The 71,293-nt window shown below is 49.7% G+C and overlaps 1 protein-coding gene across 2 annotated transcripts; it reads right to left on the reverse strand.

Moving 5' to 3' along the window:
* Positions 1–6,634: 6,634 nt before the first annotated feature.
* FAM167A (family with sequence similarity 167 member A) lies at positions 6,635–40,977 on the reverse strand. 2 transcript variants are annotated; one of them, XM_008150763.3, is made up of 4 exons: positions 40,825–40,977; positions 35,178–35,272; positions 22,694–23,478; positions 6,635–7,250 (listed from the first exon to the last, which is right to left on the reverse strand). In XM_008150763.3, exons 3-4 carry the CDS (start codon positions 23,084–23,086, stop codon positions 6,987–6,989), a joined length of 657 nt encoding a protein of 218 aa, XP_008148985.2. In that variant the 5' UTR covers positions 23,087–23,478; positions 35,178–35,272; positions 40,825–40,977; the 3' UTR covers positions 6,635–6,986. The 2 variants fall into 2 exon arrangements, with proteins under 2 accessions (XP_008148985.2, XP_054573601.1); XM_054717626.1 differs by lacking the exons at positions 35,178–35,272; positions 40,825–40,977 and adding an exon at positions 23,787–23,887.
* Positions 40,978–71,293: the final 30,316 nt, after the last annotated feature.

A 71,293-nucleotide genomic window follows, 5' to 3' on the forward strand; every position in this document is an offset into this window, starting at 1 on the left:
CTTCCTTCCCCCACACAGGCCACAGCCTTCTCCTTCCCCAGGCGGCAAGACCACAGGGCGCTGACACAGAGTCAGGAAGGGCCCGGGACATCTGCCCCTGCTGGGAAGCCCCAGGGAATGATGTCAACAGAGTTCAAAACCCCCTTTCAAAATAAGGTTGATAAGATCTATGGGAGGCTCTGGGAGCCACCATTTTGACTGGTCACCCGTCCTCGAGGCACACACTTAGGTCATAGGGCGGCTAATGCAGCATCAGGCTGTGTCTGTGAAATAAGCCTCTCCCTCCCGGATATGTCACCGCCACCCCCCCCCCCCCCCCACACACACTCTGATCATCATCTTCCCCTTCCATTCAGTGTCCTTTTCTCTGCCAGTACCCTCACCCAGCAATGCCCAGATGGCCCTGTGACCTCCAGCCAGGGACCCCAGCACTCCAGCCCGGCCATCCCTCTCTCCCAACCCCCCCCTCCCCCGTCCCCATGTCCCCTCTTCCCTCCTTACTCGGCTTGGATTCCTTGGTCCAACACTGCGATGGCTCCTTTGCAGAAACAGTTCAAAGTTTGCCTTCCCTGTCCTTGCGCGTCCCTGCCGGGCACATCCCTCTGCTGTCCACCTGGTCTGAGTCTGCACTGAGACAGCTAACCATGGCTGGAGAGAGAACTCTCTCACCCACGCTCCGGGGCTTGGGCTTGGCTTCACAGAGGACCACAAGCCTCAAACAGGCAGCCCACACTGGAGGAGGAGGATTCACTTACGCTTCCCTAAGAAATTAACGTGTTCATTTTCTGAGATAATTATTTCCAACTTCTTTCTCCTCAAGCCTCTGACATTCCATCTGCTCCAAGCCACTTTCCCATTTCACAGAGAACATAAGAAGGACTCAATGCACAGATGAGGACATGCATATATGGGGCGGTGAGGGCCTGGGGTGGGGGCAGGCTGAAGGGGTCAATGGCGGGGGGAGAGGGACATATACTTTTAACAATAATTATTTAAATACATAAATTTTAAAAAAGAATTAATAACAACAACAACAAAGAAGGATCCAATGGGACTCTCCTCCTCTTCCCAGCAGAGGTTTCCCTAGTCCAAGCATCTGCATCCAGGCCCCTGCCTTCTCTCCTGCTACAGCGGGTGACGCGTCCGTGCTCCTCACCAGCTCAGCCTCCCACTCATACTCCATCTCCTGCCTTCTCTCCTCCTTAAGAACGTCACTGCTGGTTGCCAGAGGGGAGGGGCTTCGGGAATGGGTGAAGAGGTGAAGGGCTTAAGAAGTACAAATTGGCAGTTACAAAACAGTCATGGGGAGGTGACTATAGGGAATACAGTCAATGACATTGTGATAACTCTCTGTGGTACCAGGTGGGTGCGGAAATATCAAGGGAACACTTTGTAAAGTATAGGACTATCTAACCACTATGCTCTATACCTGAAACTAATACCAAATAATATTGACTGCAAACTGTAATTGAAAAATAAGGTTAAAGAAAAAAGAACTCCACTGCTGTAATTACCTTCTTTCTCGTGCACCATCAATTTCCCCCTCTCCGGCGGATTATTCCCACTGACAGATCTCAGGTGCCAACACTCTTATTGCACTATTTTATTGTTATGCATTGTTAATAAACAATGGTACTATTTTAGACATTTATTTTATTATAGATTGTTACAAAAGAACAACCCAAAAATCGTTGTCTTGGCTGTATGCCTTTGTCCAGCTCCTATTCTCTGCTCCTTGGGTAGCAAACTGCCTTGAAAGACTGTCTCTCTTCTCGGCGCCCACTTCCTCTCCCATGTTCTCCTCAACCCACACAACGGACTTGGTGCTTGCCCCTGCACTGAAATGCCTATCACACCGTAATAAATGACTCAAGACCTCCATCTTGCCAAAACCTCTGTTTATCTCTCCAATTCTTCCTCGATTTATCAGCAGCATTTGATATTGATGACACTCACCTTCTTGAAACATCGTCTTCTTTAAGGCTCATCTCAGTTTCCTTCTACTGGGTGAGCTGTTCTTTGTAAGTCTCCTGCCTGCTCCTCCTCCATCAGGCCTCTAGCAAGGCCCCAAGATGCTGTTCTCAGCCCCCCTTTTCTTATGTCTACATTCTCTTTTTAGAGTTTATCCAAGTATGGTGCTTTTAATCGTATCCAGACATCCAAATCCAGACTCCGAAATGTTTGTCTCCAACGTTGGCCTTCACCTGAAGTCCAAGTCCTTATATCACCACCTGCTCCCTCCCTGCTTGGATGTCTAATCGACATTTCAATATAACGCGGCTGAAACAGAACTATCCATGCCGCCCATCTACCCATAGGCATGGTCCCCTCAAACTTTCTCCATCTCGGTGAATGGCTAGAGGGCTGTCGTTAATTCCTCTGTTTCCCTCACATTCCACACCAAGCTAGCAGTGTGTCCTGGTGGCTTTACCTCCAAAGCATGTCCCAAAGTAAACCCCGAATGAGACCACCTGTCACACCTCCACAGCTGCTGAGTCCCTGTCACTGTCATGTCCACTGTAACCACCTCCTAATTCTTCTTCTGGACTCCACCTCTGCCCCACTCCCCTTACTTTCTGCGTAGATCTTGCAAACATTTAAATCAGATCATATAGCACCTCCCCGCTCAAAAACCTCAAATCACTTCTCGCACAACCCACACAAAACCCTGACGTTTCACTCAGAGCATGAGGCTGATGTGATGGCCTGCCAGTCGTGGCCGCTCACCTCCCAGCACAGCCTGCACCCCAGCTGCACTGCAGACCACGCTCCTTCCTGCCTCAGGATCCGACTCTCTGTTTTCTACCCAGAATCCTCTCTCTCCCCACCTCTGCATGGTGGCCTTTGCAGCTGAAAGAGCACCTTCTCAGCAAAGTCTTCCCTGACCACGTGGGAAAAGCAGCCCTGCCCACATTGTCATCACATTTTATCTTCTCTGTGGCACAAAATTGCTTAATTTATTTGGAGGCCAAATTAGAGACATTTCCCTTTGGGATGAAAAAGGTGCACGTGTGGTCCCATCTGGAGGGGTGGGAAGGCCCTATGGCTTCTTGAGTGCCCTCTGAACCCCATGGCCAATGGCGATGCCAGGTTTCCAAGCGCCCATGCTGCCCCTCAGCCCACAACCCATCCTGTGCGCTCTCTGTGGGAAACAGATCTAGACACCCATGTTGTAGGCAGGGGATTAACCTCAGGGGACTGCAGATTGCTTCTTTTGGGCTGTTCTTTCCACAAAATGGGATTACTAACACCTTTGCGGACCCTCTGACGTGGGCCTCTCCTGAGACCCCTGAGATAGCAGTGATTCAAACAATGTCTCCCCTTGCCCACTCCATCCTTTGGAAGGTTTCTTCATGGTCTGTGGACCACCTGTGCCAGTCTCCTGGGGCATTTGTTGAAAACAGGTCCCTAGGCCCCATTTTGGAGCTGCACAGCTGCATCCCTGCAGAGGAGCCCAGGAATTTCCCTGGGAATATGCATTTGCAACGGGTCCTCTGGGTGATCCTCGTGCACGCTTAATTTTGAGGACTGCTGCTTTAAGCGGTTGCAAAAGTTTAAGGCACAGTTCTCAGAGCATGGCAACGCTAACCTCCACACTTCAGAGATGGAAGTGGGATTTGAAATGCATGTCCTGTGGTTCCATGTTCAGTCATTGCTATAATCTGACCCAGTTACTCTGAATTCAATCAGAGTCACCCCTGGAAGGGACCACTGTGTGAGAGCATGGTGCTGGCCTTGGTGCAATTCAGGATAATGTCTGCATCTCCTAATTCCACCCCTTGAGCTCACTTAGCCCACCCTGGGAAGCTCCTGACTGCAACCACCAAGAAGCAGCCCCTTGGGGGAAGGCACCATAGAGGAAAAGAGGGATTAGGCTGAATCTCTTTCTCCATTCAATGGTTGATTGTTCAAACCTTTCTCTCCTCATTTTCTTCTCTCTCTCTCTCTCTCCCTCTCCTCTCAATTAAGTGTTTGACCCTGTGCTTTAACAGAAAATATATATTTCTTCTTTTGAAATATTTTTATTTCACTTTTTCTAACAGCAATATAGAAACAAATAATTGTAAAAAATAAAATTATAAATTGTCCATCAATTAGGTAATAGCACTTGGTATTGCTACGAGGAGGAGACCTGGGCTGGGTCAGGCCGTCTCAAGCCTGCCCAGGCTCTCCAGGCCTCTGTGATCACTGCTGAGCCCATGAAGGCATCAGATGTTCCCGCACACGAAGTGTCAATGGAGACTTCGAGTTTACACCCAGGGGTCCTTGGGGACGGCAAGGAGATGGGTAGATAATGAGTAAAACTGCAAACAGTATTGTATACACATGGTAAGCGAGAAGGTTGCTCTGGGGAGCTGGCATCTATGGACCCACGCAAGGCAGGGACTTCACAAAGCTGAATGGACTTGGTTAGTTATTTGTGTTCACTGTGGGAGTAAGGGAAGTCACAGACACTGGACAACAAGAAAACACACCTGTACTTTCCCCTCCACCTCTCTTCTCTAATCATCTCTTCTTTCTCCTTCCTTATCCCCAAATATTAAGTTCTCTTGGGGTGAACTAAACAAAATAGCCAAAATACCTAACCTATCCAAAAAAGTGTGTCTTGAGCGCAGTTTCCTCTCATGAAACAACAACAACAACAAAAAAGTAGGCTGAGCAACTAAATTGCCCAGTTGATTCCAATTCAATTGGGTTGACGAAATTCAACGACATCATTCAACTTCAGTTGATTCCAGCTTTTTCAGTTACTGTGATGACAGATTTTTAGAAATAAAAAATCAGTTTGGCTCCTTTTTTTTTAGAATACGGAATGAGCTCTCCTGTGTGAGTAGGTGTATGTGTGTGTCTCTATGGGTTGTGTGGTGTGGTGGGTGTGCGCAGGCCCTCCTGACACCCATGACCTCAGGACTTGTCTGGGAGAAGCCTGGCAGGAAGGCCTCTGCAGGACTTGGCAGTGCTTGGACGTATTCCTGGGGAGAGGTATCACTGAGTGGAGAAAATTTCCCTCCTTTCCTGCCTGTGGGGGGAGGGGGGCTGGCCTTCTTCCGTGGTTGCCATAAACCAGTCCTCTGGGCTTCAGACTTTTGTTACTGCTCAGAGTTGGGCCAAAACAAATCCAGCTATGTGGTTACAACTTCTCTGAAGGAAGCATAAACCCTCTGGCTCTTTGAAATCACAGACCAACCTTCTTTTCTGTCTAATGAGGGACCATTCATTGGCATCTTCCTACTCCTGGCCACAAAGGAAAAGCAACCTTTTCCTAATATGGATCCTGGTGTGTGTGTGTGTGTGTGTGTGTGTGTGTGTGTGTGTGTGTGTACGTGCACACGTGTGTATGGGCCCCAATGAGATTACACAGGAAGACAAAACATGAACGTCAGAGCAGCAGGACATCTTACTTCGACTATGGATGCGTGATTGGTAATATGTGTTCTATGGGCCTGCTGTCCAGACATTGCTCTGAGTTTGACCCAAAGATTCTGAATTACACAGTGACCCAAAGATTCTGAATTACACACAATCTTTGACCCAAAGATTCTGAATTACACACAAGGTGCACGTGAGGGCTGAGTGAGGTGGAGAGTAGAGAGGCTGGCAGTTTGTAGGTTTGGCAAAGCATTTAGGACCATCTTTGGAGTTCAAGTTCATTGATACATTATCTGTCTAGGCATTATCGATAATGATTTAACACATCAATATGGTATAGCCACTCATGAGCTGTCACCTGAGGGAAGTCATTTTCTCCTTCCCTGGCTTCACTTTACTACTTTGTGAATGAGAGGCCTCAACTAGGTGGCATCCAAGGTTAAAGGTTCCCAGCTGTTGGGGAACACCTGACACATGGCACTCTACGAGGCTAACTTTCCTAACCTGCTCAGGACTCAGTCCTCACCTTCGTGATCCTCATGCTTGTCATTAGGGAGAACCTTTTAAAATAAAACCCAGAACCTCTGTATTTGACCTACCTAACTGGCTTTGCCATTTGGATAAAAATCAAACAGTTATTAACAGGTTAGTGACAGATTAGTAACAGTCTGATTCCATTAAAATTAGTCATTTAAGTCAGGCACAGAATCTCAGAGGAGCTCAGGGTGAGTGTCTGAGCTCCCTCCACTTTTTCTGGGTGGGCAAGAAGGTGACGTAGGTGACACTGGCAGAACCCACCAGGAGGCCATTGCTGGCCCCAGGGAAAATTCAGTTAGGCGAAATCCTCGGGCAGACCTGCCTGGTTCTGTCACCAGTGGTCTCCTAGGCACTCCCCCAGGGTATGGCGTGGTGGCAAAGGGACTCTTTGGAAGTTGGCACTGGTACATGTGGCCAGGCAGGCAACAGAGGGCACTATGCTTGCTCCAGCCACGCTACACTGGTGTGTCCCAGTACACGCTGGTCACAATTTACATTGTATCCTTTTGGTTTTCCTTTTCTGGTGGGTCCCTGTCAGGGTTGCTGTGTCATCTACTTAGGGTGAATTCGAGCCAGTACTTAGAGGACAGCCACAGCAAGATGGGCACATCTGATATATCTAATCACCTCTGCCTGGGGGCTCCATGCCCATGGGGAAGCCTTCTGCAATAATCACAGTTTTTGCCCACCTCCTCCACCCACCCCACCCCCCTTTGGGATCCCAGTTCTCATAGCACCAGTGATTCCAAGAAACAGGAACATGGATCACTGAGGGGAGGACTGAGAGGTGTCATGCTGGAAACCCAAGTCGCATTGAACATTGGGATGGAGTGGCCTTTCTGCAGGACTCTGTGGGTATTAAGTGAGAGCCAGTCATGGGGATGTTGGGTTCCAAAGCTGCGGCCCCAAGGAGATCCCCTGAGGACAGGCCCTGGGGTCCAGGGTTCACCAGTCTCAGGGAAGCTGTGCCTCTGGGGAGACCTACTTGAGGTGTCTCAGCCTCACTTCCCTTCTCCCCACGCCCCCTCTCCGCTTCCCAAACCCTCTGTTCTGGCTCCTCTGCCCTGTTGTAGGGCTGCTCAGCAGAGGGAGAACCTCCGGGAGTTGATGTTCATCTTGGTGACTCCAATGAGCTTGAGTGGCGTGGAGAGACTGAAGGAGGAGGCCAATGGGGAGTCGCAGAAAAGGTCTGACAGCTCATCACGCTCCTCCAGCTCATAGGTGGCGTCGTTGAGCATCCGCCTGTGGAGGTCGCAGGTCTGCTCTATCTTCAGCTTGTTGATGTCACTGCGCAGGCGCATGAGCTGTCTGGCGAGCTGCTGGTCTTGCAGCCGCATCTCGGTCTAGAAGGGAGGAGGGGCGTCAGGGCTGAGCTGGAAAGGACCGGGATGGGGGGAAGGGGAGAAGGGGGAAGGCTGCAGCTCCATAGTCTCTGACAAGCACAGAACCGCTAATAGGAGACTTAACTAATGGTTTGCTTCAGCAATTGTTCCACTTGGAGATATTAATACATTCCCAGCTCAGGGAAGTGAAAAGGCAAACAGGGAGGTGACAAATGAGAATGTGCTTGCCAAACAACACTTTGTGCTAAGCTAGACCCTATGTCTAAATCCTTTTGGAAGAAGTACATGTCAGTTCTGGCGTATTTCCAGCCCAGTCTCATTGGTTACAGATACGTACAGATGGAGTAAGCGTATAAAGAAATTAATGGGAATGATAAATACCAAATTCAGGAGCATGGTCAGCTCTGGGCAGGAAAGAGGAATGTGATTAGAGAAGGTATACAGGGGCTTCCACTTGTATTGGTAATGTTTTATATCTTATGTCGGGTGGTGGGTATATTCTTCTTTAAAAAAATTTTTTTATCCTTACCTGAGGATAAGTTTATTGATTTTATTTTTTAGACAGAGAGAGGGAGAGAAACATGGATGTGAGAGAGAAACATCAATCAGTTGCTTCCTATACTCACCCTGACCAGAAATCGAACCCGCATCTTCTTTATGTATAAGAAGATGCTCCAACTAACCAACTGGCTAGGGGTCTATTATACTTTAAACATTTTAGAATGCCTGCAATATCTTACCTTATAATAGACAAATATGCAAATTGACCGCACCTTCGCTACGCCCAAGCCACGCCCACCAACCAAGCCATGCCCACCAACCACGCCCACCAGGAAACCGTTGCAGGGACGTTGGGGTGCGGCAGAGCCCAAGGCTGGGAAAGCCTCGGGCGGAGGCTTTCCCGGCCTTGGGCACCAGCGAGGAGTCTGCAAGGATTGCAGGAAACCACTGGGGGTTGGCTCCTGCGTTCAGTAGCAGGGACGCTGGGTTCAGCCGAGCCCAAGGCCACCGCCCGGGGCCAAGCCCCGACCCTGAAAGAAGGCAGAAGGCGGTGGCCACAGCCAAGGCCTGGGTCCCCGGTGCTGGCAGAAAACTGGTGCAGGCAGCCAGGTGAATGAAGGTCTATTGCATGAATCTTCATGCAAACGGGCTACTAGTTTCTTAATAAAGTTTCAAAAGAGCCAAACATAAATATATGCTAATATTAATTGAATGTTTTCCTATAAACCAGATACTGTTCTAAGCTCTTTGGGTATGTATTAGCCAGCCATACAAAATACCATAGACTGGGAGGCTTAAACAACAGACATTAATTTCTCACAGTTCCCAAGGTCAGGAAGTCCAAGATCAAGTTGCGAACTGATTCAGTTCCTAGTGAGGACCCCTTTCTGGCCTGCAGATGGACACTTTCTCACTGTTGTCTTCATGTGATGGAAAGAAAGATCTCTCTTTCTCTTTTTATAAAGACATTAATGCTATCATGGGGGCCCACCCTCAAGACCTCAAAATCTAATCACCTCCCAAAGATCCCCCGCCCATACCATCATATTGGGGATTGGGGCTTCAACATGTAAATTTGGCGGGGGGAGGGGGGGGGGGGGCGGGAGACACAGACATTCAGTCCATAACAGGGTTTATTAATATGCAACAGTCAATCTTCTACAATTCCATCAAGTAATTTCACCATCATCTCCACAATTTATATGTGAAGAGGCAGAGGCTCAGCCAAGTAGGTCACTGTGTCAAGTCCCAAAGCACACACATGGCAGAGCTGGGATTAGGAACTCAGACAACGAGATTCAGGAACCCAAGCCTACTGGCAACTAAGTCCTTGGGCCTCTTCGGGTAGAGTCGGAGTGTGGGGGTGTGGAGTGAGTTCTGTGCTCAGGGACCTAGTAGGAGGCTCATAATATTTCTAGGGCCTCAGTGTTTCCTATTAGGAAGGGATGTGATAGTAACTTCGCACCTGGTCTAATATATACGGTTTCCATCATTCATCTACATGTTAACCTGGTTGGTGCCACACAGCCAGTCCCGAGGTTCCCCCAGGACAGTCTGAGTGTTTCACAAGTCTGGGGGAGCTTCAGTGATTGCTCAGTTTCACAGCTGTGCGTTGGCAGAGGTGGGACTGGAGCTCGAGGGATCTCCTGAGGGTCCTAGCGCAGAGCGTTTTCCATTAACGACACTGTCACAAGGTCACCAGCTGCACCTGCTTCCTTCTCACCCTTTACTCTGCCTGTGTTCGAAAGTGGGTATTTTTTTAAATGGTTTTGTGTCTCAGCTGTGTCATTTGCCCAGTGCTTGGAGCCAAACTGATTTAGAAAAATCAACTTTGAGGTCCCAGAGGGACCCTCCCCCTGGTTATGTAAATAAATCCAAATGTTCTCACTTTTGCCTGTTCAGATTTGGAATCACATGCATTGCAGGGTAAAAAATAAGCGACTTCACTAGTAAGCATTTCATTTTTTTTCTTTCATTCATTTTTATGTACTTCTACAGATCTCTTCCAATTTTATACATGAGGGAAATCAAGATAGAAAGTCTTGCTTGGGGAAAGCAAAGTATTTAATGGCAGAATCAGGATATAAGTTTATAGCCTTCACTTAAGTAACGTACTTTTCAATCCTTAGGCATAACAACCTAAAGTTATTGCCAATCAGAATCTATTTCGATGAACACCAAACTAACGAGACAGGTGTGCCCCAGGGTAGCTGGTCATTTATTCATTTGGAGGCCTCAGCCATGCCTGGAACTGGGCTAGGTGCTGCCTAAACCCTCTGAAGGAGACACTGTTCCAATCTGTCTGAAAGACAGGCTGGCTCACAGCCACTGTTTCATTTGATAAGGTCTTCTGAGAGTTTTACTCTACCACTTCTCCTTTCGGGTATTTTATAATTTGAAGAGAAATCTGTGAAAAGCTAGGAACCCTATAATTTAGATTTGAACTTTGGACTCAGGAATTGGATCTTTGGTCTGAAAAGGTCCTTTAAAGTTGGAGACTTTCAGGTTGAGCAGGTGTCTGGGATGTGATGTGGCTTGCAGTGGGTACCTGGTGGGAGGAAAGGGCCATTTTTCTATGGCCAATAGATCTGGTCAAAGGTCAGAGCAATGAGTTAGGGTTTAAAACCCATCAGAGTCAGCTGGTCAGAGGGGTGATAGTAAGGCACATGCCCAGTTCCCTTTGACGGGACAAAGGCCACCTTGCTGGAGCCACCTCACGAACCCATTCAACTCTGCAGAAGAGAAAGAAAATCACAATCCAGTAGGGCTGGTGACTGCCCATTCTGCTGGTTTGTGTCCCAACACGAGGAGGGGCGGGGAATCCGCAGGCCTGGGCTCTGAGGGCTCCTCATAATGTGTGCGTCTCACCCTGGGAGTCTCTTGGAATATATATTTTGTTATGACTCCTGAACATAAATCAGCTCTGTCATTTGATGCTCAAAGTAACAGTGTTTGTGCCAACTCTACAAGAAAAATCGGCAGTGCTAGCCTATTCTCATCTACTCTGTGGGCCACACAGGGGCTTTCCAGGGGGACTTTGCACCTTAAATACTAACTGAGTCCCTGTTATAAGGTAACCCGACTGTAACATATAGAAAAAAGTTCCCACTGCCTCTGAGGACACCTAAGCAAAATGTGCAGGGCTCAGAGGTGGTATTTTTTCTAGAATTTTTTTTTCAACTGTGATTAAATACAAATAACATAAAACTTATCTTAACCACTTTAAAGTGTACAGTTTAGTAGCATTAAGTACATTTATATTGTTGTGCAGCCATCACCATCATCCATCTTCAGAACTCTTTACATCTTGTAAAATTGAAACTCTGGAGTTACTATCACATCCCTTCCTCAGTTGGTTAGAACGTTGTTCTGATATATTACGATTGTGGTTTGATCTTCAATCAGGGCACATACAAGAATCAACCAATTAATTCAATGAATGCTTAAATAAGTGGAATAACAAATTGATATCTGTCTCTGTCTCTCTCCCCTCTCTCTAAAATCAATAAATAAATTAAAAAAAACAACAACAACTGACACTCTGTCCTCATTAAACAACTTCCTGTTCCCCTTCCAAGCCCTGGCAACCACCGTTCTACTCTCTGTCACTATAACTGTGACTACTTTAGAAACCTCATATGAATAAAATCTATAGTATTTGTCTCTCTTTTTCTTTTTAATATATTTTTATTTATTTCAGAGAGAAAGGGAGAGGGAGAGACAGATAGAAACATCAATGATGAGAGAGAATCATTGATTGGCTGCCTCCTGAACACCCCCCACTGGGGAATGAGCCAGCAACAGGCATATGCCCTTGACTGGAATCAAACCTGGAACCCTTCAGTCCACAGGCCAACGCTCTATCCACTGAGCCAAACCAGCTAGGGCTACCATATTTGTCTTTTTGTGGCTAGTTTATTTCACTTAGTACAATGTCCTCACAGTTCACACAGGTAAGAAACTTTTTATAAATTAAATATTTTCAGAAAAATTCAATGAACGTGTCTGCAGATCCTGTGTAGAGTAGGTCAGAAGAGAGGCAGTTCCTGAGGATGGTTCCCATATATTATTTACTGCATCTTCCCACAACTCTAGATGATGGGTATTTTGATCTGCTTCATGGCTGAGGAAGCCAACTCAGAGAAGTTAAGGGACGTGCATGGTGGCACTTGGATCACCCTGGGGCCCGTCAGAGCCCAGAGCTGGTGGCCTTTCCATTGACCTGAAGTGGGGGGTGCTGGGCCCCAGGGGCAGCAGAAACGGGGACTTCATTGCTCTGGGGTTAGAATCTGGGCTCATGCTGAAACTTACTCCTCACAAGCCGTGTGGCTTTGAGCAAGTCACTAATGCTCCTTGAATTTCTGTCTCTTCATCTACAGAAAAGGCATAATGCCTGGTCCAGGGACTGTGAGAAGCAAATTAGGTGGCAAGCAATATACCAACTAAGCTGAACAATGCCAGTCAGATAAAGGTCAGCGGTTCATGGTTTAAGTCTTTTCTCTCTCTCCAGACCAAGGTGCGGGATGTAGAAACCAGTCAGGGCCTCCCAGTTTTAAGACTTTATTAAAGAAACTGAGATGCTGGGCCCAGTGACTCCACTATCGATGTGGTTTTAATGCATTCTCTGGCCAGCACCCAACTGCAGGACGTGACAGTTTCTAATCCCCCGTCCCAGGGAGAAAGGCGCTTGCTGGATTCTCAGAGGTGTGGCCCGTAATCCCAGCAATCCTGTAATTAGGGTACAGCACTTGGTGAACGAGCAAGAAATGTCACTGCCTCGCTGTCAGTGCATTGTGGTGACAGGGTGTGTTCCCATCAGGGAGAAAGCACATGAAGGGGATGGCGGGTGACCAGTGGTCTCTTGGAATAACAGTGTTTGTGGTCTATGCTTGACAGTAGCCAACACAGGTGTGTTTCCTGCGTCAGACAAGAATGTTTCTCAAGTTGTTTCTTAAGGTAGAAGGTGAACCCCCAAGGGCAGGATTAAGGAAGTAAAGGCGGCAATTGAGCTGCTCTGCAGGAGGAGATTGCCTTAGCTGGGCTTGGTGAGGTGTCGGGGTGGTGAGAGGCCCAACTGGGGAGAGAGGAGACACCCAGGAGGGAGGCCAGCCAGGAAACTCAGGGGCAGGAAGACCTAAAATGAGTGTGTAAGTGGTTTGCTGTGAGGTTTCTTTAGTCAAGTCTCGTGGGTCACTAGTGATTTCCTGGGGAGTTAGAAGACGGCTGACTCCTGCCTCTGGGCTGGTGAGATGAAGACAGAGCCTGCCATTAAATGAAGTGGATGACATATGGAGGTTCCTCAATAAATTAAACATAGAGTTACCACATGATCCAGCAATTCCATTTCCAGTGTGTACCCACAAAAAAGGAAAGCAGGGACTCACACAGCTACTTGTACACCCACGTTCACAGCAGCACTACTCACAATAACCAAAAGGTGGAAGCAACCCAGGTGTCCATTGATGGAAGAATGGATACACAAAATGTGCTGTCCTGGACCCAGCTCCACCATGGAATGGAAACCTGGACTCTGGCTTTGCCTCTAGCTCTCCTGAACCCCCCTCAGGACTGGATTAAGGAAAATGGAACTTTAGAAACCAAGGAATGTAATTCCAAGCAAATAAAGCTTTCTACCACATCTCATCCTCCTTTGGTGTCCTCCGGAAACACTTACTCCAGCAGCACCCCAAGAACCCCACTTCCACTAGCAACGGAGAAAGACCATCCACACATTTCTTTGATAACACCCCCACCCTGCCCTGCCCCGCCCCCGGGGAACTCAGGAAGTCTCTGGAACTGTTGAGTACTGTGAAATGTGGCCAGCACTGACCAGGGGGGCTGCTGACACGAGTGAGAGACAAGAGAGGGCTGGGCCGGAGCTGGAGAACAGCTGTCTGATGGGCCCTCGTAGAATCTCTCTGCACATCTTTCCTTGTTAAGAACTCAGGGCTGATCATTCCTTTGGTTCCTTCCTGCTCTAGGATTGAGGGTTCTGCTCATAATTCTAACTAGCACTATTAGAATTAGCACAGTAAGAAAGGGGAGGTTTTGTCCTCCCTAGTCACAGGTGCTGGGTGGGTGCCTGCCCTGTGGGAGCTGGGTGGGTGCCTGCCCTGGGTGGGAGCTGGATGGGTGCCTGCCCTGTGGGAGCTGGGTGGGTGCCTGCCCTGGGTATGAGCTGGGTGGGTGCCTGCCCTGTGGGAGCTGGGTGGGTGCCTGCCCTGGTGGGAGCTGGGTGGGTGCCTGCCCTGGTGGGAGCTGGGTGGGTGCCTGCCCTGGTGGGAGCTGGGTGGGTGCCTGCCCTGGTGGGAGCTGGATGGGTGCCTGCCTTAGGGGAGAGCTGGATGGGTGCCTGCCTTAGGGGAGAGCTGGATGGGAGAAGAGAAGCTTCTCAACCTCCTGGAACCTGCCTTTTCCTGAGCAGCCTTCTGGCTCGATGATCGAGAGCTGTGGCTCCTGAAAGCCAGGCTCTTGGCACAGACATGGAACCCTTCTCCGCGCTGCCAAGGACTTGGTGCCTTGAATGAGCCTCTCTGTGACTTTTCCCCGGCTTCTGTCTGCTTCAGTCTTCTTCACTGGCTGTGACTGGTTCAGGCCCGCACACAGGGACATGACCAACACTCACTGGGCAGTGCCCAGTTTTTCAGACCCTGGCAGCAGCCTGGGGAGAGGGGGTGGGTCCAGAAGCTTGTAAAATAATACATCCCTCAGAAAGCAATTGCCCAGCCAAGGACATGCCTCAGGCTTGGACAGTCCCTTCTGAACCCATCTGCCACCAGACCTGGCCTTCATCTTATAATAAGGAAGAGAGAGAGGGGAGTACTTAGAAAGAGAGCTAAATTGAGTAAACTTTGGAGAGTAATGTCCCAAAGTTTCAGGAATTGAGAGAATGTGTTGAATGAGCATAAAACTTTATAAAATACAAAGTGTACTCCTACTCATTTGCTCACAGGAGCAATTGGCTGGTAGCAGCCGTTCAAAGCAGGGGTTCAGAGGTCAGGCGGATATAGGTTCAAATCCATGCTCTGCTGATTGATCATAGGTAATTGCTTTACCTCAGTTTTCTCTTCTGTACAATGGGGGTAGTGATAGTGCCTATTGAATGATGTGATGTGTATGAATGCGCATAACCTAGTTCCTTGGCAGGTGCTCAGTGCCTTTCTCCTGCCCTCCTCACTGTCCCCTCATAACTCACTGCTAGGTAGGTATTTATTATCCCCATTTTACAATGACAAAGCCCAGGGCTAGGCTAGTTGGTTTTCCTAAAGTCACCCAGCTAAGATGTGGTACAACCTAATTGGAAGTCTAATCTAGTTAGAAATTTTATGCTTTTCCCACTCTGCCTGTGACCGGTTAATGAGCCAATGGCCTGAGAATCACCCACAGGCACCTGTTAAACTCCTGACACTACTGTAGGTGTATGGGATCAGAACTTCTACGGAGAGTCGGGAGGGCTCCGTATTTTTAACACAAGTCCTGGAGCCTCACCCACACTACCCATTAGACACTAGCAGGTTGTATAGTTATTAAACCAGGAGGGTGGCCATCGGAGGAACTGGGTTTTCATTATTATAGGAGAAATAAGGAGAAGCTTGATGTCAGTTATGCTTAAAGGTGTGGATTTGGTTGCTGAGGAGGTCGGGGGGTTGAGTATTTCCCTTTGGTTAATCTCACTGCCCACTGTGCCTGGCACACGGTGACCACTCAGCGTGGACTTCCGCTCCCCCAAGCACTCTGGAAGTGTATTTGCTGTATCTCTAATATAGCTCTTGTCACACCTTGTCACTGTGCTTATTTGTCTGTCTCCTCCACAAAGGGGGAAACCCCATGAAGACATTCGCCTGGGCCTCCACCCACACCAGCACCTAGGCCCAGGCACTAGTGAATGTGGGTTGTATTGAATAGACAGAGGACTGGATCAAAGGACCCTGCCTGTATCTTAGAGCCCGAGACTGCCTCGTGCTGTTATTCTGGTTGGACACAACAATCAGACCTCTTCTCCTTCCCTCTGCCTCTCCTTTGCACTGCAAGACAGCCAAGAAAAGGAGGGGAGGGGAGACCTCCTGATTCCTAGTCCACTTCATCTCATTGGTCCACAGTCCCCACCTCATCAGCTCTCACGCTGAGTAGGGAGTTTCTGGGGATTGCAGGCCTCATTTTTCTTATCTTATTCTAGGAGATTCTATGCCACTTTTTTTTTTTTAAATCTGCAGGATATAAGATGAGAAATGTGTACCAATTACATTGGCAAGAGAGAGAGGAATTTGGTTCTTATCTTTCTTTTGTCTTTTATTTTTTATCTTTTTTCTCCCTGATCTATCTATATGAAAGGCTAATATGCTAATTGTCCTTCCCTCTGTCCAGGTAATGACGTCAAGTAGCAATACCTGGCTTCCTCTCCCTAGCTATGACTAGCCTCCTTGCAGTTTCTTCAGCCCAGTAACACGATTTGCTTTATACCCAGGTGGAAACAGTTTATACTGTAACCAAATGTCTGTGAAGCATTTTCTGTGCCTCATCTCATTTGACCCCCACAGAAGTCCTGGAGTAGGTAGATAGACTTGGTGGAATCCTATTTTCTTTTCATTCGCCGGAAAACAGAGATTTAGAAAGTTTAGAAACTTGACCTGACTAAAAAGAAGTAAGAAATGGTGGACCTTGAAAATGACTTCAGGTTTTCTCACTGTACAGAATAGAGTCAAACACTGATGCAGTTAAATATTTTACCCTTTGTTCTCCCTTTGTGATCTACAATAATATGTGCTTCATGTTGATATTTACTGCTGTGTTGCTGACAATTACCTGAGAAATTGGAATGCTTCACTGGGCTGGAAAAAGTTTAGCTAAATCAGAAAGTAGGTCTATTAAGCAAGTTTGTTCTATATCTATAAAAGGCTAAGTTGACTTGCGCATGTGTGATACATATAAAGCTCTCATTGGCGCCAGTCGCAAGGGTGTGTTTCCATCTGTCATTGTCGATCGTGAATTTGGTTGACACTTCTACTATAGAGTAAGGGCGAATAGCAATATTAAAATATTTCTTCTAATTAATTTCCTTTCAACGTGCACAAATTCATGCACCGTCCACTAGTTATATATATTTCCATTTAAACATCTCAGAAACTACAGAAAAGTCTGAAGAATGATATTAGCATCCAGGAAGGAAAGACCATTGTTGTTTTGACCTATTTCCTTTGCTGACACCTTTGTCTATACATTCTGTAATAACCACAAAAGGGCCAGCCTCTGGTCAGAGGAACAGAACACTGTTTTTCTCCTGCAGCTCGCTGGTGTGGACAGGCTGAGAGGCTCCACACAGACTGAAAAGACTTCACCTGCAGCAAAGGGTCACCTGGACTAGGAATTCTCTTGTGGATCTAACCCTGCTCAGCCAGCAGCTGGTGGCTCTGAACAAGTTATTATTTTCATCATAGAATGGGCATGGCTGCCCTGTCCCTGCTAAAGGCTGTTATGAGACATTGCTAATAGCTCTCTGTAACCCTTTACACGTGTCCCTTTCTACAACTGCAGGGTTTCAAATGTGGGCTTTTTGACAAATCATGGCCCCACTGACTCAAACATTTGATGCCAGTATCTATACCTCGTACAAAGGAAAAATATCTGGAGCCAGAGCCAGGACATGCAGGTCTGTGTCTTGGTTTAGACACACCCTTGCATGTCAGCCTCTGTGACCCTCGGGTTCATCCTTTCTAAATCTCAGCCTTCCTATCTATAAAATGGGAATAGCAAATACCTCTAAGCCACCGAAAACGGTATGTATCAGTGCCTTTGGGATCACAAAATGCTCCCTAGATGGAAGGCGTTAATGTGGCCGCCATCTTCACATTTCTCACCTCCATCCCCATCGAAAGATGCTCCGTGAGTTTGAACTATCATTCGGCCATCTCATTCAGCAGAAATGGTAAAACTGGCCTCAGAGGACTTGGCTTGGACAGCCCAGTCATCTGCTTGCCCAGCACAGGCAGGAGAGGGTTAACCAGGGGAGGAGCAACTCAAGCTGCCACCACAGAGGGGCCAGTTGAGTCCAAGGCTACAGCCTCCTGCCACAGCAGGCCCTGGAATGGTGAAAACTTGTCAGGTTTCCTTTTGTTCTCTCTAACAACCATAAACACCTTTGAGGGGCTCTGTCTGTAGGGATCCAACACTTTGCGTGAAGCTAGAAGAAAAATATCTGCCAAAGCCCAGGGATTCTCGCTACAAAGACAACCCCTTAGGAGAAAGCTGGAATGCTTTGTTTTCATTTGGCATCACACGGGCCAAGCAGAAGATTTCTCCCTTTTCTTTGCCTTTCAGGTTGGCAAGGGGGACACTGCAGCAGAATTAAAGAGAAGACAGAGAGTTCCCCCTCCCCCTATTCCAACCCCTCCCCCCCCACACTCCCCCAGCTGCTACTTCTGGGATCACACACACTCAGACGCATTTGTGAAATGCTCTGAATTCAGCCAGAGGGCTCAGTCCCACTGCTTCAGGGCCCTGCGCTCTCTTAGCTCCCCCTTCCTGGAACATTGCGCCCTCCCCAGCCCAGGCCACTTGACCGAAGGTGGGAAGCTGAAGACTGCGACCTTCTGGCGAGGTGAGCAGTCTGGAAATATCAGAGTTGCACAACGGCCACATAACCAGGTACTGAGTCTGTCTCCCGTGAACAGCAGAGCTGGATGTGGGCCTGGAGGAGCCAGGTGGCCCAAAGCCACCTAGGGCAGAGGCGGCAGCCCTGTCTGAACACTCAGGCCTTCCTACCTGGAGGGGCAATGCCAATAGCTACACCTTGATGAGCAACACCTTCCTTGTATCTCCCAACACAGGAGCCTGAAAAAAACCCACAGGAAACACATTCTACTTGCAAGTTCCTGGGGGCAGTCAAGAGTGACTGTCATTTCCTTTGTTGGAAAGTGACAGGGAGAGGAGACCCCTGAGGGAGCTGCTGGGAGCCTTTAAAGCCCTGGAAACAAGTCAAGATCCAGGCAGTCACTGTGTGTCTCTGAGCTGGACTTGCAGGAGGCAGGGAGTGGACAAGCCCATCTTTCCAGACCAACATGGCCTGCCTCTACAAGGGTCAACATGGACAACCAACGCCTTGCTGGTTTCGGTAACTGCTGCTGGGACCGCCTCATGAAGGTCAGAGAACCACTGGGCACAAACCCACAACTGAGCCAAAGCTCCGGTCATATTGAGTGTTTGGCTTTCTGTAGGGAAAACAGCCACAGGTGATGGAATTACAGATTTCTAGTCTGTTTTCTCGGCCACTTCAGGGGGAGAAAAAAATCTGCACCTGAGCCGGACAAATCAGCAGAGAGCGCCTGCTCAGGTGGAGAGAAAACTTGATTCTGGGCTTAAAAGTTATTTGAAACTACTTTCATTGAGTTAAAAAAAATGGTAATTTTAAATAATACCTTGAATGAGTTAACAGATGATAAATTAGAAAAAAACAATGACGGAGTTTACTGTTTTGACTGAGACTTAAAAATAGAAGAATGGGTTTATTATTAAAATGTTGAAATCTTGTTTTTAATTCAATCAAAGGATTTTACGAGTTGCCTTGTTACCGTTTAATCTCCTAAAAGGGCAGAATTGCATGCATTCGAGTTGATCTGCTTGCCCTTTTGTGTTTGGGTTGCTTTTGACCTTACACATACCCTCTTCTGAAAGAACTGGGTTCTTGCACCCTCAATGCAGGATGCTGTGAATAGTTCCCAGAAGCCCACGCACTGGCCGAGCCCCACGCCAAAAGGGACAGGGCTCAGGATACTGGCTTGGGGATCATTGGGCTTCCCTCTGAGGTCCCTTCTTAGTCCCCTAGCCCCAGTCTTGCCTGCCTATCAGTCCTGATTCTCAAAGTGTGGTCTGTGGACCAGCAGGGTAGCATGACCTTCAAGCCCGGTGGCAATTCAGAATCATGGACCCCACCTCAGATCTTTAGGATCAGAATCTTCATTTTAACAAGAGACACTAGTGACCTGTATGCACATTAGAATCTGAGTCGCTGCTGTAAGAGATTCTCTACCCTGCAGCCAGAGTGGCATGTCTGAGCAGCGCCCTCTGCAGGAGAGCTATCTCTCCAGCTTCATCTCCTGGCTCTCTCTCTCCCCAAAGTACTCTACTCCCAGAGGGGAAGGCTGAGTTCAAGCTCTGGCTCTGCCACTTACTAGTCATATAAGTCTAGGCAGGTCATCTGACTTCTATGAGCCTTGGTTTACTCATCTGTAAAAGGGGCACAATAACTGCAATCACACAGGCCTGTTGTAAGAATCAAAGAGGTAATGGAGTGAGGGATGGGACTCCCTCTAATCTTGTTTCTCCTTTTGCCCCCACACCCACGCATTCTGTTGACTGCTGACGTCTTAGATAACCTGTTTATGTTAATGTAGCACGAGCGAGTGAGTGAGGGAGCGTCACTAATTGGCACGAGGCCTCGTTTCTTTGAGGGTGTATATAAGCTGCCACTGACCAGCCAGTTGCTGGCTGCCTTGCTCATAATAAAGCATGTCCCACCTACCTACTGTCACTCATCTGTTCTTCCGATTTCCTGCATCCAGAGGGGTCAAGTCCCTGGCTGAGGAACTTGCACCCAACAGAGCCTTTGGCAGCCAAGTTAGTCCTAACAATTAATGCTCTTCCCTCCTCTTATGGAGTATTACTCTATCCACTACCCATGGTTGTCCTCGACCTGGCTCACCTTCCTCCTCTCCGCCAGCATACTCTGGCCAGACTACTTGTTCTGCTTGGCTTGCAACGGCTTGGCAACAAAAATGAGCATGGCCCGTGGGCCTGTGGCAATGGCTCACCCCATAGAGTGGGCTTGTGAAGTACCTGGGCACTTTAAGAACCACTGATGCCTGGGTCCTCAAATCCTCCCTCCCCCCCTGCCAAGATGTTCGTTTGATTGGTCTGGGATGTGGTTAGGATTTGGGAGGTTTCCAGGTTTCCGTGGAGATTCTAATATGCAGCCTGGGTTGAGGGCACCCCTCTCTGATGCTCCAGGATGAGGACAAGCTCTAGAGAACTCCCTACTGGTTTACACACAGGGAACTCCGTCTCCGATCTCCACCCCAAAGGGAGCCGATGGGGAATGCTCACTTAGAAAGTAAAAGCCTCTGCTCCGCAAAGCAATAAAACCTCAAATGAACCCTAACCCAACAAACTGAATCCTTGATTAATGGAAATATTTTTTGTTCCTCTTTGTGAAAACAAATGAAAGCGGTTCAGCCTCAGGAATTGAAAGGGAAACTTCCAGGGTCTGCCCTGGCCACCGTGGGTCCATCTCTCCTCCCCTCCTGCACCCCCTTGAGCAGTGGCACAGAGAATCCACAGATGTTTTGCATCGTTTATGCAAAACAACTTACACCCCAGTTACTAAAGACAGACATAGAGGAATGGTGTGTTTTAAAAAGCAGTCTCAATATCGAAACTTAAAACCAAAAAAAGATTTCCAATTAGGTGCCCGAGTCCCTGAACACCCCCTGACCCAGCCACGGTTATTTCAACTCATGGGGGACTCCAGGCCCCACTGGGGATGTGTTTTTTAGGATTGTGCAGGACAACCAAACAGGCTCTGCCTACACCAGTGTTCGGCAAACTGCGGCTCGCGAGCCACATGTGGTTCTTTGGCCCCTTGAGTTTTTAGCAAAGGCCAGCTTAGGAGTATCCTAATTAAGTTAATAGCAATGTACCTACCTATATAGTTTAACCTTTTGCACTCGGATGTCGAGTGTGACTTGACACGGTTAGCATTACATCCCGAGTAGAATAAAGGAATCGAGAAAAAAGCAAGCGAGTGCAAAGGGTTAAGTTTAAAAAATGTGGCTCTCAAAAGAAATTTCAATCGTTGTACTGTTGATATTTGGCTCTGTTGACTAATGAGTTTGCCGACCACGGGCCTACACCATTGACTCAGAAGTTACTGGTAGCTCTGGAAGGGAGTTGGCCCTTGATGACTGACTCACCTGTGGTTAGCGTGGCCTGACTGGGCAGGTGTGGCCGGGCCGCAGGTGATGGGGCGCAGGGCAGGCATTGAGAGCATGGGAGGGTTAACATTGTGCCTGGCTCTGCTGAGAGGCCCTCAGGCCTGGGATCAGAGATTCTCCCCTGGGCTAAGGGCACACAGCCCTACATGCCCACCCCTTTCTCACTTGTTGGGAGATGCCACTGATGGAAGCCTGCTGAGCCTGTGAGCAGAAAAAGGTCGAACTGCTGGCCCCAGCTCCCAAACCCATGCTTGCTGCCTTCGTTCGTTTCACTTGGATGCCCACCCAGCCCGGACTTCTGGGCAGATTCCTACTCGGCCTCGAGGCCCAGTCCAAAGCCTTCACCGAAGGCCTGATCAGCCACCTGCCCTCCGTGCAGCTCCTGTTCGCCACTCAATATCCACAGAATGCTGCTGGGCTGAGCCCGAGCCACTTACAGCAGCCCCCGCCCTCCCCCCCATCCCCAGCTCTGTGCCCCGACAGCTCTGCCCTGGGCTCGCCTCACTGGCCAGCACAGCACTGCCAGGAGAGTGACCGCTCCGTCTGCTAACTGGATGGCCACAGGAGCCGGGCGGCAGCTTAGGTGGATGGCAAGGTGAGAGGGCTTCAGAAATAAGGGGCAGCCATACTCCGGAGCCCCCTGAGCAGCCCAGGGATGAGAGTATGAGACTAACGTCAGGGGTGGCACTGGGGAAGGCTGAGGACACCTTCATGGGCTCAGGTCCTCATGGGCAACGCTTGCTTCAGAAGTACCTGTGATTAGGGGCTCATTGATGCATGGATGTCATGTAACTACATGGCAATAAAGTCTACCTTTGATTCAATAGGAAATGACAGATGTGCACTTGGGAGAGGCAGAGATGGGGCAGAAAGAGAGAGGGGGGGGACAGAGATAGAGACAGACAGACAGACACACACACAGAATGGCATCTTGGGGTCCTTGCAGGGGCAGCCACTTACCAGTTCCTTCCTGAGCCAGGCTATGGCCTCATCGATATTCTCAAAGCCTTCCAGCTTGCCCGTGGCCCCGGTCCCGGCATCCTGGCTGGCACTTGCATTAGGTGGCGGGTGCTGCCTGGGCTCTCTCGGCGGGGAGGGCTCTTCCTCCCCGCACTCCTGCTGCTCAGCAGCCGGCCTGGGGAAGGGCCAGGCCTGCTCCTCCAGCCTAGCCTGCCATTCCAGGTAGGAGGGCCTGCGGGTCTCCAGCCTCAGTTTCTCCGTCAGGGCCTTCAGGCTCCGGAGGTGGTCGTCAGGAGGCGGGGCTGCTCCGGCCAGCACCTCTTCCCCCACCAGCACTTCTTCCACTTGGATCTGGGGCACAGCCATCCTAGAGCCTGCTGGGTGGTCGGACATGGGAGGTGGTGCAGGTGCTGAGGGAGTCCTGGGGGCTGGTAAGGTTGGGGCCCACTCTGGAATGGCCTCACCCAGCTGGGGCCAAGGCTCCCATGGGCATCGCTGGGGTGTGAGCAGCTCCCGGAGCCGACAGGGACTCGGCAGGAGCGCACAGAGTGCCGTCCAGAGCAGCGGTAGAGCTTCGGGTTTAAGATTCTTTCCGGAGCCCCGTGGGCGCCATGCTCCGCACAAGGCAGGAACAGACAAGCGTTAGCAGGAATCTTCGGGGCAGCTTTGCCAAGAAGATCTATCAGTCCCGGAGATGCAGGCGGATCAGCGATGGGCGGGGAAGCAGCTCCCCCCTTGTGGGGAAGGGCAGGTGGCGAGAAGCTGCTGGCCAGTCCAGGAAGGCCCTGCAGGAAGGGAGCGAACAATGTCGGTAAAGGCTGTGAGCAGCCTGCGGGCTCCTGAGCAGGGGACACTGACAGGTTCAGCGACGAGGCTGCTAATTGCTACTTCGGGACTAGACAGGAGGCGATTTTAATGCCTTAACTCGGTGCAGAGGAGGTAATAATAAATCAATACTTTGTACAGTGGTTCATGATTTAGGAAATGACTGCACCTCTATTACTTCCTCATCCTCACTGCAAGTCTGTAATTCCTGGCTTTTGTCCCCATTCTACATGTGAGACACCTGAGTCTCTCGGGTTAAATGACTCACCGAAGAGCTCCCCGCAACTAGCAAGGACATGGGCAGGTGGCTCAATTCTGAGGGCTCAGGTCTCCATGAGCGGCAGCTGCCTGAGGGTCCCCGTGCAGATGCAGGTGTGCCGTTGGGTCCAGGAACCACTGACCCTGCCCACCCCACCCACCACAGCACCTGTCCTCAGGCACCAGCTCTTCAAGGCCAGTCTTCGGTGCACTCTCAGCTGCTTCCTCCCAAAACAACACCGACTTCACTCTTCAGAGGAGGAAGCAAATAGACCTTGGAGCCCATGAAGAGCCGATGTATTCAGGGTGACTCACCATTCTGGGAAGATGGTTATCATGTTCCTGCCCACACAGCAGTGCCTCCTGGGCAAGGGCATCAGCTCCCTCATCTGATTTGGCCTCCCCACCTCTGGGGAGAAGGTTGAGCCAAGGTGCTTGCCCCGTAATATCAGGGCACAGGGTAGAGAAGTAACCTGGAGTTAGAACCCCGCCTCCCCGCCACCTCCATGTCCCTGCACCCACAGGGTACATCAGAGCAGGACCATTTGACTCAGACGATGGAGGGAACTTCTTGGCTTTTGGGGTGCTTAAAAAAATCTGTGCTGAGGCAAGCTGTGAAAAAGAATGAAGGGATATGGAACCACGTCCAAGATAGGGCTTCCCTGGAAAACACAGGGCATTTGCAGCCTGGAGAGGGTGCCACCTTGGTGTGGAAGAGTGGGGGGAGGAAGAGACTTTTACTGACTTGTAGGTGCCTTAAGAGGTCTCTGCAAGGAAACAAACCTGGAACTGAGAGTGCGATTGCTTGTCTGCGGTGAGGGGACTGGGCATTGAGTGATGGTGGGCAGGCATAGGACGAGGCAGAAACGGAGGAGAGCAAAATCAGAACACAGGCATTCAGGGAGGCTGTGCGGCTTCTCTCCCACTCGGGCGAGGAGGTGTTCAAGAAGAGCAGAGCTGGCTGGCTGTCCCAGGTGTTTCTACAACCCCCGCCTGCACTGTAACCTTCCCGGAGGAAGACTGGCTGCCTTCTCCCCATGCTCTGATGTCCCTGCTCTGGGGCACCCCTGAGGACCAAGGAGGACTATTCCACCCCAATGGATGGCAGAGGAACCTGCATCTCACCTCCAACCACGCAGGTGGGAAGCCCCTGAGGAATTTCCACAAACGTGCATTACCACGCCGCACTCCTGGGGGTTGGAACTCAGTTCATGTGGAGTGGGACTCGGAATATATTAAAGCTTCCCAGTGGGTCTGAGTGGGGCCAGGATTAAGAACCTCTGGTTTTGAGATAGAAACACCAGATGTGGAATCAGGCTGCCTTAGCAGTAGGTGCTGTCAGGCTAGCTGAGCCTCCGTTTCCTTGCCAATAAAATGGGGCCATAATACCAACCTCCTGGGTTTGGGGCATTGGCAGAACGAAGGTTGGTCCATGTATTCTGTAGGCTTAGGTGGGGTGTTCTCATGGGTGTCTTTCTGTGCAGTCACGTGGTCACACAGGTGTCTTTAGAATCTCTTCTAAAGACCTATTCGTCACTTTCTGGGGCCCCTCCCAGGCGCCGTCTGCCTCTTGCCTGAGCTGCCAGGATCTGTTTTGAGTGTGCCTTGGGGCGGCTTTACCCCGTAAAGGCTTCTTCCCACGGACACAGGAGCTCTGGTTATTTCCAGCAATGCTTTTTGGAGAGGACCTCATTGCAGGCAACCGTGAGCAGATGAAACTAATGGGAAGTCTCATGTCCCCTCCGTCTCCCCCAGCTACACACCCACAGAAGACGGCAGGGCATCTGCAGTGGAGGGAGACCTATTAGGGAAGGGTCTCCCTTTGGGGTGGGCGACAGTTATGACTGGATGGCTTTATGAGTCTGCCTCCTTGCTCCTTGGGAAGGGGGAGGTTATGTTACTTATCAGTTTCTAAATCAATTCAGAGAAGGCCTGTGAAGACAACGTCAGGGCAACTTGGGGCATTAACAGGAGCTCCAGCACACTGTGAGTCAGCTAATGATGATCCTTTAATCCGCTGAGCCTCAGGGAGTGTGTAAAAGCACCCCTGTGCACACCACTGCTCCTCCCAGTAGCCCCGAGCAGCAGGAGGGATCACCCCATTTCACAGGTGGGAGGGCTGAAGGGCCCGTCCCTGGCCCCGGGCAGGTGGCAGGAGTGGGACTTAGGCACAGTCTGCGGACTCCAGCCAGCCTCTTTCTACTCCAGAGGGTGTGGGCCTTTGGGTCAGACCCCGGGGCACCCAGCTCTCCGATCGTGGGCATATTGCGTTATGACCACTCTGCTTCTGCGTCCTCTTCTGAGCGGTGGGGGTCACCAGGACCGGCTATGTAATTTGCCCGACTTGGTGCAAAATGAGAATGCAGGGCTCCTTGTCAAAAAGAATGAAGACTTTTAAGATGGCAACAGCAGAGGGTTAACCCAGGCGCAGGGCCCTGTGGGACTGCCTAGGTCCCTCGCTCATGAAGCAGACCCTGGGGTAATACTGTGGGCTTCATCCGTCATTGTGAGGATTCAAGTAGCAAACAGCGAGCCCTTAACCTGGTGAGTGGCATACTTCAAACAAGTATACCTCTAAAGTCACACTTTAAAAAGCATTATTCTTAACCTATATAATTTTATTAACCAATGTCACCCCAATAAATTTAATTTAAAAATATTATTAAGATGATAAGACCTATCAGTGCCACATCAGTCATAGCCCCAGATGGCCCCTTCGGGCTGCCCCGAGCAGTCATCCTGGTGGTCCCTGACCTGAGCCCATCTCAGCACCCTTCCATCCTTCCTTGAAAGCCAACTGAGATGAAGTCAGTGGACGCCACCTTCCCCCTCCCACCCGATTTTCAGGTCTCAATTGCATTTTCATCATGCCAGACTAGGTCTGCCATAGCGAGGAGGAAAAAGAGCCCAGCTTACAAAATCACCACAATATACCCCACGCCCTTCCCTTCCTGCTCACATTTTAAACATCCCCTGCTCATGGCCTGGGGCCCCAGGTGACCCAGGTTTGACTGTGTTAGCCACGAGGTGAGAGCAAGGACTGGGGTGGAATGCAAGCACCTGGAATCAGCCCTCTCCTCTTGGCCTCAGTTTCCTGATCTGTGCACTGGCGCCCGCCTCCCCATCTGCCTCTTAAGGATGCTGTGAGAATCAGCTGGACTCACCTGTGAAAGCTCTTGGCAAACTGTAAAGCACGGTACCCGCCTGAGGATTATTACTATGATCAGGGCACGTGTGGTGGATCAGGGACTCAGCCCTTTAGGAGGTGTGGTCACGTGCAGCCTGCAGGGACCAAGTTCTCGACTGCCTCCTTTGCCCCCAGCACTCCCTGGGATTTACTAAAACCAAATCTGTCCTCCTGGTCACTGAACCAGGGAACACTGCCTCTCTGGATGTCCCAGTGCCCAAGGGCCCAGTGGGGTTTCTTCCCTCCCTTCCAGCTAGAATGTCACCCAGGCAGGCCAGGCCAGGCATGACTGAGTTGGACCCAGTTTGAGCTGCAGGAGAGGCACCAGCCAGGTGCAGGGGGCAGAGGAGCGTTGGACAGCTTCCTGAGCCAAAATGGCAGTGGGGGCTTCCATTTATCTGGACAAACCAGGAACTTCCAGGATGTGGGCTCTGGAGGAGGGACCCTCTAACGCCTGGACAGTCAGGCTTTCTTTACACCTAACCTAAGTCCTTCCTACACACTTTCTCTCGGGGCTTTGCAAAGGCGAGAGCCTGAGAAGGAAAGCCAGGCCTGGGACCTGGGGCAGCCGGAAAAACAAGGTCAGACCATAGTCCCCCCAGGCAGACCATAGTCACCCCACCCCCTGCAAGGGACCAGCCCCGGGGCATGTGGGCCGTTTTGCAGTGGGGACATGCCTTTCTGCACACAGCGGCTGCTGTTCAAGCAGGCCGCCTGGCTCGCTCTGGACCGCGGTGGCTGTGGGAGGGAAGGGCTGTGCCAGCCATGAGCTAATTCCTCCGGCTGCTGGAGGAGCCATGTGGGTGCAGCTCAGTCACTCAGCCAACACCTCGCCTCACGATGACCTAATCTGTTCACTTGGACAACTTTCAAACCCACTTCCTAGATGGGCTCTGAGGGCAGGGAATGGTACCGGGGGCCGCTGGCCCATTTTCTGTCTCTGTCTGCCTCTCTCAGACCTGTTGCCCTACATTCTCCTGAGAAACTAGAAAGCTACGCGCTCTGTTTGGATCTACGGGCCTGTGCCTGCTCATTCCGCTCTTAGGTTCTTTGCTAGAACCGTTCAATTTCTTCTCCATAAAAGCCCACCTGTCCAGCACTCCTGTCCCACTGAATTCCACGCTCTCTCAGGTCCTGTGACTTTGTACAAGCTGTTCCCTCAGCCTGCAATGCCCTTCCCTCCCTCTACGCCTCAGTTCTCAGGAATTTTTTCCTTCAGGAAGTTTTCCTTAACTTGCCCGAGCCGTGTGTGCAACAAGAGCACTTCAGAGAAACAATTATGTCATCACAACAATATTAGCTAATGCTTACTCAGAGCGTACCACGCCAGGCATTGTTCTAAGAGCTTTACATGCACTAACACATTTAGTCCCCACAACAACCCTCTGAGGCAAGTATCATCATTGTTTCCATTGCACAGACGAGGAGATTGAGGCACAGGGCGATTGACTAGCTTGCCCATGATCACAGAACTAAAGGGTGAAGCTGGGATTTGAACCCCTGCAGCCGGCTCCACCCTGGCTTGTAACCACTGGGCTTACTGGCCCTTTCAAGCCACAGCACTTCTACCAGGGACCGTCTTTTTTTTTCTTTTTCTTTCTTTTTGTGTTTTTTATTTTAGAGAGGAAGGGAAAGGAAAGAGAGAGAGAGAAACATCGATTTGTTGCCTCCTGTACACACCCCAACCTGGGACTAAACCCTGGGTATGTGCTTTTGACCAGGAATTGAACCAGTGACCTTTCAGTGCACAGGACAACACTCAAACCAACTGAGCCACACCATCCAGGCCGGGACCTTCTTGATGGTGTCGTCCACCAGACTGGGCTTCATGAAGGTGAGAACCAGGCTTTGTATCCTGGGACCTCCAGCACGTAGCGCCATGCTGCTCTCTTTAAATGTTCATGGGCTACATGAGCAAATGGAACAGATTTCCCCTCTCCTATCCCCCACCCCCAACACACACACACTCACTCACTCACTCATTCACTCACGGTGGCCTATGTACTTGCTCAGGTCTGAGCCAGTCTGGGCAGGCTCAGGGAAGCAGAGTGGACCTGGACTTCCTGCAATGGCACCTTCACTGCCTGTGCTTATCAGACTGCCCTGACCTCAGAGTCCTGGACATAGGCTATCAGGCTCTAGGAAGACAGGAGCAGCCTTCCTCTGCATCAAGGGCCAGGACGAGGTGCTGGTACACAGACAGGGCCGTTCAGTATCCCGGGTACAGCTCTAGGCCCTCCTCCCTGTCCAGCATCATCAGGCAATTTCCACTCAACATCCCTTCCCTCCTTCTAGAAGGAGCATTTTTTTTTTTCCCTATGGGGAGCCCCTCCATGTGCTTGCTGGGGACTGACGGTCCCTCTCTTGCCTCATGACTGGTCACATGACTCAAGCTGAGCCAATCAGAGGCCTCATGGGGTTTTGCATCAGAACCATCCTGGAGCTTCGTGTTCCCTGCTGGCTGGGGCTGCTGGCTCACCATCTTGCTCACCACAGGCAGAGGGGCTGCCTGACGAACCAAGCCAAGCATGTGAGATAGCCGGAGGCCCTCAGTCCTGTTGGAAGCCACCACCTGACCCTGATCATATAGCTTATATACGCTCTTTGCTTAAGCTTCTTTGACTGGGTTTCTGACACTTGCAGCCAACATAAGCATGGGTTGGACAAAGAATATAGAATAACATGGCCAGTATTTGTTGATATTTGTCTTTTGTTTGTTTGCTGTTTACTGTTTGTAGGGAGCTCCCTGTTTTGTGCGGGAGAGCAAACAGGCCGGGCACCTGCTCTCTGAAACCAGAGGATCACGTCCTCCCTCCTCCCTGGCCACCAGGTGCCCTGGCAACCAGGTGCAAACATTGAGTTGAACTTGGCCAATCAGATGCCCAGGCCCAGGAGGGCAGAATGGAGGGTCAGGTGGGGTTCATGTGTGGCCATATCCAGCCTCGGAGGCAGATGTGACCTGCAGGGAAGGTGGGATTAGCTAAGTCATCCCTGGTAAAGGACTGTTGGGGGGTCTGTTATTGTGATATAATAAGAAATATATTTGGTCTCTATCCCCAGTTCCTGAAACAGAGCTCCTAAAACCCTTTTTAAATATATATATTTACATTTTATTTTATATTTTATTTCAGAGAGGAAGGGAGAGGGAGAGAGAGATAGAAACATCAATGATGAGAATCATTGATTGGCTGCCTCCTGCACGCCCCCTACTGGGGATTGAGCCCACAACTTGGGCGTGTGCCCTAACCCAGAATCAAACCGTGACCTCCTGGTTCATAGGTTGACACTGAACCACTGAACTACCACGGCTGGGCTCCTAAAACACTTTTAATCTTCTAGGTGACGAGAGTGATAGGAAAACCTCTGTTATAATGTCTGCTTTTTGTCCCCAGCTCCTGAGACAGCTGCATACTGATACAATGAAAGGAGCATCTTTTGTTACTCATAGCAAGGCTCTCTCGACCCCACTACAGCTCGTGTTAATGAGCTGACATTCGGATAGTCCCTCAGGATAGGGCCGGAGGCCAGGGGAAAATAACGAGGTGATGGATCATGCCTATCTAATGAGGCCTCCAAAAAAAGCCTAACTGAAGGGGTTCAGAGAGCTTCCAGGTTGGGGAAGACAGGGGTGCTGGGAGGGCAACATGCCTGGGAGGGCGTGGGAGCTCTGCACCCCTCCCCCACACCTTGTCCTATGTAGGCACCTCTTCACCTGGCCAGTGAATATAAGGAAATGTTTCCCTGAGTTTTGTGAGCCATTCTCACAAACGACTGAATCTCAGGAGGGGTTGTGGGCGATTCCTGATTGATAATCAGTCATTTAGAAATACAGGTGACATCCTGGGACTTGCGATTGATGTGTGATGTGGGGGGCAGTCTAGTGGGACTGAGCCCCTAACTGGCGAATCTGATGCCAGCTTGAGGTAGACAGTGTCAAACTGAGTTAAACTGTAGGCTACCCAGTTGGTGGCTGCAGAGAACCAGAGAATCAGTTGGCTGGTGTGGAAACTCACATGCCTGGTGTCAAAAGTGGTCTGGGGTGCTGTGTGGGTAACACCCTAGCACCTCTCTGAACTGGTCTCAGAGGGTCATTTCATTTACAGGGCTGCTCGCCTCTGTTTTCCCAGCAGCCCTGGTTCTGCCTGTTTGAGTCTTTACCTCCTGCCACTTCTGTGAATACCTTACAATAATGTTGTCTTTTGATGCTTACAGCCAAGAGCCCTGGCTGAAATGAGGGGGAACATTCAGTCCATTTGGGGAGGCAAAATGTATACCTGAGGGCCAAGCAGTGGCATAAAACAGCGTGACTCCCCTCCTCACGACTCCATGTGCCCTTTAGAGGGGCTGGTGCCACCTCCGGGGAGAACCACGGGGTGGTGACCATTGTCCTCTTAAAGAAGCTTTTACTGGGGGTCCCTCTGCATTCATAGCTATGTTTCCTAATTTACAGTCGACTACAGGCAATGCTTGGTGAGGACATAACAACTTCATGCATGTAAACTTACACTCTTCCTTCCAGCAGAAGTGCCATTCAAGGGTCCTTGTGCGTAAACTGACACACTCTGGTTTTAGGCTCAGTGAACTTGTTGAATGAATGAGTGAGTGAGTGAATGGATGAATGAATAAAGGGGAACTTTTATCCCTTGGTTTGTCATTGGCCCATTTGGGAACTCCCTGCTCCTCACCAATTCTAAAGCTCTGCTTTAGGGCTTAACTGAAGGCTTGCCTCGTCTCCTAAGCCCTCAAAGACACCCCACCTTCCAGGCCATTCCTTGTCTGAATTCTGGCACTGGCTTCCATGACGCTCATGGCTCACTGGCCTGTACGACCTTGAACTGTGAGAGTGTCCTGTCTCCTTGAGTACACTCAGTACGCTCAATAGAGGAGCCACAGACTGCTTTACACAGGCATGCGAGGCCCTGCCTGCAGTCCAGGCCGGCCCTGCTTCCAGCAACAGAAGAGTGGATAGTAGGCAATGGTGGGCACATGAAGGCAGGCAGTCATCCCATCCCCCCAGGCCTGCCTTGCTGAGGAAACTCAGATCCTGCAGGATCCTTAACCAGAGTAGGGCAATTCTTCATAGCAGGAATGTCCCCGCAGGAGACAGACCACAGCAGCGGGCCCGCTCCTGGGGGACAGTGCCTCTGGCTCTGTGCCCGCTGCTGAGCCTTCTGCCACCTCTGTGCGTCCACCCCCTTCTGTGGCTGTCATGCTCCTCAGCCAGGTCAGGGGTCACTCCTGAAAGCCACCACCTCTGTTGAGTGTGTTGCCTGTGTCACTAAGCCTCAAACCCTCCTTAGAGTCATTCCCTGAGCTCAGGAGTGGCCTAAGGACAAGCAGCATCTTCCCTATCCTTTGGGGGGGGGAGGGGGTGTGGGGGGCAGTCATAAGCCTGCAGGAAAGGCAGCTGAAGCCCCCACTGTGACTCCCAGTCTTAGCCAGGCCAGGCCACCTCCCACCTCCTACCTGAGACCAAGGCAGGGCCCACGTGACTGAGAGCAGCTCAGAGGCTGAGGTCAAAGGGGGACCCCAGCTCCCCAGGCTGCGGGTCTGCATTCTGAGACCAGAACCACCCCCAGTGGGAGCAGTGAGACTTGGGGAGTCACCTTGCCTCACTGCCTGGGTCTCTGCCCCTCTTTTGAAAATGGGGTGATACAGCATCCACCCTGCAAAGCCATGAGAGTGAGGGAAGGGCTCCGTGGACTAGAACCTGTTTTATAAACGGAAAGAAATTCAGGGTGGCTCAGGCCACACTCACACCCTAGTCTCTTTCTTTCCTTTTCTAAAGCAGATAATGATTTCCCGGCCCGCCCTCCCCCCGCCCCCCCACCCAGGTGGATGTGGGGTCATTCGGCCTGGGACTCTGACTCGGAGCTGTGACAAGGCAGGCTTTCTGGTCTGGGTTTACTCATAAACCCTGGTACTCAACTAAAAGAGGGAGCTCAGGGCCAGGACTCAGGACTGACCTCCTGCGGCAGCGGCGGCGGATGGAGGCAGTGAAATCCCCGCCTGTGTTCTGCAGACTTGCAGGAGCGCTAATGCCTGGGGCTGAGAGGCTGGGGGACACAGGCCTGCGCCCCACAGAGCTGCCCACTGGAGCCAGGGAGCTCCCAGGAGCTTCCAGAAATTGTGTTTTCTCTCCTCATCAGAGGTTGCCATGGTGACCGAAGCAGGAGGAGACACCCGCTGGTCTGGCTCTACACAGATCATCTATCCTGGCTCATCTTTATTCCAGGTCTTGGTCAGAGCTGCTACTGGGAGCGCCTAAGAGGGGGGAAGGACATCCAGAGACCAGACCCTTGGCACCAGTTACGTGTGCGTGGTGGGAGAGAATTGTGTTGGGACGTTGTGTGTGCTAGTGTATAGGTGGGGGGATAGGGGCGGGTTACATTGCTGCGTGTGTGTTATGATGTGCAGCGGGGATGCTAGTGAGAGAAGTGGGGTGGTGTCAAGAGTGCACATGATAGTGGGGTCTTTCCCAAATGTGCCCTCGATCTACACCTCAGGGGAGAGCACACCTGAGGGGCTGCATACTGCCCACAAAGGAGAACCCTCCCCTTTCCACTTCCTGGAAGCCATGGATTATTCCTCCTGTCCCGGCAGCAAACCACTGTGAGAATCCAGCCATTTCTTCTAGGCTATGTTCCCTGCCCTCAAGCCCTGGCTCTGTCACCTGACTTCTCCTTGAGGACAGTGACTTTCTCGTGTTTACTGCTGTGCCTGGCACATAGTAGGTGCTCAGTAAACTTGTTGAATGAATGAATGAGTGATTGAATCGATGAATGAATAAAGGAGAACTTTTATCCCTTTGTCATTGGCCCATTTGGGAACTCCCTGCTCCTCACCAATTCCAAAGCTCTGCTTTAGGGCTTAACTGAAGGCTTGCCTCGTCTCCTAAGCCCTCAAAGACACCCCACCTTCCAGGCCATTCCTTGTCTGAATTCTGGCACTGGCTTCCATGACGCTCATGGCTCACTGGCCTGTACGACCTTGAACTGTGAGAGTGTCCTGTCTCCTTGACCAGATGTCTAGCTCCTCAATGGGAAGGGCCTTACTTTCTCTTTTATGTCCTGAGCACAGGCCTCTGCAAACAGCAGATGTTCAATAAACGCTGGAGACTGCAATGCTGTGAATCAGTGAACAAATTCTAGCCTGAATAGTTCACACATCCAGGTGGTTTCCTGCCCAAAAGACCTCCTGCAGGTTCATGGGTAAGGCTTGCAAGATCAAGATGTTTCTAGTGAGTCTGAATTGGGGGTGGGGGTGGGGCAGGGATTTGGGGGAGGCTGGCTCTAAACCCTATGCTTTATCCTTTCCCCATAAACTCATGTTTGAATTTGACTAAGTCTTCGAGCCTAGTTCACCACCTCATTCTACAGTCATTGCTCTTTCTGAGTGGAACTGATCACTTTCTCTCCAAACAAAATTTTAGCACTTTTCTACACCAGTCTTGGGTACTGACCCTGGTCTTCCTGAGTTGCATGACTTAGTTACATTTCTGATGTACCTGTTAGGTGGTCGGCTATGTCTTTGTTTAGCATCCCTCTGTGGGCACCACCCCTGCATCGTTTCAGGTGATCTGAAGGGACTGAGTTATAGCTCCCTGCCCATTGCCTCCACCCCCAGCAACACGCATGTGACCCAGACAGACATTCCTTTTAGGTCTTACTCTGGCAAGAGTGACTGGTCCATTGGATGAACACCTGGCCAAGCAAGGCCATCTGGATATTTTCATAGGATTTAAATATAGACACATAGAAACAGGGTGTCTTTTCAGCTGAGGTAGCTCAGCTGGAAGGATCTACACCTGAAAGTTTCCAGGGTCCATCTTTCTCAGCCTCATGGAGAAAGCTCCTCACTCCCCTTGACTCTCCTGCTCCAGGCAGCCCCAGGCCACCTCCCACCCGGGGTCCTAGCACTACTGCTGGGAGATGGGAATGAGACAACCCTTTTGGACAGACACCAGCCAGGGGCAGGAGAGAGGAGAGCTCCTGGCCTGGGAGACAGCCCCAAGGGCCCCATCCCACCTTCAGTTACTATGGCAACTCACTTCCCCTCTAAAGCTCCTACTTCTCTCCCTCAGAAATGCGTTTTGGTGCAATGGCCTTTCCACTTCCTTGTACCCCAAGCACAGACTCTAAACCACAGCATAGACTCTGTCACCACGTCACAGAGCCACACCCACCGGGAGCAGAGGCAGAGGCACCGACCCACCTGTACTCCTGGATGTGTCTCTCAGTGCAGGTGGCTTTGCAACATCCTGTGCTAATGGCTGCACCTCAGCTTATTAAAAACATCTGTTTCCACACCTGAAACAACAAGAGCAATTGCTAACATTTTGAAATCACACTGCAGTACACAGACCCCCTGCCCCCCTCCCCTCCACACACACACACACACACACACACACACACACACACACACAGGATGGCCTGGGCCAGAGAGACCTTCCTGAGAGTTATTACAGAACAACCACAAACCAGAGAAGTCACCAGACTTGCCAGGGTCACACAGCACCGTTAGTGCGGCTGCCTGGCTTGGGTTGATCTTGGTTCCAGGTTGAGCTCCTGTTGTCTAGAATACAGGGAAGCCTTGCTTTGTCTCGCTGAGCTATCGTGAGGCTAGAATCTATAAAAATACTTGTTAAGACCTTTGCACATTCAGAGCGCTCAATTTGTGCTGAATAATTGACGGGTGCTTCTCCTGGCTGCTTAGAGCAGATTCACAGGCCTCTGCCATAGGCTGGGAACGTGGAGACCTTTCCCATCATTCTGCCCAGTGAAAGAATTTGCCGAGAAAATCACCAAGAAAAAGTTGTGTTCCCTGTTGGGGGCGGGGGCAGGGAGGGGGGGAGAGACCCTGGCTCCTGGGAGCCATAGATCTAATCTAATTTATTGCCTCACTGAAAGGAGAGGAGAAAGTGCAGGCTGCTGCAGGGAGGGGGCTGCGGGCTCCCCAGAGTCTCTGCCACTGTGGCTTTTCCAAGGCTGTGAGGCCCTGGGAAAGGGTTGCTCTGCTCTGACAGGCGAGAGAAAGGTGCCTGGGAATCCGAGAGTCCGGTGGGGAGGCACGGAATCAGCCCTGGGAAAGGAAGAGTATGAAGCAAGGTTTTCCTCCATGAAGACACCTGACAAGGCAGAGATGTCCGGGAAGGGCAGAGGCAGCCTGTGGCCATCCCTGCCGACGGCTGCATGTGACCACAGACACTTCCTGTCCAAAGGCCATGGCAGCAAGGATCAGGGAGCAGAAAGTAGACACAGGGTGGCCTTTAAAGCAATTTGCAGAGATCAAAGGAGACACAGTTTGAGCCGGTATTCTGGCTATGAGAACAGGGAACAGCTGGCTAAAACTTGCGGAACCATTCACAGCTCAGGACACCACGGATGCACAATCCTCCCGCAGCGGGATGCGGCCTACCAAAGTGTCTCCCGACTGGCATTCGTCTCAGTCCCCCAAACAAGACCGATTTAGGACTATCCCAATCCACAGGATAATTGGCTCCAACTTCAAATGAGCACAAGTCCCAGCTCAAGTGGGTTTGTTCTGATGACTGGCTTTCTCTCTTACTCTGCAAGTTCCGAACTCAATGGTTTCACAAGGACTTCCTAAGCAGTCTCATGGTGTGCTCCGTGCTCACGCAAGTCACTTCGCTTTCATACTATGTCTGGACCTGCCGGCTTCCCAGGCGGCTGAAGGGCCCTTGGAGTTTCCCTGTGTGTGGGCAGGGCCCCGTCCTAATGACTCCAGGATGGGGAGTTGAGGGTGGTTCCAGCTTGGGCTCAGTCTGACCAGCAACATTTGGCACTGCCTGCCACTCACCCAAGGTGCAGCACTGCCCCCCCCCCCCTCCCACCCTCTCAACGCCCCCCCCCCCCCCCCCCGCCCCGCGTGCCTGGGGCTTGGAGGGGACATTTGGCTCAGGCACTGCACAAGCAGAACAGAAAGCAGGACGTGTGACCTCCTTCCACATTACTAAGAACACTTAGTAATTCTATGACCTTGGGTCATTGATTTAACCCCATAGTTCTCAGGTTCCTCATCCATGAACTGGGGATCATAATGGAACCCACCTCAAAGCTTTGGGAGGATCCAATGAAGTAGACTGTATGCAAATTCTTAGTTTGGCCTCTAATAACACTGTCACCCCACTCCAGTGGACTGTGGCCAGCACTTGAGCTGTCATTCTGTCCGCTCAATACCAGGCATTTAATAATTAGCAGAATAAACATTAGAAATGCATTCTCCTTGGTGAAAGCAGAGGTATTCAAGACATGTGGGTTGGCCAAATGAATTCTGAGACACACTTGACTCTTGTAAGAGCAGGTGAAAGAATGCAGTGAGACCTCAAGGGATGTGTGGTCAGGGCATCTAGAGACGCAGATGGCTGCGACTAGCCCACAGAGCAAACTGTGCGAGCACTGCTGGACCCATGTGCAAATAAATAGTTGCTCAGAAATATCTGCATATGTGGCAGAATTTGGTCCAAGGCTTGCTTTTATTCGACTTGATAATGAGGTCTGCCTTCACGTCCTCAAAGTTTTCCGTGGCTGCTGTCAAACAAATAAACCAAACACAACAAAACCTGAGAGTTGTGACCAAATGGACTCAGGTCAGTTCAGAGTAGGATGCCATCTCCAGAGCCTAGCACATGTCAATCAATGCTCACAGGAGAGGGAGTTGGCGCCACTTTTAACTTGATGGTGTTCAGGGGCTCCAGGGCCTCACTGGCCTCCAGTTCAGGATCCTGATCCAGAACCTTCCTGGGTACTCATCCTCCTGAGAATTCCCTAGTTGGCCTTCCGGTCACACTGGGTCACACTCACAGGCTCTGTTGGCTTTCTGGAATGAGGAAATGCTGCTCAGTCTTCAAGAAACCCTGAAACTGTGGCTGAGGCAGAGGTCACTGTCTGGGCCCATTATGTATCTGGAAAATCAGTTCTTCCCTTCGAGTTCTCACAGGACAAGCCCTATGAGGAAGTCTTTGGGGACCCATTACCAACTCCCACACTTGGACCAGAATACCCGAGGAGAATTTCTGGCCATACTAGAGAAATTGCCTTGAAGAAATGGGGCTCAGTCTGCACCCTGGGAGAAAGTGAACTTTCACACCTTCCTGGGGCTCTGCAAAGGCTGCTGGGCAGGGGCCCAGGTGTGAAGAGGCCCCTGATGCTGGAGAGCTCACTACCCCTCTATCACTAGAGACAGGAGAGCCCTTCCTTGATGGGCAGGGCCCACTGGGAGATGGGCTGCTGCTCTTTGCACTCCCTTCTCCAAGGAGTTTCTCATGGGTGAGCATTGTTGCAGGGTGCGGGTGGGAAGGTCAGGCAACATTCAGGAGGAGATAAGATGGGCATGGGGCAGCCCAAGCCTCTGAGTTCTCCTCTTGCCCACCTTCCTTCTCCCTTTTTTCCTTCCTCATCTGTGAGAGAAGTGTGTGTGCCTTGGGGGAGAGGAAGGATAAAGACGGGGAAGTGCCGGGCTTCCATGCTCCAGGGCCACTCTCCTAACCATGGAGAAGCTCATAGTTGTAGCCTTCCCAACTCAAATGGGTAGCTTGACCTTCTGTGGCAGCTCACTGCAGGCTGATCAAAAAGTTAGCCAGGCTTACATGTCCCCTCCCTTCTGAGCCTCTTTCCCACCCCCAGTCTCACCTGCTCCCATGTACCCACTGCCCTCATTCAACACAGCCTCACCCCTTCAAGGTCTGCTTCAGAATGTGCCTTTCCTTCCTTACTCCCTCCCCTAGCCAAATCCTAGGCTACGTTTGCATTTTAAGAGCCATCCTGGTTAATCCTAAAGAATTTCCAATTCATGAGTGAGGACTCTTCCACCCCTAGTCTGTAAACCAGAGAGCAAACTGCTCAGATTATCATTCATCTTCTACCTTTGCAAATAGCTCAACTCCCCCCCCCACCCCCCCCCCCCCCCCCCCCCCCCCCCCCCGTCAATCAAAGCACCATTGTGGGGAGAACACAGCCCCAGAGGGTCCTGGGAATTTCAGATACTGTTATCGGGCCAAGGGAGTGTTCCCCTAGCAAAATTTACCTATGGAAAACTACCCAAGTGTGCGAGCAGCCTACCAAGCAGTTTCTTCCTGGTTGGCCTGGGGCTCTGTGGATCTACCTCAGGAAATACTTAGGCTCTGCCTTAATTTACTTCCTGGCCAGAGTTCTTATTAGAGGCCACGCTGGTGAATGCGGAAGCGGGACTGATAATCTAGTGGAAATCCATGCATGTAACTGGGAGAACAAGGAGAGATGAGAACAACTGCATGAGAACTTGAGGGTCTTCAGATGGGCAAGAGAAAAAGGGGAGGGGGGGTGGACCCTTCTCTCTGCTTCAGGCCAGCAGGGCTGAAGCAAGCCAGGCCCGATTACAGAGCCTTTCAGACTCCTGATACAAGAAATGGCTCTCCTGGCTCCACAGGGTCTCTGGAGATGGCAAGAACCTTCCCAGGTCACAGGATGAGCCAGTCACACAGCTCTGGGTGAGACTGGTGTCCACCCCCGTCTAGGTCTCTCTCCTTGGATCTGCTAAAGCAGCCATCCTTTAAGGGCACTGTTTTAGTTAGGAGTCAGGCACTTGAGGTTGAATGACTCTCTCTGCTCTTCATCAGCCACGTGAACTGTACCAAGTTACTACATTTCTCCAGCCTGGTTGGCAAAATGGGGATATTATGTCCCCTGGAAGGACAATTGTGAAGATAAAATGACCAACAGATGTGAAGGCGTCTCAAGCAGTGCCTGCTTGGTAAATGCACTCAGAACAGAAGAGCTGTCATCTTCCCCCTCTAAGTACAGCCCGTGGATGCTTTGCCAAGCCCCTCAGACATGCTGGCAGCAGCTCCCGCCCTGTGGATGCGGTCAGGCCAGCGATGCGTGGCCACCTCTGCTCTCCCAGGACTTTGCCTGGCACTCTGCACTCCCCATCTGTGCCTGGTGGGCAGCAGGACCGCCTGGGTCAGAAGGGAAGCTGCTTCAGAGCCTGGCCTCCCTGAGCACTTTGGGGATGGCCCTGTGGATGGGAACCTGGGCTCATCCCGCCTGGGACTCACCAGGAATGGCTGGGAGTTCGTGGAAACCAACCTGCCTTCCAGACCTTCTCAGGAGGAACCACACACCAAGGCGAATGAAAACCAGATGCAGGCAAATAGGGGTTTGTGTGTGTGTGTGTGTGTGTGTGTGTGTGTGTGTGTTGTTTTCAAAGCAGAACATCCCACCTGCCTTGGTGGGAGGAGACACCTGCTCACTCCCCGGGACTACAGAACTTGCTGCGCTCTCCCAGTGACCCAACCTCAGGGCTGACCTGCTCATTCCTGCGGGCCCTTTGGGCTGTGCATTTCCCCCGGATCACATGGGCCTCAGCCCTGCAGAGCACCCTTGGGCCCAAGCACCCTCAGTGAGTTGGTCACGTCTCCTGAGTTACAAATGCAGCTCAGGGCAGGAACTTTGTCGCTGAGTCTGAAGTAGACAGAAGGGACAGGGTGGGCTTGGAGATGACCAGCGGTCTGGGAGTAGACCTGGAGAGGCTGAGTGGGGCTCCTCCCTCTCAGACCCGGTACCCCAAATCTCCACGCAGATCTTAACCCTGGAGGTGGCCAGCTGTGATTTGGGAGATGGAGTCCAGCCACTTGTCCCACGCCCGCCGAGGGAAGAGTCCCAGAGGCCGGTGAGGTGGGGTGTGCCCTTAGGGCGCCCTGAGATCGGTGCTCCCGCAGATCCAGGCAGGCTGCTTCCCGCCCCTGCCGCCCTGGAGACCTGCGCGCCCCGAGCCCCCTCCCTGCCCGCACCGCCGGCCACAGCCACATACCCCAGCCCGATTCCCAGCCCTGGGAACGTCTCCGCCCCGGCCGCAAACCCACCTTCTGGGGTGCTCAGAGGCCCCTTCCAGGGGTGTCACCGAGGTCCCCGCCTCCAACTCCCGACGCGGGCTCCCAGCTCCGCAGCCTCTGGCCCGGCCTCGGGGGCTAAGCCGGCTCCTGCCTCTCTTTCTCTTGTGCTCCCGTGAATTCTCAGCACTATTCTTTTTTTTTTTTTTAAGGGACTTTTTTTTTTTTTTTTTGCGTTGCGTCAGGATGGTTGCCTGGCGACGGCAGAGCTATTCCGCGGGCAGCCCTTTCAGCCCGATCCCCCTCCAGCCTCCCATTCAAGCCTCTCCTCCCGCGGCTCCAGGACCTGGGCGCGCGGGGTCGGGAGACGCGCACCGGGTCCTAACGCCCCGCTAGTTGCACGTTCCCCGCCCAGACCTGGACCAGAGCGGCCGCCCCGCCGCACGCATTTGCCAAACCCTAGACGAAACCAAATCCAAATTATCCTTTTCTTTCTTTCTTTTTTTTAAAAACTCGAAACCTAAGCAGTGTTCCCATAAGCATGGCAACGTGGCTTTGCCACTGTCAGCAATTTGCCTGCGTGGAGGGGGCAGGAGAACCCCCGTCTGGCACCGCCAAGCCCAGAGCTCACACTCCACCCACAAGCGGCTGGAGTTCAAACTATCAGCAGCAACTCCCACTACCCAGTGCCTAGCCTGTGCCCACTGTCAGAGCGACCCAGCAGGCAGAGGGGGCATTGCCAGCTTACAGATGAGGAAACGGAGGCTCAGAGAGGCTAAGTAGAAACCAGAAGTGGGGCGGAAAACAGACATTCTTCCAGGTCTGTCTCCTAGACCAGCTGGGAGTAGTTCGAGGGACCTGCCCCAAAGCATGTGTTCCCCCACTAACCACAGGGCGCCTCCTGGCATATAATACTACGTGCTGTGTCAGCCACTAGAGGTGGTTACATTCTAACTGTGGCTGCTGCTCCGCCAGAGCCTCGAGCTCCAGGTACCCAAGACACATACAAGACAGACGCCAGGGCAGCCCCATCTTGGCTTTCAGGATCAATGTTTGTTTTTTAAAAAAATTATTTATTGATTACAGTATTATATATGTCTCCCTTTCCCCCCATTGACCTTTCCCCGGCCACTTCCACCCCCCAGCACGTGACAGCAGACAGGGTTCTCCAGTCCAGACCCTTGGGCTCCGCCTGCTCCTGGGACCACTGGCTGATGCCAAAGACCCTTGTGCTGCCCCCTGGTGCCCGTGTCCTTCCCTGCTTCTCCCCATCAGGGCCCTTGACCCACTTCCTTTCCCCCTTCATTAGCACCTCCGCTAATGGACTTGCCTAAGGAGGCATCCTGCTAATGTGAGCACCTCTTCGTGCTAACGGGTTAATGCTTCCAAGCTAGCAAGTCTACTTGAACAGGGGTCTTTTGGAGAGTCACAGCTTCCACCCAACCTTTTGATTCCAGCTCCTAAATAGTGATCCAATCCTCCACTTCTTCCATCCCCTCTGCCTCTGCCCTGGCCCAAGGCACCACGGCTTGCCCCACCTCCAGAACAGCCTCTTATTGATGCCCGCGCCCACTCTTGGCTCCCCACCTGCCTCCCCCTGAGCCGATTATTCCTCCACAGCCAGAACAAATTCTTTGAAATGGAAATCCGACCCTGGCTTCTCCCTGTCTAATGCCTCCCAACAGCTCCCATTCCTCCTGGGATTAAAACCCAGCGATTAAAACCCAGCGTGGCCCACCAGGCCTGCGTGGTCCAGCTTCGCCCACCTGGGCCTCGCTTTGCGCCTTGCGTTGATGTTCTGCTCTCCAGACAGAGGCTCTTCCGGGTCCTTTTACACACCTGCTCCTCCCACACAGGGCTGACGGGACTCCTGCCTCCTGAGAGAACCCCAGGTCACATGTCCTTACAGCCTCACCGACCTCTCCTTCACCACGAGCTGTCACTTTATCTTTTGCAGTGAGGTTATTTGATTGGTATCTGTCTCCCTCCGAGGCTGTAGGCTCCGGGAGGCAAGAACCACGTTTGCAAGCTGAAGGCTCGGTTCAGGCTTGGGGACTTGGCATCCTCCTGGGTGGGCTGTCCCTGGCCACACTGCCCTGTGCTGAGTACTGCTCGCCAGTGTGATCTGGCCCAGCATGGGGTGGTGCTCCAATGTCTTCTGGGTGGAGCCATTCCAGCCCATCTGGAAGTGCTTTCTCCCATCTTCAGCCTCCTAGCCCCTCATCTGGCCTGGGCTCCTGGTGCTGCTTTCTCGTGGATGCATTGCCTTCCTCCTTCACATAGATAACCTGCCCAGGGCAGGGATAGGTCTTACCCTCATGCCTCCCATTGTGCCCGGCATTTGCCGGGCTAGGAGGGTGGTCAGTGATGAGGACCAGGAGAGCCAGCGAGGGAAGGAGGAGGAAGAGGAGAAAGAGCCGGGTCTCTGTTGGAATAGTCTCAACTCTAAGCAGATGCAGTGCTGAATGAGTTCTTGGTAGAACTCTAGCATAGGATAGTATGTAGCCATGCAAATGTTTTCAAAAAAAATATTTGATAGCATAGGAAAATGCTGATGATTTCATGCTAAGTAAATAAGACTGGAACAACAAATGTCTAAGTAAGTAAGACATTGTGAGAAGTTTGATTCTAATATCTAATTCCTTGAAATGTGTAGGAAAAAGATTGGGAGGGTATCCTATCTAATAAAGAGTGAATATGCCAATTGACCATCACTCCATCACAAAGATGGCTGCACCCACAGCTGAGGCCAAGATCCCATAAGGAGCCTTAACGAGCAATCAGCAGGGACCTGAGACTACACCCTCCCCCGCCTCCATGGGGCTTGACAGGGGACCTCAGGCTGTGTCCCCCACCTGGCAGGGCTTGACAGGGGACCTCAAGCCATGCCACCCACCCAGCGGGGCTTGACAGGGACCTCAAGGTGCACCCCCAGTGCTGGGTCAGGGGAACTCAGGCCACGCCCCAGCCCAGTGGGGCTTGACAGGGGACCTGAGGCTGCGCCCCGCTGCCTGGTAGGGCTTGACGGAGGACCTCAAGGCACGCCCCCTGCCCAGGTCTGGGCTGGGGGAACTTAGGCCATGCCCCCCATCCTGGCGCCGGGCTAGGGGACCTGAGGCTACACCCCCTGCCCAGCAGGGCTTGACAAGGGTGGGACTGGCCAGGTCTGGATCTAGCCCAATGGGGGTGGGGGGGGGCGGCCGGGTCTGGGTCTCACGCGATTTTGAGGTGCATGTGGGTGGGCGGGGACTTGACTCTGGGTCCCGGTGGTGAGCCCCAGACTCTGACAGGAGGAAGGTTTTCATATACATTTTACTAATTTTCTTTAATCTCTGACACTTCTATTATAGAGAAAGGGCAAATGGCAATATTAAATTATTTCCTCTAATTAATCCCCTATTAATGTGCATGAATTTCATGCACCAGGTCACTATATATAAATATTAGCTGTGGTTATCTCTGGGTGGCAGGATAACAGGGAATTTTAAATTTTTTTATAGACTTGTATTAATGTTCTATGTTTTCTACAAAGAATAGTTTTTGTCACTGGCAACTTCAAAAACACTATTACAAAGAAAAGATGGCCCTGTGTTTGGGGTAGCTGATGCCTGCTGCTTTGTATGGAGCTGCCTTTTATATGTGAGGCTGGACAGGAGCCCAGTGATGGGTGGAGGTATCCCCGGGCCCAGAGCCACAGGGCCACCTGGGACTCTTCCCTCCAGCTGGCCCTTTGGACCAGGAAATACTGGGCCAAGCCCATGAGTCTGGACTTGGTGACAACACACTGGTTCTAGAGCTGCCTTATTGATCCAATTTGATTTTTAAGATGTAAGATGTAATGTTGTGTGAGATGGCTGGCTCAGGCATCTGGACCATTTTAGTGAATGCACATGTTGGCCAACAGCCACCTCACTGACAGGAGCACAGCACTTTACAGGTTACAGAGCAGTTTCCTTTCCATTGGTCCCAAGATGAGTGAGACATGATCTCCTTTGGACCTATAGAAATCCTGTGAAATAAGGGAGTCAAGAAACATTTTCCTGACCTAGCCAGTTTTCCCAGTGGTTAGAGCGTCTTCCTGTGGACTGAAGGGTCGCAGGATCGATTCTGGACAAGGGCATGTATCTGTACCTCAGTTGCAGGCTCAATCCCCAAGTACAGAAAGCAACCAATTGATGTGTCTTTCTCACATTGATGTTTCTCTCTCTGTGTCTCTCGCCCTACCCCCCCCCCCCCCACTTCCACTCTCTCTAAAAATCAATGGAAACAATATCCTGCCCTAGCTGGTTTGGCTCAATAGATAGAGCATCAGCCCGCAGATTGAAGGGTCCTGGGCTCAATTCCGGTCAAGGCCAGGTACCGGTTGCCGCTTGATCCCCGGCCCTGGTCGGGGCACATGCAGAAGAAAACCAATCAAAATGTGTCTGTCTCACATCGATGTTTCTCTCTGTCTCTCCCCCTCCTTTCCACTCTCTCTAAAAATCAAAGGAAAATATTAACAACAACGAAAAAAGAAAATATATCCTGGGATGAAGATTAACAACAACAACAAAAGAAACATTTTCTTTATCTTACCTAGGAGGACGCTAAGCAGGGAGAGGTTTGGGGGCTTACTCACACGGCTAGTAGTGGCGGGGCCCCCAGGGCTGTCCGGCTATGAGTCTAGGCCCTTCACACTGCACCACACTGACCCTGCAGTCCCTCCAAAAAACAGCCAGGGCAGCCTCAGCGACCACAGTGTGCTTGAGCCATGCTCGGTGGTCAGGGATGACCTGATTTGAGCAAAGATGTGAAGAAGATATGGGAGTTGGTTATGAGGTATTTGGGGGAAGGGTATTCCAGGCAGAGGGACCAGCCAGTGCAAAGCGTGCCTGCTGCAAGCAAGGAAGAGCAAGGGGCCTCACGTTGGAGTGCAGTGAGAGGGGAGAGATGAGGGCTGTGGGAGATGATGCTAGAAAGGTGATAGGGTGGGGGTGCTGGAGCAGATCCCATGCATGGACCTAGCAGAAAGGACTCGTCTTCCCCCAAAGCCGTGGTCAGCAAACTGCAGCTCGCGAGCCACTTGCGGCTCTTTGGCCCCTTGAGTGTGGCTCTTCCACAAAAATACCACGGCCTGGGTGAGTCTATTTTGAAGAAGTGGCGTTAGAAGAAGTTTAAGTTTAAAAAAATTTGGCTCTCAAAAGAAATTTCAGTCGTTGTCCTGTTGATATTTGGCTCTGTTGACTAATGAGTTTGCCGACCACTGCCCCAAAGGAACACAGAGAACGCACAGCTGGGTTGGGTCTCTGCCTTCCTGTCACCCCCACAGCAGAAAGCACTCTCTAAATTAGTCTACCCAGTTCCCACCGGAGTTCTTAAGCTACTCAAGGGCAAACTCCATTGTGTAAGGCTCCTGGCTATCCTTCCTGGTGATTAAAATTTGGTCCCTATTTACTGAATGAGAGAAGGAAGAAATATATTTCTGATTGGCTCTATTATAGGTAGGACATGGAGCAGGGTGACACCCTCCCCTGCTCCAGGGAGCAATTAGAACTCACAGTCCTGGGCCGGAGTCCACGAGCTTCTAATCTGCCTTTGAGAGAGGCTCTTCCATCTGGGGGCCCAGCGTTTCAAGAGGATCCAGGAAACGTTTGTCATTTGGCATTGCTGCTGGCGTCAGGAATGGCTTTTCCCTGCCCTTATCTCTCAGGAGGGGCTGAATCAGGCTGAATCACAGAAGGCTCCCATCTTGTAGGGAACCCATTAGTTCAACAATTAGTATGGGTGGCTCGCTCTGTGCCACCTGGTGCTAAGCATGGGGATACGGGGCCTGCAGCTTATTAGTGTAGGAAGGTAATTTAAAAAGCAGCCACCTTCGAACTGGAGTTGGGAAGGTGACAGCTGCCATCTGAGCCCAAATGAGGGGGATGAGTGGGAGCTGGCTAGGAGCGGCGGTGGGGAGGCCTGAGGGAGAGCGTGGCAGGAGAGGAAATAGCATTTGCAAGAGCAAGTTGAAGACAGAGAGGGATTCGGGTGGCTAAGAAGAGTGCAAGAGGGTGTGATGGACCAAGGTAAGGTCTGTGGACGTGACCCTGAAGGTGAGGGGTTAAGAGGGGAACGTGTCATGGCTTTTACTAGTATATCTCAGAGAAGCTGGATGGATAAGGGGACAAGGCAGGAGGCAAGGAGACCAATAAAGAGGATGTCTCCATTTTATCAGCGGTGAGAGGCGATGGAAGTCCAGTCCCACAGCAAGATTGTCCACCATCACCTGGGGCTCACTGAGCTTCCAGGTGATGGTGGACAATGGGAAAGGTAGCACTGGGAAGGGGCACAGCAGGGTACCTGGAGGTAGGCTGACCCAGGTTTGAGTCCTGACTCTTCTGGTTACTGGTGTGTGCCTGTAAGAAGTCACTCACGTTTTCTGAGTGGAAGCTGCTTCTTCTACAAAATGGAAATAATAATTTTAATGATACTGTTTGTATACCTGGGTAAGGGGGCCTGCCTTGGACCTTATGGTTTAGAAGCCTAGCTCTGGGCTTCCTTAAGGTAAGGTGGCTATGCGACATGCCCACTCTCCATTCACTCCTTTTCTTCTACACCATGCTCCAAGGATAGGGACCTGGACATATTCTGGCCAAGTGGCCGCATTCAGGCCTGTGCAGACCTCTTGTCTGTGCAGTGTGGGTGAAGGTTGCATTCTCAGTCTAAGCACAGGGTCCTCAGGGGGAAGAAGAAAGGGGGAGGGCCATGGGTAGGGCTGAGGCCTCACTTCTCCGGACCCTACAAGTTCCAGGGTTCAAGGACGCAGAATTATAACCTGCCTTTGAGGTCATTATAAAAGCATATTTGTCAAGGCAAGAGGGAAGAACAAACATTGCCTAACAGTTTGTTAGCTTGGTTTATAACTCTCAAATATTTAGACACATGGCATATGGGCCTGCATTTGTGCATTTGCTTTGGACCTCTCCAATGTTAGGGTGGGCCTGGTTATGGGCCTGGCTTGCTGGTTTGTTTAAGAAGCAAAAGACACTGCTCGGCTGGTGTGGCTCAGTGGTTGAGTCTTGACCCATGAACCAGATGTCACTGTTTGATTCCCGGTCAGGGCACATGCCCAGGTTGCAGGCTCGATCCCCAGTGTGGGGCGTGCAGGAGGCAGCCGATCAATGATTCTCTCTCATCATTGATGTCTCGATCTCTCTCTCCCTCTCCCTTCCTCTCTCTGAAATAAGTTTTAAACATTTTTTTAAAAACAAGCAAAATGCACTGTACACAGCACACAGACATGAGCTATTGCCATTTGAATCTCTCTCCTCTCCATCATGGCATCCCAGCAACTCCGGCAGAGTTTGTCCTTTTATCTTGTAAACACTTGAAGGAATAAGCATCTGGAAGAGGCTGCAGAGAGTATTTCCAGGCCCAGGCCCAGCACATACTGGTGGCAACTGGAAGGAGGCCCTCCTGGGGCATGCGAAGCATTTGAAGGAAATCAGAAATGATGCCACTAACGACTAAAGTGAAACAGCCCTGATGGGTGAAGGAGAACCTCCTAGATTCTTCTAAGCATCATCTCACCCAAGGAACCAGGCTCCTTTGAACCATGGAAACAGCCCTGAGTAGGAAACAGGAGATCCAGGTTCCAGACCAGGCTCTGTTACTAATTAGACCTTTGTCAAATCGCTTCCCCCGTTGGATGGTTTCCTCATCACTGGCACGGGGAAGTCAAGCTCTGGCATCTTCTGACCCACGATTCCAGAATACTCCCCACCCACTGAATTCTGGGCAGGGCTCAGGAGGCAGGACCAGAAACTGCAAAGTGGAAGGATCTGGCAGATACTGAAAGTGTGAGGTAGCAAGAGATCAAGGCCAACTGGACAGAGAGAAAGAATCTGGTGGGCTTGCCCTGAGGCTGAGGTGAGAATTCGCAGGTGAGACACTCGTGAACAAGGCTGCACCCCCATATCCTGGGGGAGCGCCTGCTTGTTCTCTGCCCTGCTTTAAGTTCTGTGGGTGGGATGGGGGAGATGAGGTAACGTGGTCCTAGACCAGAAGGTAGAATGAGGAAGTCCAGGATCTCCAGTAGAACTCCGCCCTTTACGAAAGTGAGCAGATGCCCAATTGCTTTATAAACTCAATAGCTCTCCTAGTGGTTGAGCCAACAGCTGCTGTTAATGAGTTCATTTTCATTTCCACCAGCCAGTCTCTGATGACACTTTAGGCTAGAGAAGGGTGTCAGGAGGAGAAACGTCACAAACAGGGTTGAAGTGGAACCTGATCATTCTATCACTAAGGAAACCTAGACCATACCCATGGGCTTTAGAGGCAGGATCAAGACCAGGTCACGGAAGATAACAGGTGCTTGTCATCCATCACACAGAGCACTGGGGAGGGGTCCTAGGGGAAGCTGGTCTGTGGATCTTCATATTCAGCCCCCTTTCAGCAATTCTACCCCATGTACACAACTGCCTAACTGGAAGCAGAACCTCCCTTTTACTTAGCTGCTCTCCTAAAATCAACTCCAAATGACTTCCCCCATAGATGTTAAAATAAATGGGATACACCCATTTCCCCCACCCCATCTTAACTAGTGATCGAGGTGGAAAGAAAGTATCATTGACTTGAACAACATGGGGGGAGGGGATTAGGGGCATCAACCCCTCTCGCAGTCAAAAATCCTAATATAACTTTTGATTCCCTCAAAACGTAACTACTAATAGCCTGCTCTTGACCGGAACACACAGTTGATTAATGCATATTTTGTATGTTTGTGTAGTACACACTGTATTCTTAGAATAAAGTAAGCTAGAGAGAAGAAAACGTTATTAAGAAAATCATAAGGAGGATAACATACATTTACGATATTTATTGAAAACAAATCTGCCTATAAGTGGACCCGGGCAGCTCGAACCCATGTTGTCCAAGGGTCAACCGTATTATTACACTACTCCAGTCAGGCTTTGGGGAGCTTGGGTCCATTCCTGGTTCTGTCACTGTTATCAGCCTGTCTCAGGCAACTATCTAACCCTTTTGAGCCTCGATTTCCTCACCCATATATCGGGGGTAGCAATACCTTCACTCTAGGTTGTTGTGAGGATTTGAATTAATGCCTATGAAATGCCTGATGTACGTTTGGCATGGAGCAGCCACCTGATAAATGATGTTTCTTATGTCTTGTGAGCCAACTGGGTCTTCAATTGTGCACCACCTGAAATGGGGCGTGCTTGAGTCTCATTCTAGTCTAATGCACAGCGTGAGCAAATATTAAACAATCAAGCTGGCAGGGTTTCCAAATACCTTCGCTGCCTTATTTATCTTCTTTGAACACGAGGTAGCTCTGTTTGGAATCTGACACCAGGAAAACAGGCTGGAGCACGGAGCAGACAAACACACCCCGCGGTTCGGCCACAGGTTTCAGGCACAGACTCAGTGCTCCCCGGCGGGGATGCAGCCAGCCGCTCCAGCATGGTCGGCTGCCATTGTGCTGACTAACATCTTATGACTATGACTGTCTCTGGTTCCCAGAGAGAACTGGCGGCAGACAGGGAGAGAAAAATAAATGCAGGCACACAGAGGGGGACTTATTTAATGCACTCTGGGATGAGAGAAACGAGATACAGATAACAGACTGATGAACGCACAGCGAAATCACGTCTGCAGGACCCCCTGATGCATCACTTTCAGGTTAATGTTTCCTGGTCAGATCGAAATGTTTAGCAAGCGGAATCAGCCCTCATTGAAAATGGTTGTTGGGGATGGTGCCGTAGGCTTATGAAAAGGAAAGAGAGTGCAAGGGAGAGAGAGGGAGGAGGGAGGAAGCAAGTGGAGGAGAGAAGAAAATGGAGGAGGAGGAGGAGAAGGAAAGGAAGAAAAGAGAAAGGAAGGAAACTGTTCAGAATGAGGGCTATGGTCTGAATGTGCCCCCCTCCCCCCCGCAAAAAAAATTCAAATGTTGAAATCCTAAGCTCTTAGGAGAATGGGGCCTTGGGAAGGTGATTAGGTCTTGAAGGTGAAGCCCTTGGCAATGGAATTAGTGCCTTATAAAGAGACCCCAGAGAGCTGCCTCTCCCTTCCACCATGTGAGGACTCAGGAGGAAGCACCAGCCATGAACCTGGAAGTGGGCTCTACCCAGACACAACATCTGCTGGTACCTTGATCTTGGACTTCCAGCCTTCAGCTGTGAGAGATAAAATCCTGTTGTTTATAAGCCCCAAGGGACTAAGACAGTGGGACTAAGACATTCTTCTCGCGGGGCCTGGTGTCCTGGAGCCCGCAGCCTGTGAAGTGAACAGGGCACTGCCAGAATGAACTAATAGCCTGACTCTTCCTCCCACTTCTCACAAAGGCCTTGGGCCATGCCGGCCCCGAGCGGTCTAGCTGTTACAGGTAGGGCCAGGTCAGCCTGGGGCTAAGAGTTCTGCAGCCAAGCCCCACCTGTGGCAAACCCCCACCTCAGGACAGCCCCATCACTCCTTCTCTCTGCAGGATCCATTCTCTTCTCCTTGGACTTGACCTCAGTTTTCTGAACTGTGGGCATTTCTGCATCCTTGCAAGTGAGGGCTCCTGGTGCTAAAGGGTTTAGGTTATTTTTGAAGTTTCCCCATTGGCCAAAATGACCGGATGGCAGTGGGAGAGAATAGCGCCTTAGAGTGTATAAAATCCTCTCAACCCCCACCCCATCCTCAACTGACCCTTCTTACCCCAAGGTCCAGCCATGCAAACAACTCAGGCCTATGGGACCTCAGAGTCTAAGAGAAATCAGATGGAGGCAAAAAGAAAGCAGGCAGAGGCTAAGTTTAAAACACAGTTAAGGTCCAAACATCACAGTCCTTCTGAACTATGTCTTTACAAAAGACTTCTTGCCTTGAGAAGAACCATTAGGTTTTTGAAACCCATTTGTAGTCAAACAAACCCACACAAATACATTCAGTGCCTGCAAATGCCAGGCTAGGTTCTGGGCTAGATCACTGTTCTTGTGTGATCTGACTTAAGTGTTTGAGGAGAGTAGAGAAATATTTAATAAATCTGGTCAAATATACCTATTTGCAGGTCCTAGAATACAATCCTTCCCTAAGTGTATTGATTCTATTTCCCTCTTCCCTCCCCCAATTATCTACTCCTCTAACTGGAATTGGTGCCCTGTGGTTCCCTGTCACCAGGGGCAAAACCACTACTCGACCACTCTATCCTGAGGTCACTAATCTCTTTGACCATCTCACCTAATAGATTCCAAGCCCTGTAAGGTCAGGGGTGGCATTTCACTCATTCCATTCCTGGAAATGTTCCCAGTGCCTCTCACAGGGCCGGAGCGTGGTGGGTACCTAAATCAATGGTGTGTGTATATGTGAACAAATGAAAGAATAAATGCTGAAATATTAATAATAATCAATTATGGGTGATGAGAATATGAATGATCTTTTTGGTCTCATTCTTATAAACCCCTGTGCTTAGTTTTCTCTGCTAGAAAATGAGTGGGAGGGAGACAAGCTGAACCAGGGATCCCAGGAATGGGCCGGATGGGCAGCTGGGCATGGGGTGGGTGGTTTGAGGGCTGGGTCATTTGCCCTCTCCCATCCTAGGAAGGAGCTTGATGGGGGTCCCTTAGTTCACCACAGATGTCATCTGGCCACCACTGATTCCCCCCACACTGACTTACAGAAAGACAGGAGGGGATTTGACCCCGTTATTAATGGGCCTGTGTGATCGCTCCTGTTTATTTTTTCTTTTTTCTTGTTCTTTTATCGCTCCTCTTTCCTAAGACACTAAAAAGGGTATCAGATTGCTCACTCCATCTTCTTTTTCTGCAAGGGACAAACTTTTCAATGTCCTTTTTGCAGATGGAGAGGCTGAGGGGAGAGAGCGGTCACTTCCCCGAGTGACTCCACAGATGGTTGCCATTCGGGACTTCTTACTGCCTCCAGGCCCCAGCTTGGGAGTAAGGGCATTAAAATGTTTTCCATTCATTAGATGCCACTTGGGGAAATTCCACAACTTGCCCCACCTTCTGCCAAGGTCCAGGCAGCTGAGGTGTGTGCACCTGGATGTCTGGAATGTGTGTGCACCAGGCGGGGGCAGAGCAAGGGAAGGTGGGTCTAAGTGCGATCTGGGCCTTGAATTCATTTCTGTGGCAGGTGGGTGCCTCCTGATGGCTTGGGCAAGGCAGTGAGAATTTAGCCCCCTCTGGCTTTAGGCCCTTTATAGGCCAGATGCTCTCCCCTGTGTCCTGTTTGGGAGATTGTTTGGGCTACAGTGTGGGGTCCAGGGCTGAGGCAAAGCCAGTCTGTGGGAAATACAAGGGCTAAGAGGGAGGGTGCTGTGAGAGCAAAGCGGTAGCGACCTGCCTATTGGGAGGTCCGAGAAGTGAAGAACTGAGGTCCAAAAGGCTGTGGCAGCCTGCTGACCCTGGGCCTGGCCCTGCCAGACCCTGGCCTGTTTGCTCACCACAGAGCCCCATTCCTGGGGTAGTCAGGGACAAAGGTTTTTTGCCTTTGGTTTTAGGTTTGGTCTCATTTCTGTGCAGATATGGTACATTTGGAAAATAAAAGAAATTAAACAGTTCAAAAAGATCATTCATATTCCTACCACCTATAATTGATTATTATTAACTAGAGGCCTGGTGCATAAAAATTCATGCACTGGAAGGCGGGAAGTCCTTCAGCCCGGCCTGACCCCTCTCACAGTCCAGGAGCCCTCAGGGGCAGAAGGCGACCCGGCGATCAGGGGAAGGAGACACCCCCATCACACTTCTGCTGCTGCCACTGCCGGCAGCGCAAGCCTCAGCCGGCCCTGGTTACCTGAGCCTCAGGCCGGCCCTGGGTGGTTGGGCAGCCGCCATTGGCAGCTTGCCTGCACCTTGGGCCGGCCCTGGGCAGCTGGGTGGCTGAGGGGAATGGGGGACTCTGGAGGCAGCCTCAGGCCGGCCCTGGGAGGCTGGACACTGCCATCTTGTGGCTGTAGGCACTGCCATCTTTGAGGGCATGGCAGTCAATTAGCATATTCCCTCCTTATTGGCTGTGGGTTCCGCCATCTTTGTGAGAGTGTGATGTCAATTAGCATATTCCCTCTTTATTACATAGGATATTTCAGCATATTTGCTTCTAGGTTTTTCCATACTGTATATTGTTTTAAAGAGTATATTAATAGTAAGTGAATTTTTTCTTCTTTTAAAAAGGTTAGAATAGCATAGGTAAAGTTAAGGCTCTTTTGACCACCTCTGCCACTTGCTCCTCCCCAAAAATAATCACTGCTATGAATTTGGAGTGTATTTTTCTTATTTGTGGTTTCACTTTTATACACATGGGTTTATGAAGTAGGAGCGCGCGCGCGCGCGCGCGCACACACACACACACACACACACACACAGTTTTATTTTGTTTGTTTGGATTTTTTCCTAACGGTATAAGCCTGTATTACTTTGTAATTTGCCTTTTCCTCCATAGTAGGTGCTTGATATTGATACACATGGACCTGGGTCACTTCAATGACCCACTCACTTCCTGATGGACATTTTCATTTTTCCAGTCACAATGGTACAGTGTTATCTTATCTAACTGTGCTTCCCAATGTGGGTTCCTAGATGTGACATTGTGGGGCTAGGCCAGATACTGGCAGGTTTCTCTCCCTATAGTGATGGAACCATTTACATTTCCAACAGTAGGACCCATTGACCTACTAACCAAGCCAAGTTCATGACAGGCTTGGTGCCTACTATCCTTAGTCCTGGCTCAGTCTTACTTTTTCACTCTTCTTTAAATTTTTATGCTTATATGTTTTTATTGATTTTAGAGTGATAGGAAGGGAGAAGGAGAGAGAGATAGAAACATCGATGAGAAAGAAACATCAACAGCTGCCTCCCGCATGCCCTCTACTGGGGATCTAGCCCGCAACCCAGGCATGTGCCCTGACCAGGAATTGAACCTTCGATCTCTTAGTTCATGGGTTGATGCTCAACCACTGAGCCATACCGGCTGGGCTTAGTTTTCCACTCTTATTCTCCCGTTTGACTCATTTCCCCCCATCTACTTTAAAATGTTTTATTTTAATGTATTGTAGAGGTAAATCTTTTTAGAACAAGGTAGCAAGGCAATCTATAAATGATAGTATTTCAGATAGTGGTGGGAGCTATTTTAGGCCTGACCCTAGTGAGTTAGGGGGTCCCAAGGTCTTCTGGGGCCTCTTCCACCTCCCTGGGGAGAATTCTCTAGATCCCAGCCCTTGTAGCCACTATACCTCCCCAGTCCCAGCCCCAGCCCTGGCCTGTTTCTTCGTGCACTTGGGGCTTGGTCCGTGTTCCACTGAGCGACCAGTTTCTGCTACTGCCCTTCGCGAGTCCAGGGCCCTCCTGGGCACTCAGCCATGACTCACCAATTGGTCCCCAGCAGGCCAGAGTGGCCCCTGGGGGGTGGGGCTGGGCAGGACCTACAGTTGCCAAGCTGCAGACGTTGCTGACCTCTCTTTGAATGACTGAGAAAGCATGGTTTGCGGCAGCTCAGCCTTCAGGGTTTGAAGCTCCCAGAACATCTGGTCTCCACTGAAACCAGTCATTAGTGGGATTGTGGGATGGAAGTCTTGGAAGAGTTTCCTAAGAGGCCAAGTATTGGAGAAAGAAGAGGACTAACTGTGGGTCAGGGGACCTGGCAGCTATTCCCAGCGGTACTGCTTGCCAGCTTGCAGCCTTGAGCAAATCCTTCTCTTAACCCTGTAAAATGGGGATGATATGACCCAGATAAAAAAGTTTTCAATCATTCAAGTAACTATGACTGGGCACTTTCAATGTGCTAAGAACTGTGTGAGCGGATAGAGTGACGGACAAGAACCTACATTCTAGTGAGCAAAGACAGGCAGTAACAATCAAATGCACCAACCAATGAGGTAACTTAAGCTACTGATAAATACCATCAAGAAAATAAAATGGGTGACTCAAGGGAGATTGCTGGGGAGAAGGCTATTGTCTAGGCTCACAATGCCTTGTGCTGGGGTGAGAGCACTGGGCGTGGGCGTTAAGTAGGAAGATGCTGGATCACATTGGAGGTAGAGCCCATAGGATTTGCTGATGGGGGAAAGGGATGGAAAGGATGACTACAAGGCATTTTTGGATTGAGCACTAGAGTCGATGGTGTTGATTCATAGAATCTGGGAAGAAATGGTTCTGGAAGGGAAAATCGAGAGACTAGTCTTAGACATGTTAAATCGGAGACCCTCAGTAGACAACCACTGGGGGCGAGATGAAGGCAGCGAGACACCCTGTCTCGGAATGTTCTGCAGAACGGATGCAGAGGGCTCACCATGGTGAAGTGCTACCGGAGGTGGGGGCACAGGTTTCTAGAGCTCTTCACACATCTCCCACCCACTCCACCCACTTCCAAATGCCCTCAAACTGCACCCTCACCGCTGGTGTCTTGAGCGTTTCAGTGCTGGCCCCAAACACCCTCTGTAGGTGGCTCTGGGGTTGTTCCCACTTCTCTGCACAAATCCACATCCATTCTGTCCTGGGCCTACGGGCCTGGCCCCCCGTTAGGAAAGCAGCTGCAGAGTACCCTTCATGGAGGTGTCAGTGACACTGCACGTCTTATCCTCTGGTAGGTTATTTTCCTACTTTTTGGGGGGTGGGGGGTGGGGGGTGGGGGCAGCATGTAACACATGGGAGCAATGCCCTAATCCAAAAGCATTGATGGAGATGTTGGGATGTTGTAGATTGGGGCCTGGTTTTGAGCAGTTAAGAGCCTTCTGAGGCCTTGGATCTCAGTGTGAACAGCTTCCTGGGGCAGGGGGAGACCCCCTTCCTGAGGGAGCTTTAGAAGACAAAGAGGAAGCTGGCTTCTGGGAAAGGGGTGCCCAGAGACACACCTTGGCCCTTTTCACCCTTTCATCAGCAAACGCTGTGGGAGTCGAGTCTTCAGTGGTGAAACCTTCTGGTGTCTACAGCAGAGACAAGGGCTGCTGGAATCCTCCTGATCTCCTTTTGTTTTATTTTATTTCTTTTTTAAAATTTTTTTCTTCTTTTCTTTTCTTTTTTGTTTTCTCTCTCTCTCTCTCTCTCTCTCTCTCTCTCTCTCTCTCTCTCTCTCTGTGTGTGTGTGTGTGTGTGTGTGTGTGTGTGTGTGTGTATTCTCCCGATCTCCTTTTCCTCATGTGGAAAGGTCATACTGAAAGGGTCCCTCTTGACCCCAAGCTGTGCGGGACTGGAGGATGGGGTGACCCAGGTAAAGGTACTTCCTCTGCTTTCTGCACAGCCATCCTTGGGCTTTGTGCTTCACTGGGTTGCTGCAAGTTCTTCATTGCATTCCAGAGCTCTCCCAGAGTTATTTTCATCTGTTTGTTGTTCTGGTTACTTTTGCTGTTGTTTTTTTGGTGTGGGAGAAACAAGCACTGGGACTTCCTAGTGTGCTAACTTGCTGAGATCACTTCTCCTTTTTACTTTTTAGCTACATCTTCAACTTATCACAGTCTACTTTAAACTGATACTGACTTTGGTGAAGAAACTCCATTTCTCATGTTCCCTCCTCTGTGTTATTACTGTCCAATGTACTTATATGTGTTATAAACCTATAGTGTGATGTAATTTCTGCTTGGAGCAATCATATGTGTTTTTAAAAAGTTAAAAGAAGATAATATGTACTTATATTATTATATATAGTTTTATTTACCTACATGCTTGACATTCCCAGGGTTTTCACCCCTTCTGTGAACTGGTTACCATCTGGTATTATTTTTCTTTCAGGCAGAAGGACTTCCTTTAGTTTTTCCTGAACTCTAAGTCAGATAGAAACAAATTCTCTCCAGTTTCATTTATCTGGAAAATTATTTATACCAACTCCATTTTTAAAGGATAGTTTTATTGGATAGTGAATTCTTAGGTGACAGTTCTTTTTCCTTTTAGCACTTTGAATATACCATTTCACTGTCTTCCACCAGCATTGTTTCTTTTTTTTTTCCACCACCATTGTTTCTGATGAGAAGTTAACTATCAATTGTATTGTTGCCACAAATATGATGCATAGCTGTTTCTCTTGCTGCTTGCAAGACTTTGTCTTTTCTTTGATTTTCAGTATTTGGACCATGAGTGGTTCACTTATGTTATGTTGGTTTCATTTAGTTTCTTGACTGTCCTAGTCAGTTTGGGCTACTTATAAACAACAGGAATTTATTTCCCACTTGTTCTGAAGATTGGGAGGTCCAGATCAAGGTGCCAGCAGATTTGATGTCTGATGAGGGCCTGCTTCATTGATGGCTATCTTTTATATATATATTCTTATTGATTTCAGAGAAGGGAGAGGGGGGGAGAGAGAGAGAGAGAGAGAGAGAAGAGAAACATCAATGATGAGAGAATAATTAATCATTGATCAGCTGCTTCCTGCACACTCACACTGGGAATCGAGCCCACAACCTGGTCATGTGCCCTGACCAGGAATTGAACCATGACCTCTTGGTTCATAGGTCAATGCTCAACCACTGAGCTACACAGGCCAGGCAATGGCTATCTTTTTGCTATAACCTCACATGGGAGAAGGGAGGAGGAAGCTCTCTCAGACCTATTTTATAAGGACATTAATTCTTATTCTTTTCCAGAAAGTAAAACTGAGAGACTTTATTTCTATCCAACTTACATGAGGCTCCACTCTCAAAATCAAATCATTTCTCAAAGGCTCCACCTCCTAATATCATTACATTGGGTATTAGGTTTCAACATATGAATTTGAGAAGACACAACATTCAGACTGCAGCATTGATTCTCTAAGTCAATGTTATTCATTAACACTGGAGAATTTCCAACTAGCTTTTCTTTAAATAATTTTACTATGTCTTTTTTCTCTTTCCTCTCTTTTGGGACTCCTATTACATTTATATTTGAACACTTTATATTGTTTGTCAGGTCTTTAAAGCTCTGTTCATTTTACTTACCCCTTTTTGCTTTCTTTCTTTCAATTGGATAACTTTTATTGGTGTATCTTCAAATTCACAGCTTCTTTCTTTTGCCATCTCAGATCTACTGTTGAGCATAGCTAGTGATTTTCAGTGTTAGTGTTTGTAGTTTTCAGCCCTATAAATTCTATTTGATTTTTTTAATAATTTGCACTTTTCAGTTGAGATTCCCTTTCTGTTGACTCACTGTTAATATAAATTGTTTCAATTAATTAAGTATATTTTCTTTTTATTCCTCGAATAGAACTATAACAGCTTGGAGTCAGAATCTATTCTTTTTACTGGTTACAGTTTCCTGTTTCTTCATGTGTCTAGTGATTTCTAGTTGAAAATTGGACATTATAGCAACTCGGAATTCTGATTTATTTCCCCAAAAATGGTTGTTTGGTTTTTTTTTTTTTACTAACTTACCTGCATTTGAATTGCAAAGTTGGTCCCCTCCATAGTGTGCAGCCACTGAAATCACTGTACAGTGTTTGTTTTTAGTATTTTACTTGGTTTTTCAGACTGGATCTCTAAGGGTGTCCCCTATTTCTGCGTTGTTTAATGGTCAGGCAATTATTTAGACAGGGATTATGCTCAGACACCTTGAACATATAATCCTGCCATTTTCTGTTGCCCAAGCTGTTTATAGTTGGAGAACAAATTCAAATCTATAGTAAGTCCTCAGGTCTCCCTTGCCGTCCACTTTTTGCTGCACCCTCAACCTCCCTGACTCACGCATATTTTAGCAGTCAGCCAGGGAGGTATGGGGAGTGTATTATCTCAGCCCTTTCATGGCTGTCTGACTTCCAGGATTTCCCCCATTACATTTCTGGGTGATCTTCTACCCACTCTGAACAGAAGTTTTAACTGAAGAGGTTAAGCCAATAAAGCTGCAGTTTTTCACTTCCTGTTTAGAACTGATTCCTTGACCTCTAAGTTATAAAACTGCAGGTTTTCATTTTCCCATCCCAGACCAAATCTGTCACCTCTAGCTGATAAAGCTACTGGTTTTCACAAATAGCCCTCAAAACAAGCTCGCCATTCCCAGAGGGAAAGCCGTGGTTCTCATCATGCAAGCTAAGGATTGGAGGAGAGGGAAGAGGCGTAGAAGCCCTGATCAAGAAGACCACAGACTCACGACCATTCAGATGCAGTAGCAGTTTTTCAAGATTAAACACATCTAATACCTTTGGTCATTTTCCAGTGTCCTGAAATGTTCGGTTTTGACAGCTTTGTCTAGTTTTATACTTGTTTCCTTCAGAAGGAAATTGCCCAACATCTCATACCACCATTCCTGAAGTGAATCTTGGACTGGATTATTTTGATATTTCTTCCACTCAAATATTCTATTGCCCACAGCTTTCAATTTAGATTAGAAATGTGCTGGTGTTGGGAGGCGGGTGAAGACGCATGAAAGGAGAGCTCTGAATTTTGCATAAGTCACCTCAAATGAGCAAAAATAAATGAGGAAGCCAGTGAAGCTGAACCCTGAACTGGGGGTTACAGAACCAGGGTCTAGTCTCAGTGCAGCCCCAAGAGATCTCTCTGAGACTGTCTAACAAAAGTGTTTAAAAGGCCTCCCCTACCACATCTCAGTGCTCCCCATCTCCTCTCCTGGGTCAGCCCCCCACCGCCCCTCTGCCATTCTCAGGGATTCTATGACTCTATAAGAGTGAAAATGGCTGAAATTAACTTTCACTTCTGCTCAGACATCTGAAACCCAAGAGCCAGGTCATTTCCTTGTTCTTTTCTCAGTAGCTACAGGAATCATTTCTGTGTTGTTTTTTTCCGACCCCTGTCTGTTGGAGGTGGACAGAAAGATGAAGTTTTTTTCCAGACCACACAAAGGCCAGCTTACCCTGAACCTCCCCTCCCTGCAAATTCTCACATCCTCTCTCCCTCCAACCTAATTAAATAGATGAGCCAGAATTAGAGGAAATGGATTTTCCCCTTAGGAAGGTAAATTTCCTGCTTCCCGCTATATTCTCTGTATCCTCAGGTCCAAGCATATAAAAGTTGTCCAAAAGTCACTTATTGAGTCCCCATTGATGAGAACATTAGACATAACTAGGAAACATCACTGGATCCTTGTTCAGTATAAGGTTCCACTTAGGTATCTGTCCCTGAGTGTTTGCATGATTCTCAGTTTGCATGTTTAAAGCCATCTCCTTGGTAACTTTCCCCAGTAATTCCTGATGGAGTTATTGCTTCACCTCTGTCCCAATACTGTGCCTTATGGAGGCGTCCATGGCTGCACTTACCTACCCCAGTATTTTCTGCTGGATCCTCTTCCCAGGCTCCTTAGGCTGAGTCCCTCCGGGGAGTGTCATGCCTATTTATATCTCTGCCCCCATCTCTAGTGTGTGCTCACCACAGAGTAGACTTTCACAAAAGTTTGTTGTGCTAACTGAATTGAAATAACAGGACTGAATAATCTCATCTCAAATTAAGTTTTAGGTTATAAGTTTAAGCAGGTCAATATTCTCTCAATTTGTATTTAATGCTTAAGTCCAACTCTCAGTGTCAGGAGGTGAATAGAATAATAAATTAATAATAGCTACGCTTGGGTGAGCGCAGCTGGTTCTGGACTCTGTTCTGGGCCCTTTATTACCCAGGATAGAAGACAAAGCAGTTTGAAAGATCAGGTTTGGGACGTTGATTAGGCATCTTCACATCAGCTGCCAGTTTTTCGGAGCTTACTAAATATCATAATACTTTTTATGTGTTAACCTACTTATTCTCACAAAATCTTTCAGGGAAATAAAGCAGATTGCTTCCAAGGAGCCTGAGAATCCAAGAACACTATGTTGCTATGAACACCTGTCAAAAAGCTCTTTTCTACCAGGAGCTAACAGCAAAGTATTGTCTTAGTCCTGAAATCCAAGCAAAGAAACTCCACCAGGACTCTAAGACTGTGGACTGTGGTCCCAGGCCAGGGGTAGAAGCAGATCTATCTCAATGCCATCCCCCAAGGTTTCCAGACACAAAGGCAGAAGAGGAGCCCACTCACCGGTTCCCTTTGGTCCATGGATCAGAAAGCAGGTAACTCCAAAAATTTTAATTAAATTATATTTTAAAAAATGAAAGCGAATGACCAGTGGCTCACCTGTCTGGCTGGACCAGCAAGTGTCCTGAGATCATCTCAGCAATCTCCTTGGTCCTGTCAGTCCCTTGGCTGGTGGAGTCCAGGACGGCACCTCACAGCTCTTTCCCATTGCCTCTACCGTTCTCTGCTCCTCTGAGTTTCCGTAGCCAAGGGAAGTAGCACATTGAAGAGGCTCTGAGAGCAGAATCAGCGACTGGCTGGCATGCTATGAAAAACAAAACAACGGGGAAGTAGCATTTATTGAAAGCCAATTCTGCGCCCCTCTCTCACACCCATTCTATCCGTGCTCACAGTATCTCGCGCATCAGGTATTAGCAGCACTATTTGGAAAACTAAACCAACAAGGCCGAGAGAACGGTGGCACCAGCTCACACAGATGGCACCAGGCAGCAGATCCCAGTGCTGCAACACAGAAAAAATACCTGATAGAATTATCTGGAAGTTTTACTAACTCTGCTAGGCTCGTGTAGGAAAAACACTACCCATGTTGGTAAGCCAAAACCCCATGAGAAAACTTTCTGGTGGTCCCGGGGCATTGTGACCAACGTGGCCCAGGGCCAGAGAAAGACCAGCTGCTCCTGGTCCTTCCTCCTGGGCTGTTCTGGGGCAGAAGCGCCCATTGGACCCCATGAGCCCATGGAAGCTTTCAAAGTGCTCGGGAGGGGCGGGGCTCCTTGGGGGCGGCTGGGGCAGCTCTGATCACAGACCGGAGAGCCTGCCACCTCTGCCTGGTGCTTGCCGTGCCACGAGCTGTGTGAACTGATTGAGACCGCTGAGATGGCCTTTTCCTTTAGGACTGCATCAGGCGTTTGTTGCTGGTTGTGGTTAGAAGGCTGCTAAACCACAAGGATGCTGGGATTTGAAGAGCTATGGTGACAAGCCACTGAGCGTTGCCAAGGTAAGACTCTGCATCTTCTGCCTTCTCAACCATCTCATGTCCTTAAACTGTGCAACCAGTGCTCTGAGGTCCGTGGTTGGGAAAGCAGGCAGGAGCGGCGCTATGGCTGTTGTAGATGGAGAGAAAGATATTAATATGATGAGCCACACCAATGAGTAGACTGTTCCACTGTTGGTTTGTTTTAATTTAATTTTTTTAAAATATATTTTTATTGATTTCAGAGAGGAAGGGAGAGGGAGAGAGAGATAGAAACATCAATGATGAGAGACAATCATTGATTGGCTGCCTCCTGCATGGCCCCTACTGGGGATCAAGCCCATAACCCAGGCATGTGTCCTTGATCAGAATCGAACCTGGGACCCTTCAGTCCACAGGCTGATGCTCTATCCACTGAGCCAAACCAGCAAGGGCGGTTCGTTTTAATTTTAGAGAGTTTTTTATTTATAAAAATAAATTTCGGGTAGATTCTGCTTCTTGGGCTTTTTAAACTGGAAAAGACAGTGAATATGCATGGAGGGGAAATGGACAAGGCTGTGGGCTGGGGATACGGGTGGGCACACATGTGCCAGTTGGTGGGCGCTCCAAGCAAGTCACTCAGCCTCTCTGTAACAGAGGGTAATGACATCTCCTGGGCAGAGCTGATAGAGGCTAGCATGATGTATGGCTCGAGGTAAATGTGTGGTTGTTGCTTTTGCTTTGTTTGTTTTTGTAAGGGGTTTTCCATTTTTTAGCCATTGGGGGCCAGGTGACAAAATAGGTTTAATGATGACCTTTTTGGCTAAGAGGTCTATTTGGCCAGCTGTGGAAAGGAAAGAATGGTTGATAACAATATCTTGAAGATTTTTTTAAAAGTCTGGGGTTTTGACAAATTTTTCAGTCATTTTCTAATTGGCCACTGCTTTCACTCTCAACTATCCACATTACCAAGGAACTAAAGAATTGCTATCATTGTGCTTCCATAGTTATAGAGGAGAATTCTGCATAATAGATATGTTGTAGACACTCCTCTGTCCTTGATAGAAGCTGAATTCCCATAACCTGAGTGAGGACTGGAAGTGAAGATGGAAAGGGGGAAATAGAAGCTCTGTAGTGGTGAATCTGGGTAGACACCACCTTAGCCAGGTGATCAAGGTTAATGTCTTGAGGGCTAAGTCATATATTGTGTAACTTCTGCTATGATACTTGGAAAAAATACTTCACCTTTGTGCTATTCTTTCCCCCAATGCATAACCCCAGTCTGGTCAGAAAAAACATCAGACAAACCCAAATTGAAGGGCAGCCTACAGACCATTTGACCTTCAAATTTGTCAAGGTCATGAAAGATGAGGAAAGATGGGGAAACTGTCACACATCAGAGGAGAGTGAGGAAACAGGACAGCTAAATCCAGAACTCACATCCTGGATTCAATTGAATCCTGGAAAAACACACACAAAAAGTCATTAGTGAAAAATAGGTGAGATCTAACTGAAGTCTAATATTTTAATTGATGTCATTGTACCAAGGTGAATTTCTTAGTTGTGGCAAATGTACCATGGTGAGGTAAAATGTTAACATTTGGGGAAGCTGAATGAAGGGTATATGGGTAGTCTCTACATTATCTGTAAACCTAAAATTATCCTAAATTAAAGAGCCAAAAAAATATTATACTTATCCTGCCTTAGAGTAGAAGGGGTCAAAATCTGAACATACTTTGGAAAACTGGCATCGATGGCCCAGTGGTCCCCACTATCTCTGAACATTCTGGAACATAGCAGACCTTTAGCATTTTCTACCATTCTCTCTCCCAACCCTCACCTTATTCCAGGAAAGCTAGGCTTGTATTTCTCTCTCTTGATAGTATTTCTCACCCATCATTTCTTTTCTCAATCAGCACACATTTCTTGAGCCCTCAGTCTGTCAGGGGTTTTAGAGTCAAGTACCACTCCCTTTATCGGCCCAGCAGAGCTCACTGGGCTGGATCAGGCTCTCAGGTTTCCAAGTGCTTGCCCAGCTGCCCAAGCCTGACCCCTCTCCGGTTAGGAAGCAGAAGGCCAAGAATGGAGGCAAGTGGGGGCCCAGACCCTGCACAGAATACCTCGATGGAATCTGCTTGCTGTCCTCTGGACTCAAACATCCCTACGGAATCTGTGGCCAGCCAAGCACTGTGAGCTGTTCTGGGAAACACTCCCTTTGAGTGGAGATGTGGCCTTAGGGACCTAAAGTGGGACTCCAAGGGCCAGTTCCTGCTTGAGTGACAACCTGGCCTTGGGAGCCCACTCTGCTGCCCTAGAATCTGCAGCAGCAGATGAGACCACCAGGGACCAGCATCCTTGCTTGTGAGGTTCAGGTGTGTGGAGAGGTGATGGGGAGGCAGAGAAGCTTGGCACCCTGTCTCCACCCCACCCCCCAAACACACACACACACACACACACACACACACACACACACACACACACACACACCACAGACGCAGCAGAGCAGGTGTGCCCTTGTGCAAAAGTGATGTCTCAACCAGATTACAGAAATGCTTTGGAAGCAGGAGAGAAAGAGGAAAGAATTATGAAACCACAGGAAGACAGCACGTAGATGAAGATCACACTTAGATGAAGATCAGAACTAAAGAGCGGTGATTGCCACTGGGCCTAAACTACCTTTCCTGTTGCTTCTCCTGCTCCCCACACTGCCAACCTGTATGCTTTGACTACACCAGCTACAGGTTGCTTCTAGAATGCACCCGCTGGTGCTCCTGCTGGCCCCTCTGCCTGGGGTCCCCCCCCCACTACTTTCTCATGCAGGCAAGCCCCACTTGTTCTCATTCTAGGGACCAGCACCAATGTCTTCTCTTCTGTCACCAGTGCCCAAATCCATGCCTGTGTCCCCAAGAACCTTCGGCACATGCTTAGGGCTCTATGTTTTCAGATCTGCTGCCCTCCGGACCCGAGCTCCTCCAGGGCAGGCACCAGGTCCTCCCTTCGGGTCCCAGCACCCAGAATAGTGCCAGCACAGGGTGGGTACCCTGTGAAATGGTTCTTGAGCGAAAGAAACAAAGGATAAATTCTTGAACGCAAGTGAAGATTAAGACAAAGAAAAAGGCTTGAAGGAGCAAAAGCATGGAAGAGTTAATGTTCGCTCTTAGCCACAATGAGCTCCAGTGCCATCGCCACATGGGGATTTTAACAGGGGCCCTTGCAGAAGGAGATGGCCATGTGGGCCAGAGGAAGGTGCTGGGCCTTGGGGCCAGCCAGGTCTACACTAGGACCTGGCTCTGCCACTTGCCACCTGGGGGGAATGTGAGCGAATTACCTAGCTCTCTGTGAAATGGGAACAGTTGCATCTAGCTCCAAGCCCAGATGTGAGAACTAAATTGATTGAGCAAGATGATCATAGCACAGAGCCCGAGACATAGAAGAGGCTCTGCCATGGGCCCTGCTGCTCCCACGTGACCTCCACTCCCCATGGGCCTCTGTGTGGTTCATGCTTACTTCCAAAACCATGGTGGTTCTCTTGGGTGCCTTGTCATCGCTGGCCTCTGCACACCTTGATAGCTGGGCTGCTGGGCCAGGACCAGGCTAAGGCAAGCAAGACACCAGTGGCACAAAAGTTAAGAAGGTCCTGACTCTCAGTGTCGCTCAAGTTCAGGGGATGTTCGTGTATGTTTATGTAGTATCTGCAAGGGTCTGAGATGATCTGTGCTTAATGAATTAAGTCAGGAGTTCTGACCTCCATGACCATGGACCCCTGGTGAGTTTCATGGGTTCTATGAAGTCCTGACCTTGAATGTGAGGTTTTGTGCACATGCACATCTTTTTGCAAAGAGTGCTATGGCTTTCATCAGGTTCTCCAAAGGATTCGTCAACCCAAAAATATTTGGAATCACCAAGTCCAATATTTACTAAGAATAATTTAATTTTCTCTCTCAGTATGTTGTGCAGAAAAGAAAGTGGGAAGAACTTGAGCATAGGAGTAAGACAAGGCAGCCATGCCTGGGAGGTCCTATAGCATAGAGGTTGGACACTCAGCCTTGTGACCAGTGGGTCTGAGTTCAAGGTTGAGTCCTGCCACTTTCTGGCTGTGTGACTTTGGGCAAACCACCAAATGTCTTCATTACATAACAATAGTTTGACTTCACCCTATACTGGCAGCCTTACCTATCTCAGGCAGATTACTTAGACCCTCAAGTCTTTATTTTTTATTTTTATTGATTTTTTACAGAGAGGAAGGGAGAGGGATAGAGAGTTAGAAACATCGATGAGAGAGAAACATGGATCAGCTGCCTCCTGCACACCCCCTACTGGGGATGTGCCCGCAACCAAGGTACATGCCCTTGTCTGGAATCGAACCTGGGACCCTTCAGTCCACAGGCTGATGCTCTATCCACTGAACCAAACCGGTTAAAGTGGCCCTCAAGTCTTATTTCTTTATTTATTGATAACAGCACATCACAGGGTTATAAGAATTAAACCCCAAAGCCCTAATTATTAGGTGAGCTGAAACTGAAGAGTCCACATAGCTGCCGGTACCTGAGTGCCAAGAAATGTGCCAGATGCTTTGTGCACACAGTTCACCTGAGCCCCACGACAGCCCTATGATGACCTCAGGAACCACCCAGATGCAGACTCAGGTCTGTGTGACCCCCAAACCAGTGCTCTGGCCTCTTTATTAGTCGCTCTATTATCTGCTCACTGTGTGCGGATCACTGATTCAGGCACTTTAAAAAGGCAAGGGAAGCTCATCACCCGTGCCGAGGTGAGCGCTGCACGCACGCTGTGAAGTCCTCTCCAGCTTGCAGACATGAGCACAGCAACTGCGTGGGAATGGAGAGCCAGGGACGAGGGCGCTCACGACATGTTCACACAACATCTGGGAAACCTCTGTTGGAGGAAGTTGCTGTTCCTCCAGAGGATGCCTGGCACGAGCTGGCCTGAAGAAACAGCCCTCCAGAGAAGGCCTGCCTCGTCGTGGCTGGGTCCCTACATGCCCACTTCCCTTACCCTTTCTCGATGGGCGTCATTCCTGTGCCCACGCGCTCAGCCTCCTTGCTGGCGCCTGTCATTACTCCATTGCTCCCACATCTGTCCACCCTTTGGCATCAGTCCTCCTCTGATCACCTCCTGCCTCGTGGCCTCCTGGCCCTGGAACTGTCAGTGGTCGGTCATTACTTATTGTGACATGCGTGGTAAGCCAGACTTGTGCAGGTACAGAAACGAGGGTCTCTCTGAAGTCAGACATGTCCAGCCATCCTTCCCACCCCAATGGGCCTGTGATGGGGCTGTCACCCAGGTCCTGCCCGCTCTTGGGCCATCAGACAAGGAGCTGCAGAGGGAGGGGTTTCACAGGAACCAGAGCAGCCCTGCGTCCGTCCGCTGAGCGCTTTGGGAAGGAAATGCCACCTGTGCAGGATGCTGGCCAACCCCGGCTCTTACTGTTCATGCCCCCCCGCCTGCCCCAGCTGCAGGTGCCAGAGCCCACATGTGAGGGAGGCGGTTAGGGGCTTGGCCTGAGGAGAGTGAGGCAGGCCTTGAGGTCAGAGCTGCGCTGCTATTACTTAGGAGGCTATACTGATGACCGGTGCGCTGATCGTGACCTGTAGGAAGGTCAGGCGGCCTCCTGATGGATGAAGCTGCTGCCCCTCCCGTGGGTGACACTGCAGGAAGCTCTTTGTAATTTTCTCTGGGTGGCTGTCATGAGAATTGCTAACCTGCCAGCACCCAAGGGGATCCCGTGGGGCTACCGCGTCTGTTTCCAGTGTCAGCAAAAGGCAGCCAGGCCCCAGGCTTTGGCTTTGGAGCGATTCTTTATTTTAAAATATATTTTATTGATTTTTCACAGAGAGTAAGGGAGGGGGATAGAGAGCTAGAAACATCGATGAGAGAGAAACATCGACCAGCTGCCTCCTGCACACCCCCCACCGTGGATGTGCTCGCAACCAATGTACATGCCCCCGACCGGAATCGAACCTGGGACCCCTCCGTCCACAGGCCGACACTCTATCCACTGAGCCAAACCGGTCTCGGCTTTGGAGCAATTCTAACGCCTTCCCACCAGGACCGGGTCTGGGGCTCTGGACAAGTCATTTACTTCTGACTCTGTGCACCAGCCTCCTTGTGGGTGGTCTGAACCTGAAACTCAGAGGCCCTGCCCTGTGCAGGGTCTGCTGGGAACCCGGCGGGCGCTGGGAACAATGAAGGCGCCATCACTGAAGATTTGGGGTTTGTGTTGGTCTGGGTATGCAGGGCTCTGACCATGTCTGCGAGGCCCAAGCAGCCTCTCAGTTGCTCCCGAGGCAAGCAAAGATCTGGGCTGCCAAGAGGCAGGAGATGGGCCGAAGCCACTTGGAAGAACAGGCTGATTTTGTACAGCTATATCATTTCTTTCCTTACTTTGTAAAAATTATATAATACCAAAACATTTTTGGAAAACAGATACAAGCCATCAATAATTCCACCAACTTCACTTTTTTTTTTTTACCCAAGAGCTGCTTGTCTTGGTTCACATGATGCATTTTTTTTTTCATCGCTGGAACCTTGAAAGATATATGACTTCGGAGTCTGCTTTTTTTTTTTTTCTTCCTTTGTTTTTTTCATCACGACATAGACATCTTTCCCACGGATACATGTCCTCTCAATGATCATTTCTGAGGCGGCAATAATATTTCATTGTATAACTCTATTTCACCATTTCCACTAGACATTTAGTCACTTCCCCTTTTTTAAACACTAGAGAGGACTGTGATTAAAAACAGAATGACATGTAGCTTGCAGAGGTGTTCTGAACATCGCGGTGCAACCGAAGACTATTCTTTCCTAATCCCTTCAAGGAATGACAACGACAGGGGGGTGGACTTTGAATTGCATGGTGACAGTGGCCTGGGTTTTTCATCTTCTCTCATCTAGTTCCCTTGTGTCGGCAGCTATATTTGCTGGCCAGGATGACTGATGTGGTCTTTGGCCAGAAAACAGACTTTCCTCTCCGTGAAATGAAATGACTCATAAGGAAACAAAACCCAAGGGTTTGGCCTCATTTGTCCCATAGTTTCAACCAAAGCTCTTCATCAGAGGTCCGTGAATCGTTGTGGGCAGGAAGGGGTCCTGAAACTGCACAAAATTTGGCATGTATGTGCATGTGTATTTTGTGGGGAGAGTGTCTGTAATCTCAGCAGATTCTCAAAGCAGGCTGTGGCCCCAAAATGTTTTGAAAAACAACTGATCTATCTATCTGTCTATCTATCTATCTATCTATCTATCTATCTATCTATCTATCTCTATCTATCTCTATCTCTCTCCTCCCTGACTCCCCACCCCCCCTTTTGGGAGTCTGGGATTAAAATGAAAGAATCCTAAAAATATGTGTCTACATACAGAGCTCCACTGATGAGTTGGGGAACATATTATCCCCCATTTAAAGATGAGGAAACTGAGGCTCAAAAGTACTTCTAAGGGCACACAGCTGGCACATGGGGAGCCTTGGATTTGAACACAAGTCTGCCTCGCGGCCAAGCCTGTGTGTGCATATCATTGTGCCAAAGTACCTTTTGGTTAAGAGAGTTGCTTCCATTTTTACTTCTTTAACCAAAGGTAATTGCTGATGTGTTAAAGAGATTCTGCCATGATTAAGGCCACCCATGGTTCTTGACTAAAGGAAATGTTTTGGCATCTTTCAAAGTCTTGCATTTCTCTCCAAGGAGTCGGGCTGACACAGAAATATTTGTGGTTGGTTAACTGTTCTTTCCAGCTACTAGCATTAACCGTAGGAGGTGAGCTGTGTTTATCAAACTGAAATGTTATCACTCAAGGCTTAAGGAACATTGAAATTCAAGAGACCAAACCCAACGGCTGGGAGACTTCAGCCCACAATTTCCTAAACACCATTGGGCCTTTTCAAACATATGTTTTTATTAACAACAAACCACTTGGCTCCACTGAATGACTTTGGCTATCTAAATGTGTTTGATTTCCTTCTCTCTTAATAATCCTTTCCTACATCTTCTTAAACTCCAGCCTGCATACCTGGAGGCAAAGAAGATGGGGCATAATTCAATTTCATGTCTCCTTGTTTCCTCTGGGAATCTCTGCCAAATTAACCCCTCATGACTGCTGAACACGGGCAGCCTTTAACGGGGAAGGCTTCCTGAAATATGGTAAATAAACCTGCAACAAAAGACTAAATTTTAATTTTATCTTGGGCTTCTTAGATGTAATACATTAAACATTAGATCACTGTGTCTTGTTGGGCCCAAAGTTTTAACTAACAATCAATAATACGGATATAGAATAACACCAGCTTTTTTTGGTATAAATGACATCTGTCTACTGTTGTCTTAGTAAATGAATCTGTTTACTCGTTATGACAGTGGGTTATTGAGGGGAGGTGAATAAGTAGGCATTTATTTATGTTTAGGTTTTCCCCAATTGATTGATTCATTTGTCCATTCATTCAAAAGAAGAGAAAGATTTACTGCATAGCTAATGTTTCAAATGCTGAGATGGGCCCTGAACAAAACAACAACAAGTAGCCCCTTCCCTTGAGGCTCTCACAAGGAGTCTAAATTAGAAGGCAGACTTTAAACAAAAGACCCAATATCCTGTGGCTGGGGTTGTAAGAAATACTGTGGGCCAGCACTTGTTTCTTGATGGT

This window comes from Eptesicus fuscus, chromosome 6, assembly GCF_027574615.1.
Source record: "Eptesicus fuscus isolate TK198812 chromosome 6, DD_ASM_mEF_20220401, whole genome shotgun sequence".
Classification (NCBI taxonomy): domain Eukaryota; kingdom Metazoa; phylum Chordata; class Mammalia; order Chiroptera; family Vespertilionidae; genus Eptesicus; species Eptesicus fuscus.

Bases quoted from the DNA above. Each gene is read 5' to 3' on its own strand.
- FAM167A (XM_008150763.3), bottom strand. From the start codon at position 23,086: ATGTCCGACCACCCAGCAGGCTCTAGGATGGCTGTGCCCCAGATCCAA. The intron at 7,251-22,693 runs GTAAGTGGCTGC...CCTCCCTTCTAG, and splicing joins CCTGGCTCAGGAAGGAACTG to ACCGAGATGCGGCTGCAAGA.